The sequence below is a fragment of the Chlamydotis macqueenii genome, chromosome 1, assembly GCF_036417535.1.
Source record: "Chlamydotis macqueenii isolate bChlMac1 chromosome 1, bChlMac1.mat, whole genome shotgun sequence".
NCBI lineage: Eukaryota > Metazoa > Chordata > Aves > Otidiformes > Otididae > Chlamydotis > Chlamydotis macqueenii.
In genome coordinates, this window is record NC_141556.1 from 82,846,615 (window position 1) to 82,918,703 (window position 72,089).

At 43.3% G+C, this 72,089-nt stretch overlaps 1 protein-coding gene across 4 annotated transcripts; it reads right to left on the bottom strand.

Annotated features, from left to right (window-relative positions):
- Positions 1 to 17,430: 17,430 nt before the first annotated feature.
- Positions 17,431 to 41,876, bottom strand: LOC104483601 (potassium voltage-gated channel subfamily A member 6-like). 4 transcript variants are annotated; one of them, XM_086758372.1, is made up of 4 exons: positions 38,048 to 41,876; positions 35,765 to 36,196; positions 35,370 to 35,456; positions 17,431 to 19,897 (listed from the first exon to the last, which is right to left on the bottom strand). In XM_086758372.1, the coding sequence occupies exon 1, from the start codon at positions 41,874 to 41,876 to the stop codon at positions 40,308 to 40,310; it is 1,569 nt and encodes a 522-aa protein (XP_086614498.1). In that variant the 3' UTR covers positions 17,431 to 19,897; positions 35,370 to 35,456; positions 35,765 to 36,196; positions 38,048 to 40,307. The 4 variants fall into 4 exon arrangements, with proteins under 4 accessions (XP_086614498.1, XP_086614514.1, XP_086614505.1 ...); XM_086758379.1 differs by lacking the exon at positions 17,431 to 19,897 and adding an exon at positions 33,022 to 33,038; XM_086758388.1 differs by lacking the exons at positions 17,431 to 19,897; positions 35,370 to 35,456 and adding an exon at positions 25,568 to 25,708 and having other exon boundaries at positions 35,934 to 36,196.
- Between the last annotated feature and the right edge of the window lie 30,213 nt (positions 41,877 to 72,089).

Consider the following 72,089-nt stretch of genomic DNA (forward strand, 5'->3'; position numbering starts at 1 on the left):
ACAGCATACCACACCTCTCTCCCTTATCTAAATAGCCTACTACTACCACTACTTCACTTATCAAGTGCTGCTTTATACTTATTGAACTCCAACAGCTTTACTCATAAATACACCAGCATGCAAATATGCTGGCATGACTCAGACCTGGTACCATCAGTGGTTTGTTTTTTTTTTTCATGTAGCAGGAATCTTTAAAGATAAAAATTAATGCAGTTACTCTAGGGGCAGAGAAAGAAGTCACAGAGCTGGCAGCTCAAATCCCATTACCTGCTGGTATCTGTGCTGAGTCATCACAAGCTCTGACAAAGGGTCCTTCACATCTGCTTGGAGATGCTTAGCTCTTAGAAACAGTCACTTTAGAGGAAATGTCTTGAGAGTTTATAGCTTGCTCTCTGTTCAGCCATCTTCACTGCAACACCAACATCTAATATAGTATTGTTTCCCAGGAAAATAAAGAATTAATTACTCCTATCTCACCTGTCCCAACCCTTTGACTTCCATCAGACTTGAGGCTTCCTACAAACCACTACTTCAGAAAAGCAGTGCTACAAACTGCAGATGCCCAGTTTGCAGTGGAAGTACAGTAGCAACCTAGGACAGCTAAGTGGGCACTGGTCATGAAGGGTATCCAGAAGGATATGCCCAAGATGGAGGTTCTGTACCACTGCAGCCCTATTCCCCTAAGAACAGAGCAGGTTCATCTATTCATGAAACACCTCCGCTGTTCAGCAGTGCAGACGGAGCCAGCGGCCCTGTTGAGCTGGCACAGACTGTGGGGTAAAGCAGCACAGAGAGTTGGTGTGTGACAGACAGGCTGTCTCCTCCGCTCCTTGGTCACCACGTAACGCAGGGAAGTTAGTGTGCAGATGTGGGTGGGTATGTGAGCATGCTCTTGATTGCCATTCCCTCTGAGGAAAGCCAACCTATTTTATGCATAGCTCTGAATAAATTCCCTGCTAACCTCATAGCCATCTGCTATGACAGTTGTACCTTCAAAATCAGCCAACCAGCCAACGAACCAGAATTGGTGGCTTCTCTGAGAGTTCAGGGTATGGTGCAGAGGGCTGGTGCCAAAATAATTTTATTTCAGGCAGAACGGGAGGTTTACATACCATGTCAGGCATTTTTGTTGAGAATTTCCAAATAATCATCCTTTGTGCAGTGGGATTATACCACGAGTGTAAGGCATCTGTAATGAAATGCAAACCCAGGCAAAACTCCTCTGGTTTGGTTACAAACATGAGTCCTGGGTTAGGTTCACAAAAGTTCACAAGTCTCTTGGTAAACCTGAGATGAGCCTTTCATGATCCAAGACTGAATGCCAGGCAATTTAGAGCCTTCAAGCAGTCCAGTGAAGTCAAGTTATGAATGAGGAGAAAAGAAATAAAGCAGCAAGTTCAAACCAGACGAGGTGACTCTCCACATGGGAAAGCTGAGCTGTGAGACTCCTTGCCACAGGATATTGTGAATGGTAATCATTTACAAGGGTTCAGCAAGAAGCTGGACAAATCTGTGGAATAGAAATCCTTTGGAAATTCACAGTTTAAAATGAATACCACAGCTTGTACCAACAGCTTGTGAAGCTCCTGGGTGGTACACGGTTCAGGGAAAGGATTCAGAGCAAGGACTGTGCAAACAGTAGAACCATTCTTGTGTACTGTGCATTATTTCTTTGCCCAGTACCCATAGTGCATAGCAGGGTTCGAATGTGCAAAAATATGATCTCAAATGTTACTGGGAAGTTTAGGTTTCTAAATGCCCCTGTGATTCTGGAGAAGAGTGGCTCACCAACTCCCATGGAGACATTCCCTCAATCCTCCCATGGCATTCACACAAGAAGCTGATCAAGGAGGTGCTCTGCATATGTCTGTGGTCTGTAAATGTGGCACTCAAAGGCACAGCTGAGCTATTACAACTCAAGGAACTGCACATGGATTGAAGAGCAGGAACTGTCCTCTTGGGCAGTGTTGTCTGCAGCAGGCAGTATAGAAGAGACACTGGCTTAAGCATCCAAGAAAGAGATTTAACATAAACACTGTCCCTCACATCTGTGAGGAGATCAGAGCATGACACGGGCAGATACTGTGTTAAGCTGGTGTGTGGCAGCTTATGAAGGCGTTGTAGCTCACTGTAAATCTCAGACCAGCTTCCCTTGCAGACAAATGTTCCCCCACATCAACTAGTTTGACTGACGTCCGTGGAGCAGTGCCAATTTACACCAGCAGTACATCTGCTCCCACATCTTTACATAACTGTTCCTGACTTTTTCCTTTCTTTTTTTTTCTTCCTATAGGTAAAAAGAAATTGCTTTAATCCTGGATTCACTTGAGAAATGCCACTGAAATGTATTCTATCAGGACAATTACTACTAATATTTGCTACTGTTCATATTTTAAGCACTTCAAAATCTTCCTTACATTGTTTTCAGAGCTGGCCTGTTTAACCCATTCCCAATATAAAAGGCAAGAAAAAGAGCTTTATAAAATCATTAAACATGCTACAAGACTTGGACCAAACCTGATTTACAGTCACTCTAGATGATCTAATAATGTACAGATCAGGTTCATGCAGCAGTGAGCAATTTGACGGTCAGACCAACGGTGTTTCAGAGAAGGGGAAAGTCATGAGGCAAGCAAAAGGATGCTCTGTGGAAATAAAGCATTTTGCAGTGGGGCTGTATTTGCAAAAGCATTTTTCACATTTAGTAATGTTTTTCTACTTTAGAACAATACCTAGTGTAAACGCTGGACATGTTTACTATAGGCACTATGTTGACACTACCCTAGAGAAAATAACAATGGTTTGGTAGCCTGTGAAGTCTTTTAAAAATAGACTGTGAAGCCCCTGAGAAAACAGCAAGCTCTAAAAATAGGACTAGAGCTGAGGGAGGAAAAAAAAAAAAAGAAAAAAAAAACTTTCCTAATGCTAAAGCTCAGGGTCAGCTGCAAAACATGGGGTTCCTTCAAGGACATACAATGAATTCATTGCAGTGCTCTGCAATGAATAGAAGCTTCTTCTCTGATTCCCTTCTGTGTGCACTGGTCCCTCAATGAGGGGAGAAGAGAGAAAAAGGCAGAATTTTAATAAATTCAAGCAGATGCAATCTGGGGATTCCCTCCCTTCTTACCCCTGCCCAGCCCTTCATAAAAGCATCTCATAGAAGTGGTGTGCATCTATCTTTGCTTCTCCCACGCACACACCCCTGCCTCTGTTCTGCAGTGCTAGCGCTCCTTCACACAAAAGGGATTTTATGAGCACCTCCTTGCTGCACTGGCGCAGAGACAGACCTCGGGAGGCTGAAAAAAAAATCACTGTAATAACACAAGTAATTTTAAGCAAGCGTCCTAGATTCTTGATCATTCATGATGCAGGAAACTGGACATCCCATTTTCAATTTGCATGCCCAAGCATTAGGATAAGGCATGAGGCTTCTGCAGGATTTTAGACCCCACTTTTGGCCCACTGCAAGGGGAATTTTTGATATCATTCTGTTGTATTTGTGAAATAAAACTGGAGCCCTCCAGTGGCCAAAACTGCACCAGTAACCTTGCTGGAGACTCATCAGAGATGGTCTCAGAGCTGGCTGATCTACTTTACCTTGGCATCTGCCAATGGACATCATGGAAAGGGCTTGACAGCTGAAGTTGATGGGCTATACCGCAGCAGAGAGCAGTCAGTGCAGACAGACATGTGGACTCCCATAGGTTAAAATCCTGGCATATCTGTCAAATCTGCGATTTGCCCACAGATTACCCCTGGCCAGATTTCATCCTCATCACTAGGTGAGCAGACAGCAATAGAATCCTAGAATTCTAGAATCCTGGAATCACAGAATCATAGAACCGTTTGGGTTGGAAGGGACCTTTAAAGGCCATCTAGTCCAACCCCCCTGCAAGGAGCAGGGACATCTTCCACTACATCAGGTTGCTTCAATCTGGCCTTGAATGTTTCCAGGGATGGGGCATGAGCAACTTAAAATGGCCATGACCACTTGTTAGAAATAACCTGATCCATCTCTCAACTCTAGAGAGTTGCAGGGGGGTTGAAATCTAGCCTGACTTGTTGGCAGGAGTGCAATAGAAAGGCAAGCCGCCAGTACAGGAGAGGTCGGACACCCCCAGAAAAGCCACTGTGTCACCTCAGAGCATAGTTACGGGCCTCCAGGAAATTATCTTCCTTTAAGGTAGCCACAAAATTCATCCAAATGAGGTTGTACCAGTGCTTTTGGCAGCTGCTTTACAAACAACTGCTCACTGTAGACATTTTGATTACTTGAGCACTTAACTAAATGTACTTATCCTTTCTCAAATATAGTACAATATTTACCAAGGAGTGGACTCAGCAAAAGCTGAGCCTCTTGTGTGTGCCACTGCAGGTCATGATGTCTCCTAATGGTGGCTCCTGACAGTGCGACAGCAGTTCCTTTATGAGATTACCTTATTCCTGTGATCTTCCGTGCTAGGTGCTGTCTGATGCAAAAGAAGGCATGTTTGCTTGTCTAGGACTTCCTTCCTTGAACTTTGATTACCCTAGTTGTGATTTTTTTTTGCCCAGAACCGCAAGAAAATCCAGTTACCTCCGGGTCCATGGAAGTGACATGCAGTCTCCTGAGCTCCCATGGTCGTTGGTGCCCTCCTCACAGAGTGGGCAGACTCTGAGCAGCAGATCCAGGCTGCTCTGGGGTGCTTCAACTGAAGGATGCCATGACAGAGATCTCCCTCGCAGACTGCTCCTTTGCAGAAACCTCAACCCTGTCCTAGCTCTCATTGCTCCTGGGAGAAGCACTACAGAGGAACAGGAAGCTACACCAAGCCCGGAGCAAGGGCTCTTTTCTTTATCTGTACTACATACCCCTACAAACTATGGGCAAGGACAGGGTGACTTCACCTCCTGGGCACATAAGTGCCACCTCCCTGCCTCTCCTCTTGAGACTTATAATCTCCAAAATAACTTCAGTTTGACAAAAATCCCCCAAATTCTTAAAGATGAAAACCAGTTAAGCATTTCACTGGCCACTTGTTTCACCTTGCAGCAGAGTAATCCTTCTCCTGCAGGTCCACAGGCACCTGTGGTTCCCCACAGAGCTCCAGCCCACCATTTCCCTGCCCGCTAACAGGGGCCAATAGCAAAGGAGTGCTCCTCTGCAGAGCTTCCAGCCACAAGGATGATATTCCCAGCAAGTGCAGTGGACTGGCATTCTTGGACACCAGAGAGAAGATTAACCTTTCAGTTAATCTTAGGCCTTCTCTCAAGGATCTTCAAAATCAAGCTGAATGCATAGATGCAAAAAATGAACATAGAACACATGAGCAGAATTATTTACCTTACACATCATAATACTTAAAAATGGCATGTAATCAAGGGAAAACAATAGTCCAAGACATGAAGCAAAGCTAGAAGATCCTAGAGACACAGAAAAGGAAAAAAAAAAAAGATTAAGAGACACCTCAGCAGCTGGTAAGAGTTTCTTCCTTTGTCTGGGATGACAACCAGTACCTTACTGCATCAGGAGAGGATTAGAGACTACAGTGCTGTGCCTGGCCCAGAGGTGGAGCAGGGCTTTATGATAAAATAGGTTAGATAGTTTGTATTTTCTTAGAACTTGATCCCAGAATCTGTTTCATACTTGGCATGCTGAATAGCAGGATGAGGGGTCTTCTCATTTCCCAAAGCAAGCCAGCTTTTTTGTGAGCACAACATCGGGAGATGCTGCAGGTATAGTGACCAGTACCAAACAGCCCAGCTGTGTGCTGCTGTAAGGTCTCCTTTCTTGCATCCTCTACCAAGGTGGCTGATGTACATTTCTTTCCAAAGCAAAGTCATTAACTCATATACTTCCTTGGAATGACATACCTGAGGAAGGTCATACTTTGCATAGGCACAGATTTTAGCAAACATTGAGTTACCTAGCCTTCTAGTTCCAGCTGAAGGTTTCATCTTCATCACTTTCTGAAATAGCATATTACCTAAATGAGCTATTTCATGCCTAAAAGGATTTCCGTTACACTGCCCATTAAAATCACTTTGTTTTAAATGTCTTTTTTAGATACATTTTTCCCCCTTTCTTCAAATGGCAGACAGTAAAATCAAAGTTACAAACTTCAGGTTATGGCCCAGTTATGACTCAGCTGTAATTCTTCATTTGGCAAGTAAACTCTTAGCTAGAGTAGCTCCATTTAAGCCACCAGGCATAAACTGTAAGTAACAACAAGCACATGTCAATACCTAGAACAGCATTGCATACCACCATCAGTCATCTCAGAGATACACCAAAAGACAAAAGCACAACTACCTCTGTTTTATACATGTTGAAAACACAGCATGGAGTGCAAGGGACTTGTGTGACAGTCTTACAAATAGTCAGTATCTGAAACAAGTACTGCTTATCTTTATTACCTGTGCTGCTTTTGCATTTTATTGCAGAGATCTCTCTCTATACACCCCTCTTCAGCTTCCCTTATTCCATTCCAATTCTTTTCTAGCTTCAGAACATAGAAGTTTTCTCTTAAACTTGCATTTCTATAGTGGTCACAGCAAGTTCTGTACCCAGAAGCTCATCATCCTAAATAAATCTTGAGAAATCAAATTCAACAAAACTGATAAACTCTTCCTGCTTGTTCCCGCCAGAAATCCCAGGCAGAAATAATGGAAAAGCCCACAGGAATGCAGTTTTGCTGAGTTATGAAGCCTGGCATGACTTCTTGCAGATGAAATCCCAAACCATAAGAAGGTTGGTAACAAGAGTTACTTGTCCATTCTTTGCTTCTTCGCCACCACAGATATCTCAGTCCTCAGATATTTTCCTGATGGTGTAAAAACTGAGTGTTAATGTCGGGTGCTCTGCAAAAGTCCACAGCTTCTAGAGTTCACAGGACTCTAGAAACAGTGAGTAAAAGAAAAGTGGGGTTTTTTTCCCCAACAGCCATAGCCATAAATGACACTACAGTTATCCCTTCTATTCTGGGAAGGCTCATTTACCACAAAGGCCCTTGGATAAGCCAATAAGAAAAAAAATAAAAAATCTTTCACTTTGCCACAAGCATTCAGCAGAATGAAAGGGGAGTCTGCAATTGGAAGAACTCAAGGAAGCATTTGGTAGGATTTTTAAGACAAAAGGAGAAAATCGAACAGGTGGGGAAGAAGAGGAAAAGATGGAAGAAATTTTTAAGATTACAAAAGCACAGCTGGAGAAACTTCCTGTGGGTGAAAAAACGCCACAATTTGCTAGAGAAAATGTTCAAAAGTGCTATATCCTGCATTGAGATCAAGAAAGCAGTGAGTAGAAATGAACATAATTTAATCAAGAGAGCAATTAACGTGTCTTCAGATACCTTAAAACAAACTGTTGTGCTGCAAACTGGAGTTACCCCTGTTCTGTCAGGCAGAATTTACTAAAATCTCAAACACTAAATCACTATTTTTAAAAGAACATCTTGCTCACCATGCATATAGCCAAAGTCAGTCCAGTTTAATGACTTGCAGTACACAAGCTCTAGAGACTTCTGGCTGCATTATTTAACATTGACATACAGCCCTTGGAAGAGCAGAAATATGTCCTCATGCCCGCAGCATACAGATGATATTCAGGTGGGCAGGTCCTATGACACCAAGAAAGAGATAAGCCATCACTCAGGAAATCTGTGTCAGCAGGACTAAGAGAAATGGGGTGTCTGCCTGACCTTGCTTTGGGAAGGAAGGTCATGTTAACATATCCATCCCAGTGCACAGCCTTTTGGCATGGAATCCTCCAGCTGCATCCCTGACCAGCCCCTGTGAAAGAAGTTGTCTTTAGAGGAAATTGTTTGGAAATTATGTTTTTTTTTCTGGCATGTATCCTGTTCACACCACTGCAGTCTTTAAAGAGAAGGCATAGACTGAAGAGACAGCCCTAGAAATGAATCCTGGGCATAAATCCTGTGTGTGTTGGCTGACACCACTGGAAAGTAACTTTACCAAGACAAAGCTTTGCCATGGGTCTTAAGCAGAGGTGTTAAATGTGCCCTTAAAAAACCTTTTTTTTATTAGTAGTGAAGACCTTTGAGCTGCTCTAAGTGCCAGATTAACAGCCTTTGTCAGTTTATCCATCCCCAGAAGATGCCTTTCAGACAATAACAAGATAACCATCCTCATCACAGTCCTCCTGGTAGAACTGAGGCACAACCCAGCAGAGAATGTTACTAGAGGTCAGAGAGGAATTTGTTTCCTGCATCCATCCCAATACAAGGACTTGTGGTGAGACTGTCACCTTCACTCAGCACTGCTGGTGCATTTGGTGTAGCCTAGTTTGGCCAAGGTAAGAAAAAGCTTTGATCTCTAGTTGGAACGATGTTCGGAGTAAAACTAGCAATTTCCTGTTAATTCCTTCAGATCTTCATCACATCATTAGACTTTTCCCTGTATGAAATTATTTGCTTTTTCTGGAGGAGCAAACCAATCCCTGACTTATCACATGAGGCCATCATTGCTATTAAACATCCTCAGAATACCTCAGAAGTGAGCTGTTCAGTGAGTTTTGAGGGCTTTTTCTGCTCCCTCTGACTCTGGAAGCAATGTTAACTGGAATCAAGTCCACTTATCTGGCTTGCACCAGATCCCAGCTATCCAGCCAGCAGAAAATCTATGAATGTCCCACCAGCCCCTTCTCTAACCCTCTAGACAGGTCCTTCTCTTTCCCATTCCAGGTTAGCTTTTCCAGCCTCTCACAATAGGATGTGGCTGCTCCATCAGTGAGACATTGCTCCTGTCTCACAGGAACCAGCCACTTTCTGACACCGAGAAAGCCATTGCTTTTAGATACAAAGAGCTCAGTTTGTTGTCACTCACTGTTTCAATTTGTGTGCGCATGATTCTATTCATTGAACTCCTATTGCAACCTGAAGGAAAGATTTTAGATGTAGTGTTGTGGTTTTGTTTAGTAAGGGGGGGCCTAAGGTGGTAGCTTCTGTAGGAAACTGCTCAAAGTTGCTCCCCTTTGTTCGGTGGACTCGGCCGGGCCTAGGGCGGACCCACTGCTAGCCAAGGCCGAGCCAATTGGTAGCAGAATGTTCTGTGATAATGCCTCTGTGATAACGTATTTAAGAAGGGGAAAATAGGAAAAAAAAAAAAGAGAAGATAAGATGTGAAGAAGCTGAGCGAGGGCACAGGCGCAGAGGGGGAGGCGTGAGCCTTGTGGGCCTTGCAGGCCTCACAGTCTGGCCTCTCGCCAGGCAGCCAACTGGGCCCGACTCGTTCCGGCCCGGCTGCAAGAAGTGGAGAGGAGATGAGAAGTGAAGAGAACCTGAGAGGCATCTGCCTGAGCCGGTTGTGAAGAATTTTTTTTGTGAGAGGAACACCTGCAGATGTTCAGTGAAGAAGAAGGGGGAAGAGTAATGCAGCTCCTGGCCAAGATTCCCCTGCAGCCTGTGGTGATGACCATGGTCAAGCAAGTTGTCCCCCTGCAGCCCATGGAGGCCCACGGAGGAGCAGAGATCCACCTGCAGCCTGTGAAGGACCTCACACCAGGAGAGGTGGATGCCTGAAGGAGGCTGTGGCCCATGGAGGGCCCACTGGGGCAGCCGTTCTGGAGAGACTGCACCCAGTGGAAGAGGTGACCCACGCCAGAGCAGTTTCACAAAGGACTGTGGTGTATGGGTGGGACCCCACAATGGAGCAGGGAAGGAATGTGAGGAGTTCATCCCCTGACGATAAAGTAGCAGCATAAAACAATGCGTGATGAACTGACTGCAACCCCCATTCCCTCTTCCCCCCTGTGCCGCTCGGGGTGGGGAAGGTAGTAGAGATAATGTTAAGCTCGGGAAGAGGGAGGGATGGGGGCAGGTTATCTTGTTCTCTGTCTCATTATCCTGCTAGTTTTAGTAATAAATGAATAGTTTTCCCCAAGTTGAGTCTGTTTTGCCTGTAACAGTAACTGGATTTTCTCCCTGTCCTCATCTCAAACCTCAAGCTGTTTTTCTTATCTCTCCCTATTCTCTTGGAGGGTGCAGGGAGTGAAAGAGAGACTGCATAGCCTGGTCCTGATCGGGGCTGAACATGTGCCTAAATATCTGTTGCCTCTATTCCCTTCAAATACATTTCCTTTCCTTTCCAAAGAAGCTGAGGTTAAGAAGCTGTTTCGTACAGGCTGGCAGCAGTTTGGCTATCCCCTAGTGGCACTAAATAGAATTCCAGTCACTAAAACCTGGATCTCTGTAATAGCTCACACCCTTCCCGTGCTAGTGCACATCCTTCCTTGAGTATTCATTACCTGCTTTGCTGTAGTCCCTAGCATCTCCAGCCATGGGCCACAGTACCAAATTCTGACTAACGTCATTTCTTGCAGCCACAGGAGAAGGAAAAGAGTCTCTCTTGACACCAGATATGTTAAGACACGAAGAGTGTGGTGGTTATCCTGTACTCTCTTGCTAATTATGAGCCTTTGCCCACACTTGTGTTTGTGGCTTTTAGCAAGAATATTTGTCTTCAAACAGCTATGTGACTGTGGGACTAAAAGCTTGTTAAATATTGTAACAAAGTTGTAGGTCCACCACAGTGGTGGATGTCAGAGCAAGGCTTTGGTCCATGGAGTCATCCTCTACAGCTAAAAGGAGCAAAGACTTCAATGTCAAAGAAGCAGAAGAGCACCTGCTGCAAAATCTGTAGGCTACAGTTCTGTCTATAAGATGACATCATACTTAATAATGAAAAAGGGTTGACAGTATTACAGTACAGTAGTTACTTCATGTTAATATATTCTACCAGGATTAATAATATCAATAATTTAAAAATTCTAAAGTGCTGTATGATAGAATATTGCTGTTCTGAAAAAAAGGATTTTTTTTTTTTTCAGAGAAAATTTAAATGCCACTGCTTTGCCATGAGAAGGAGCTTGGTGACAAATCTTGGTGCCACAGTTCTCAGCCTTCTGCAGGTCAGCCCCAGCTCTGTTCACTTCACACATGGGGAACACTCCTGCATTTCCTTTTCCATGAAGAGCTTCCTTTCAGTCATCCAAAAACATATGTTTTAATGTTGGCAAGGTCAGCTCTATAATTACCAAAGTTTCAGAGGCTGAGTGGAAAAGGATAACCTTTCTTTAGCTTTTTTTTTGCGTCATCCTATAATCTTTAAATTGGAACAGTACCCCTGCTATTAAATTCAACGGGAGATTTCATATAATTTTTTGAGACTCATTATCTGGGGAATACATCTGCCATCAATTTTAAAGCCAGGAAGGATTGCTATGATCTTGTAATGTAATGTAATTAGAAAAGGGAAGGGAACAGTGGAAGCTCAACCTACTGGCAAAGCAGCTCTGTAATGCAACTGGCTCTTCTCCCAGTGTCACCCTTGCACCTTTCCTGTCCTCTAAATCCACAAGTTACCCTGAAAGGATAACCTCAGCAGGCAAACACTCTGTATTCCCATCAGTGATGGCTTGACACCCCACACTAGTGCGGCAAAGGACCTACCTGTTACCACTGAAATGAAGTTAGAAAAGGAGAAGCAAATACACCCCAAGCCTAAAGTCACCAACACTGTCGTGTCAACTCACTTGTCCGGCCTGGGGAGTTTTAAAACAGCTGTGCCCCATAAAGACAGATGCATAGGCAGCTCCGTAGACACTGTCCAATTCATGCACAGCAGAAAAAAAAAAAAAAAAGGCCAAAAAAAAAAAAAAGCAAGCAGCTACTTAGACTGTGCTGAAAAAGGGAGAGAGAAAAATCTAGACAATGTCCTAGAGGCAAACTCTGTAGAGGTAGGTGTTTACCCACCTGAAATAGTGCTGCAGAGGAAAATAAGAAAAATTTTAAAGAATAAAAAACAAACAAACAAACAATTAAAAAATAATTAAAAAAAAACACAAAACCCAAAAACCCAGGCATTCACACTTTCTCCAGCTCGTTTCTGAATGCATCCTGCGCCCTCTCCTGGGCTCTCTCAGCAGCTGGGATTTGCCTGGGAAATGTCTAACGCTACAGGTTTCACACCAGCCGTTTCTCTTGCAGGCTTGTTGTACGCTTCTAGAGAGCCCAGGGAACAGCAGCTGATCAGATCTTCAGCTTTTCTTTCAAAAGGTGGATTTTCCTAGGAAATCATGTTTCTCTAGAGATTTCTACTAAATGAAATGCAAGTCAGTAAGCCCAAAAGATCTGAATTCACTGCAAGAAATTCTCACGGAGTTTTATGAAGCCACAGGAGTCATTATATTTCAGCTGGCTGGCATAAATTTTGTCATGGAGTATCGCAATCAATAATGTTTATGCTGGAAAGATATGAAGCCTAAAGTCTGCCAAAACACTCTGGCCTCATGCAAACTGTCTATTTGGAGTGATCTAACTCCCAGACTCCTAGAATAGCTCCCCAAATTACTAGGGAAAGTACTAGTTGTCATAGGCAAAATCTACATCAGGGACCACCGTGATGAGTTGGTTCCAGTGTCCAGGACTAGTCAGTTTAATTTATTAGCACAGAGGTCACCTAAGCATCTTGTGGAAATAAGCCTCAGAATCCACCTTTAAAGTCACCCCAAGTGCTGTACATTACACCTCCCTCATTACACTTCCCGCCCATTGGGAAGAATGCAGAGCTGATGAACACTGTGCACCCAGCCCTGATGATCAACCTCTGCTGCATTGTGCCTTGAACAGTCAGTAATGCTTCTGCAGAGAAAGGAAAGGTTTCCAGATGCAGGCACATTTTCCAGGGAAAACGAACTAAACAGGAATCAAAACTGGAAAAAAATTAAACCAAGACAGGCCACAGCGGATGCAGCCAAGTAAAGGTAAGAAGATGCCAGCTTGCCCCTTTCCCTTTCAAATACAGTCACACTGCTCTTGCCAACATTACTGCTGTGCTACCGCAGCTGCACACACCAGTATAGGCACAGGCAGAATCAGCGTCTGTATATTATCTTTTCCTTCTCAGGTCTGTATTTCTTCCTGCTGCAGCATCCCCTCTCCATCCTATCAGCGTCCAAACTAGAACAGACCAAGTAGTTTAGTATGGCTGGAGTCCAATACACCCTTCTTCCTGCGTATTCCAAGAAAGGAACTCTGAGACATCTGACTCCACATGTAAGGGCCATAGTGCTTCTCACTCTCATCTGTATGAGCTCTGGTCATGGATGACACAGTCTGGATCTTTCACAGAGGCTGAATCATATTAGGACTACACAGTACCAAGCAGGTCCTCACGGGGCAGGAGTGACTTGGGCCCCCCACTAAAGACACTGCAGTGTATTTGCACCTCTGACACTTCGAGGTGCCTCCAGTTTGGAATTGCAGTGCTCCCAGTTTGGTCACCATCAGGAGCGCATGGTATGGATGAAAGTCCTAGATGCTTTCTTCCCCACTTATATGATGCCCAGGTTTGATTCCCGTATGGACAGAAGGACTTACATACAGACTAGTCAGAAGATAGAAAGTGAGTAGCTGCAGAAGGTAACCAGTACCCGGTTGGTTTGAAAGAAGCTACAGCTACACATCTCTATATAGTGAAGCAGTCTGGGAAAAGAGGTGACTTCCTGAAACACACTATCTCCTGAACACCTTCTTCAGATCATTGCTAAACCTCTCCCAATCCAGGGATGTCCCTATGCTACCTTCAGCCCCTGCTTGACAAAGATGCATACACACTGAGCCTCCACAGGCACCTCCAGCTCCCAAACAACATTCAGATACAAATGTAAAGGCATGTTTTGCTCTGCTGAACACTTAGGCTTGGATTCTCACTGTCGCCAAGTGGCTTCCTACAAACCACTGGGGAAGGGATCCTGCTGCTCTTCACCCTCACAATTGCATGCCAAGAGAGAAAGATCAAGTGATCACAGCAAGGTAAGTATTATACAAACATTTGCTTCTCCCACAGGACTGGCTGAACTTGCTGACCCTGAGGACACCAGGCTGGGCTCACAGCCCACTCCAGGCTTGTTGACTGCAAGTGCAATAGAGACTGTGGTTACATGATGCATCTTTGACTATTATAAAGTGGCTTGAAATGGTAATTTTCTGGTCAACATCAAAACATACTGTAAAGGGTGAATTTTTCTATTAATAAACAAGGAAATTATTCCCCTATGAGTATGCAAATTGCTACTCAGGAAATGGCCTGGGCTATTAGGAGCTATTAATGTTCACAAAATCAATACACAGGCAGGTTGTCTGCAGATGTCTGTGTGGCAAACACACCAGTCACACTGACCCAGATTGGTCTGGGGGATGGTATATGATTTCTTCCCTTTTAAAAGAGCAAGAGTATGCTATACAGACCTTGTGTTTACCTTATGGTGTCACCAAGAACATCACTTCAGTTCCATTCTTTGGACATGGTAATTAATGCAGACAAATTTGGCCAAGTCACACAGACAAATAGATGTAGAGTTCCCATCTTTCTCTGGTGAGCACTTCTCATCTCCCTTCTTCATGAACTTCAGACTCTCACTGTTGTGTCTGACTTGCTAGTTTCCTGGGTGTGTATATCTACTGCCTACAATAAATTTGAAAAGTATATATAGTGCAGCTAGTGTCAATCAAGCCATTGTTCAAGATTCTTCAACAGCCTGTGGACCAGTTTAAGGAGACCATGAAGGTCACTAAGAAAAAAATAGCCAGTTTTCAGTAAGTTGGCATTTACTGCACTGCTATTCTCATCTCCACCAACAATATTTGGAAGATCTGGACATCGAAAAAGATTGGAAAACAGTTATCTAACTCAATTAGAGCTTGGGAAAGGTCAGATCTAGATCTCTTCAAATGGTCAAAGCTATATAACCCCATTTAATATCATTTACTATTGAAGTTAATCTGATTTTGGTGTCTATATAGATTTTCTGTTTCTGCCCATCTTCTGCATGAATATTAGCAAGTCTGGAGAATGATCACAAGCAGACACTTAAAGAAAAGTAGGAAGAGAACATATATGACGCTTTCCCATCTTTTAACAGTTTCTAGCTCTTGAGGTCTACTGAACCTGATATATTTTGTTTATTTAGTAATCTGCAACCAATCTCTTTTACTAGTGCTTATAAGGTCTCCCCTCATTTCCATGTAAAATTTTTAACTCCTCATCATTGTTAATGAGCTCCCCAGTTATGCTTCTCTTTGCATGAACTACCACCTCGTTCTTTGTGCTTTGAACCTGGATCCCAACATCCTCATTTGATTACTCCAAGTCTAGGTACTCCAAGTAACTCAATCCCTACTCAAGCTCTCCATGTCATTCATAATTAGATTTTTGTCATACTTTCCTCACCACCTATAGGCCCTTTTCCATGTGGAAGAGTGCCAGCCCACTCTGTCACTCCTCAAATAGAGCTGTTGCTCACATTGATGACCCTCCTTGCTCTCTCCAAACATTTTCCAGTTATAGCCTGAAGATGGGCTGCCAGGATTGCAGATGATACTCAAGCTCCTAGCATATCCTTACATTTTATTTGCTATTTAGGCTGCTACAGAGCACAGAGATTATTTTTTATTAAGATATCTATCATAACCACATAGTCTAACTCCTGATCGGCAAGGACCAACTCTGTGCCTATCACTGTAAAGTTAGGATTATTTTTCCCTATATCTACCACTTTGCATTTATCTACACAGAATTTTATCTGCCTTTTAATTGTGCTGTCACTCAGTCTTGTAAGGTCCTTCTGCAATTCTTTAGAGTCAGTCCTTTTCCTTACTGCCCTGAAAAGCTTTGTATCATCAGAAAAGCTGATCATTTCACTGTTCACCCCCTTTGCCAGATCATTTATGAAAGTGTGGGACAGCGTAAGTCTCAGAACAGACCCCATCCAACAGTGACTTCTCTCCATTCAACAGTTGGCCAGAGACTCTGTTCATTGTTTCCCATTTTTAACCATGCAAGCATCTTCCCTCTTATCCCATGGTTGTACAGTTCCCTCTAAAGCCTTTTGGAAATCTAACCTAACCAAATAAGACTCACCATTATCACTGTGCCCCTTCAAAGAAATCAGTTTTCTAAGGCAAAACCTTTCTTAATAGAAACTGTGTTGACTTTTCCCAAGGAATTTTTTTTTTGCATTTATCAGGCATTCATTGATTCAGTTCTTTGTCATACTGTCTATTAATTTGCCTAGAACAAATGTCAAATTTACCAGACCACAGTTCCATAGATACCCTTTTGGAAACTGTTTTAAATCATGGCACCATGCTTGCTACTCTCCAGACTTCAGGCACCAATAGAAGTTTAAGTTAATTATACAGTGCCATAAGTAATTCCACTACTTCTGCTGAAAGTTATGAGTGAATACCACTCAGTTCTGGTGATTCATCAGCATTCATTCTGTATATCTGCAACACAATTTCTGCCACACTTATTTAATAGGAGAGATGCTAGTCCATCTTTGATTTCATTTCTTCTCATTCCATGACTCTCCAAATTGTATTCTCTATAGGGATCACTAATTCACTTATAGGAAAATCATTATAAGAGGCCAATTACAATAGTAAGTATAAATGCTGTACTCAAAATTAAGAAATTTATACTCAAGGAGCAGACGAGCACATGTACTCACTGGTAACAGCGCTATCACAGTGTCAAGCTAGAAGAAAACAAATGCTGTGTGAGCATCATTGCCCTTGCTTCATTCAGCAAGATACAGACCACTGCATCTAGTGAGGGGAACAGGGTCCGGCCTTTTCCCTGACTGTTCTCGTCACTCTCTTTCAGTGTGATTGTAAGGCAGACAAAATGCCTCCCTTGTGGATAAACTGCACATACTTGGACTTACTTTTGTGGCTGCCAAGTCAAGGAGCAGGCAAAAGATGTGAGGAATAATTTTGAGATCACCAGAGAGCATTCCTAGCTGAAGTGAGCCTGATCGAGCAAGCTAGCTCTCTTGGGAGGTGACAACACTTAGAGAAGTATCTGAGTCAGCTTTGAGTTTGACTAGGTTTTCAACAAGACTCAGAATCTGGCAGATGCAAAGGCACCAGAGAGGTATCTTCAAAAACATTTTCTTGGGCAAGGACTGGAATGGAGTCAGACAATGTACAGAAAAGGAAAAACTCCTTTAAAATGCACCCATTTGTTGGTATTTGTAGGGCCATGAGGTGAGAAGGGAAGGAATAGAGGCAGCAGCATGTGTCATGAGACATGCACACCCCCCTCAATAGCACTATATCGATCTCTCGCCAGGAGATCACTTCCATTTGATGTAAGCTTGAGCAGCTTGGATGCTTTGTCACAGAACAGAGGGACCACTCCTGCAGGACTAGGAGGAGGACATACCAAGTGGCCTTCACATCTTTCCCAGGTGTCCAGTGCAGTACTGCAGTAATCATCTCTGAGGAGGAAAAGATGCACTTCTGCAAGTGGTTACGAAGCATCCTAAGAAAGCTGCACAAGTGATTAATTCCACATCAAATATTTCATATGTACATAATAAAATTCAAGAGTGCAACCAGTCATTTTGACATAAGAAACACACCACACTTTAAAAATATTGATTTTATTCATATGTCTAGCCTATTTAACAGTGGATCACACTGGTAGGAACAATCAAAAATATCTAGCTACATGTTTTCATCAGGTTCTGGTCTGTGCAATGTTAGGTTTGAGTAAGCACATATTATGGCATCACCAATAGCGACAATGATTGCTGTTCAAAGCTCATTTGAGTCTCATCTCCTTGGTCAACTTTCAGGCCCAATAACCTCTCACCACGTGCAGGATTCGCTACAAAGAATTTGTATTCTCAAAGTCTGAATTCAAAAAACCAGCCTGGAGCACTGCATTTTCAATGCTGCATCTAAAAATTCTGTTTACCTCACATACTTCATTTGAAAGACTTTAGGTTTTCAGCACAACAAACAAACAAAACCCCCCTACCATCCATAATTTCTCAGAAATGTTGGACCAGACTTGTGTAAATCAGCCTCACTCCAATAAGGGAGCTGGAATTACTTATCTCACCACATGATCTGGCCTGCAAATCCCAACTGTCTTCCTTGAAACAATGCATTGAAGTGAGGTTTCACAGGAAAAGAATAACTAACATCCCTGCTGTTTGTGCTGGCATCCAGATTGGTCTAAAATCTGTGACCTGCGTGCCATGTATCTGAAGGGTACCCATAGACTTCTGCAGCTTATTCACACCTTTCTGAAGACAGCGTGCACTGAGACTGAGTCTGAAGACAACTGCACTTGCAAGAAGGGTCTGTGGCAGCTCTGGTTACCCGTGATCTGTGGCTTTTCCACACAGATCAGGATAGACAGTGACTCAGAGAAGTCTCACACTGCAAGCTGGCCTGCACTAAGACATACAGTAGGTCTCTGTACTGTTCGTGCCCAGACACTATGAACATGGCATCAATGTTGACTCCTAAGATACACTCAGACCTGCTCCAAAAGCATCTTTGGATCTAGCACCTCATGGTTTATTTAAGCCAAGTCCTATAAGCCTGTTTGTGTCACAGTATTCATGAAGTCACAGCTCATCAGAGGTTCAGACCCTCAGCCAACAGCCTTAAGGAGGTATTACAGTCCTCGTCTGTTACCTGCCAAATTAGAGTGAGTGGCCTTCTACCTTTTTTCTCTCACACATCAACTGAGATGACTGCCAGACAGGCTAAACGTCACTTATAAAGATGTACAGGGTGCTATTGATAAGGAGTCCTATGGAAGTTGGATGCCCTCTTAAAATCCCAGTCGTCATGCTCAGAGTACCTTTTACTCCATTCCTGCTCTCAGTCCCCTGCCAGAATTAATTCTCTCTCCCCACTCTTCCACTCCTGTAGAAAGCTAGAAACACACACAAGGGTATGTCCACCTTTGGTTATGGAGTTTTGGCTGCATAGCTGACCTTTGCCACTGCCAAAGGGAGGGGATTCCAGGCCACAGCATCCCTCTCTGCCTTTCACTTTTCAGGGCTAATTGGGTTTTCAATCAGTTTCAACACAGCACAGCATGGACTTGCGGAGCTTGAAAAAACAACAGAGGATTTTATCACAATGGTGCAATCAGAGAAGACTTCAGAGTATTTTCTGGGAACGTTGCATACAACTATATTACATTTTCAGAACTATCTAGCTACTGTGCCTTCTAAATCACATGAAAGACTACAAACAGTGCTATTTTAGCAAAACTCTCTACAGTCACAGAAACTAAGCCACTACCTGCTTTAGAGCAGGCAATGGACTCATATGTTCACAACGAGAATTGACTGTACATACACTGAAGGAAGACACTTAATAGGTAAATAAGAAACACCTCTAGTTTAGGCCCATCATTTAGATACCAGATATTATGCATGAACAGGATAATTATTACTTGTAGAGCTATGTTAAACATCTACCATTTATCCGAGTTATGAAAACACAGTTTTAAAAGACACAATCATCCAAGGCCAAAAGACAGACAGAAAAATGGACAGACTTTGGCCACTTGTTCAGTTCTCCAGAGAAAGCTATTTACTCTTCTAACAGCTGAACTTACGCATTTGCCAGGACGGGATCCACCACTTGAAAAAAGGTTTAAAGTTTCAATAACAGAATCTTTTGGACTTGCCCTGTGTCCATTTCCAGCTTCCCAGAGGACTCCGTGCTTGTCTGGGGCTTTTAATGAACAGCTCATAAATTGCTACTATTTAGCCACTTGAAATGGAATCTTGCTTTATTTAGTTTTCCCAGAAATGAGACACCTTTCAATCTTGTATGGGATTCTTCCTGCCTCCACCCTCCAACCTCTGTTCACATCAGTTTCAGTTTCCTGGAACTAAGACCGTTAACCGCTTTACAAACAACAGCAACAAGAAAACCGCAACACAAGGAAACCAGTTTCCTGTCCACAAATGTTGTATTCCCTGCACACAGGGAAACTTCACCAACTGTACAGTAAGCAGATGCAACAATCTGGTTTGCAGCATCCTGACATGGCAGCCTTGCAGCATCCAGAATCCAGCCTAGCAAGAAAAAAAAAAAAGGGTTACATGCTGAAAAAATACCCAAGCCAAATGTGTTATTTTGCATGGAGGACAGTTAAGACATGTCAACCTAAGGGTTCGTTTCATATTGGGAATGGTTGATGGGACTGAATTTGAGATATCTTGACAACATAACTGCAGCTGGCAGTAGCACTGAAGTGCTACTTTTCTTTGCTTATCTTGATGCCTAGTGGGATTTCATTTATGAGGGATTTTTCCTTACAGTTGCTGGGAATTATACACAGCACCTCTTCTTGCATGAGAAGAAATATGCATATTAGAAGTCTGGAAAGTTTGGTTGGACACATCACAGTGCTGTGCTGCTCCAAGGTCTGACCCAAGGTCTGACCTTTACTGTAACTGGAACTTTATTACATTCCTGTAGCCATTTTCTTGCTTTCCAATTTTAAGTCCTTTTAAGTCAGTTTTATATTAACTATTTGGCTTACAAGCCTCTTCCTCCATGCCAGGGTCAGGAAAGTCTATCAGAGCAAGAGAGGAATTTATTTTTTTTTTTTAAATCAGATCTGAAATGATTTATTGAGGCAACTAATAGAAAACATGTTGGGCCTGCAAGGACTTTCCTTCATGTAGAGACTTCTCCATTGTCACACCTTGATGCAGTCCATTTTAGTTGCAGAGATCCATCTGTGCTGGTGACACATGAAACCTAAAGGGCTGTTCATAAGTTATTAAAAATATCTGCAATCCTCCACAACAAGTGAAAGAGAAAGGGAAAACAGAAGTGACTGGAATAAATGTGGCACTTGGGCCTTCCTAAATTGTTCAAAGGCCATTACAATCTGAAAAGCCACAAAACAGTTTCTCATAAAGCAAGCAATATGTTTTTCTCTCTGCACATCAAAAGTGCAAAGCCTCAATTCTGCCAGTCTAACATGCCCCTATAAGTTACCTATTCCATTTTTCTTTACACAGGATAGTTTATGTGTTCCTATGATTAGGATGTGATATTAATCATTTAGGACTCTTGAGTTCTAAATAAAACTCTTAGGTCCAGACTTAATTTAATTGTGTGAGTAGTTGACGGGGCTAGTCATGAGTTTAAAGAAGCTAAGCTCAAGCCTTGCATCATGAGGAGTTTACACCTTTTATCTTTTTACACAGTATTTTCTACCAAGGCAATTCCGTTTCCTAGTCAGTACAGGAGTGTGAAAGCAGATTATTCCACCATGAAGACCACACACTTTCTAGTCCACATGCTCCTGCAACTCCTGGTACTGCTTGACAATGACGCAAGTAGCCAGAAAAAGAGCAAGAACAGGCTATAAAAACAGTGTACCAGTGAGAAAGCTCTAGGCCAGAAGGTTGGTTGCAACACTGCCAAAGCCCACAGGAGGAGAAAGAAAGAAGTAGGAGAAACATCAGAGACTGGAGAAGCCTACAAAGTGAATAAGATTTGTACAAAGCTCTACCTAGATTCAGAGAGGAGAAAATGGCAGTGGAACATAAAATATATAAATATGCATGTTTATATAAATATAAATATATATAAAGACATTCACACAGAAACTACATATTTAAGCAATGACTGCACATATATAAAGATGTGTAAAATAATACAAGTAAGTATTTGTAAAATGCATTCGCTCTTCAAAAAGTTTTCTAAGAAAAAGCCAGATCTACCTACAAAATGTATGGTCTGTTTGCTTTGAGTTCACCAAAATTGTGAGAAATTTCTGATGTTCAGGCTAAATCTGTGCTGATCTTCAAAGCAAAATTCCCTCACTGAATTTTCTTTGATACAAGCTTTTTCCTGCAGATTTATATATTGGAGAGGGAAGTTTTCAATCCAGGGATGACAGAGATTGAACAAGTCTGTAAAGATACAAGGGCTAGCTCATAGTTTTAAGAAAATTCAGAGCAACAATATCTGTATACTAGTGATTGCTTAGGGTTTGATAAGTCAGAGACCTCATCAAAAAATTCACAGGCAGAAACAGATGTCTGAAATAGTTGCATTAATTGAACCTATGACAAATTCCAACCCTAACCATTCTATGATTCTACGATTCTACGAAATCACTGGATTTTCCTGCACAGTGAATAATCACAGTGGGGTTTGTTGGTCTAATTGTATTCGTAGTTTTATACTGGTGTATCTGATGTAGATCTTCCCTAAAGTCAGTAGAGATGTTCCACTAGAAAAGAGTAGAGGATGAGAGTCTACATATTCAATATTTGATAACTAGGATCTCCTTTTATTAATTGTGTACATTAATAATCCAACAAATGCTTAGAAATTGTAAAACATACTTCCTTATAGCTTGTTTCCTGATTTACAGGGAGAAAATCCCAGCTCCTTTATGTTTTGTAAATTTATTTAGTAAGGCTCCTTACTAGCAAACAAGACTCCCCTTGCACTGAAGTATTGCATGGTTAAGGTATCTAATGTCATATGCCTGTCTAAAGTAAGGATTATGCAAAATTTAAAATCAATAGCAACAGAAATGGTTGAAGTAAATAAAAAGAGACATAACAGGTTTTTGAGTTTAGCATGAAATTTTCCTGATGTATTTGCAAATTCAAAAGCCCAAATCTAAATTTTTCTGGACCACCTTTCATCAAATGTTCTATAAACAAAGTAACTGCAAGTATAAAACTCTACAGCATTAAGTAGATGTCTGAAAACAGCTCAGAAAGTATAACTGATTACTGCATACTCATTTAACATTGAAAATATTGTGAAAAACCCAAACTGTATGGTCACAGGACAGCAAAACTGTCATTTCAAATCTTTCAGATAAGCAAGGGATTCGATAGTATAATATGGCAGTAAAGGAGTGACATGAAACCAGGGGCCAGACCTGAGTTTACAATAGTGTTTGAAAGCACCATTAAAATAATGGTTATTGTCATTCACACAGAGAAAGCAATAGGAAATATCTTGACTGGGACAGAAGAACGACAGATGGACTGAAGAGGATTTTTCTATGCCTATAATTCTATAAATGTAAAAGTAATACAAGTATCTAAAAGGAACTGACATGAAGTAAGGTAACTGTTGAAGCATAAGATAAATGAAATACTAAAGTACTCCTTGACAGCTTATGACTTACTTATTACTCAGTTATTGTTTACGTACATTTAAATACTCTTTTAATACAAAGTATAAAACTAAACCAAGAATTTCCAAAGTGGCCAGTGATGTTTGATGCTCAGCTTGACACCCTAAAGGGACTGAATTTCAGAAAGCAGAATGCAGGTATTGTACGGGCATCCAGAACAAAACCTACTACATTGCTGCCACTTTTTAATAGGTGTGCCTCATGTATGTGTAGATCCAAAAGATTAACTTTGGGGACCCATTTCTCTATCTCTTATTGCCCTTAATTTTCAGAGTCCAATATTGATGCCTAAATTTATAGTAAACAGCTCCTAACTCCTCAGTGATGCTTTCTGAAAACACTGACATGAAAAAACAGAGTACGCTCAAAATGGGATCTAAATACGTCTGTGCAATTTTTCAACCTCATTTCAGACATCTCCTATATTTATGACTTGAAAAGATGCAATAATTCTCATATTTAAAAAAATCTACCACCTCCTGCTACCATGCAAGATCCCTGAATCCTTCTCAGTGATGACAGATGCAATCCCATTCAAATTTTATGTGTAAGCAAGAGGGAGATCTACACATGTGAACAACTACTGGCAAGTTAATTGAGAGTAATTTAAAGCTGAAAACAATAGGGATGGCAAAAATATAGGAAAAGTTACTTTGAGTGCATGTAACTTCACTGAAGCAAATTTTACTCACTTCTGTTATGATAAAGAGACATATTTGGCAGCCAGGCTGTTATACTGTGTAAGGATAAGGGAGAGGCGACTAAACAGAACAGATTCAATGTATTTACAGTACTCATCTTAAAAGAGAGAAGCAAAAAAAGAGCAACAGAATTGTAAAGCAAGCAATTCTGTTTCTAATGAGAGGATAAAGCTACAAACTCCTTTCAGTGTCCTGCTACAGCAAAGGAAAACTGATGCAGTGGACACATAAAATGAGTTGATGTTACGGTTCTAGTGGAAAGATGCAGTACTGCCTCATATGAGATGTGTAGTTTTAGCTTGACTGAATGAATCAAAATATTCAGGGAAATTTCCAATGTTCCATCATCCTTCCTCAAATTAAATCCCCAGTTTAACCTCACACAGTATTGGTCATATCAGCTTGCACTTCTCTTCCCCAGAAGCCATCTGGAACTCCCTTGAGAAATCTCAACTTTCCAGCTAATGTTCTGCTTAATTTTGACATTAATAGTTAGAAGGAGATTGTTGAATTTAATGTCCTTTAAGACACTGCACAAAGACTATACTGACTTGCCCCAGAAAATTGCTCATATGGCCAAGTCCCACATCCATTCTTTCCTACGTGCCTAAATCCAATGTAGTGAGGCTAAGTACTCATTCCCAGCTGCCACCAAACTCTGGGGACACACAAACCATAGCAAACACTGAATTTCTCCACATGTCTATGACAAATGACAGTGCCACTCAGGCTGTCCTGTGCTTCAGACCTCCCCAGCACATACCACCAGAAGGAGAAGAGCAAGTGAGGGTTAGCTGCTTCCTTTTACAAAACAGCTTAGGGATGAGGGCACTCATCCAGGATGGCAGACCTTGTTTCTGTCCTCTCCTCTATGGCTGCTGCCTCCAAAGAGAGCTCCAAAGCTCCAGGCATTAGCAATTTGGCCTCCAGGTGCTCCCAGAGCTGTCTGTTTATGTGGTCTTTGCAAAGCATTAGGATTTCAAGCTCCACTTTGCCAAGAATGGCAAAACAAGGCAGATCTGCCAGGTTGCTGGTGAAAAAACTCTCACACAGGAAAGAAGGAAGGAGTGAAGAGCAGGAGGTCCCATTCCCTGCTTCAAGGAGTGCTCTGGAGCCATACTCTCTCTTCTGGATCATTAATTCTATGTCCCACGAAGCTTCAGCAGCAAGGAGAGCATCCTGGTGCACCCCTAAACCAGCCTCCTCTGATGTCCGGTGGCCAGGGGACTTTCCTAGCAGTGCGGATCCTGCTCCCTGCACAAGAAGAAGTTGCCCTCTCTCTCATGTCTTGAAAGAGCCAGTCCATGCTCAGCTTTAAAAAAAAAAAAAAAAAAAAAAAAGCCAGTATCTCTTTTATCAAGGGAAGCACCTGCCGTGTGGGTCCTGCTTCTGCACAGCCAGGTTGTAGAGCTTCACAAACGCTGTGGAGGCCTCATGACACAGCCCAGCACTGGCTCTCTAGGTAGCTCTCAAGTAGCAAAGAAAACCGCTTAAACGCTTTAAGTGCCGAGGCAGGCAACTCCCCTTAAGCAAAGGGGGCCTTCATGGCCAAACTCACCTCTGCCACAAGCTGCCAACAGCCCCGGGCAGTGCAGGCCGCACATCCAAGTGCGGCCTTCTCAAATACCTCCGCGGCCCACAGGATGGCACTCTGCCACCTCAAACACTCGGCACCGGCTTCTGGTGCCGCTTCCCGACAGCAAATCAGTATAAAACAGGTTTGGTTTTGTTTTTGTTTTTTTTTTCCCCGTTACAGGTTTTTCCTTTGACTTTTCAGGCTTTCCAGAATTCAGCGTGATTCTGCAGGTTCTCCCATGCCGGCACACCAGCTGATCCCCTGTGTCGTTGCTCAGAAAGATCACCATCTGCTTTCTGTGGGCATTTTGCTTGAATAAACAGCAGTAAGCTTCACCCCAGAAAGGGTCAGCCTAGTAGCTACACAGCAACCTCCAGAACAACTGCTTCTTTTTGCTGCTGAGAAACTCTATTGGGTAAGCTTGAAACTAATTAGTAACAGCTATTGCATACAACACGCTTCGTATGTTCAAAGTACTGTACAAAATCAATTTCGGTTAACAGTTTTGCTGATTACACATCATGTGCATTCTATTTAAGATCACTGCAAAAGCTTAGTAACCTACAGCTATCAAACATGGACTGAAGGTGACTCAAGCCTTTACATGCAGAGGCATGGGCACGCTTGACAGATATGCTCCACCTCGATTGATACAGCGTCCACACAGTTTTGCGACCTTCTCCCATTTATAGGTCAAAGACGGAGCCAAACCACTGACATTAAAATTTGGACCATACATCACATTTCAAAGCTTTCTCAACAGTGTTTGAGGATCCTAAGACACAGGGTTTAGATTTTTCCTTACACTCACAAAGCATCCCTTCAAGAAAAATATTCTAGCAGAACTGCAGAGTCAACGACTTTCAATTAAAAGTCAACAAGATATGCTTGCCCTTATTAATTTTTTTTAAAAGGATCACCAAGGTCAATTATTTCAGTTTAAAGTAGCTGAGAAGATGAAGTAGCTTGAGTTTTACTCGAGTCTAACCTTCCTTAATCAGCTTTAACTTCAGTTGCTAGCTCTTGCTAAAGCCTTATCTGCTTCATCTTCAATGTTATTTTAAATGCTTTTTTGCAGTATGGATATACCCAAGAAACCAGCACACAAAATCACAACAAAATACCAGAGCCGAGTCTACAGCAGAGGCAGAGACAACAGTTGCCACGGACAACATGCTGCTGGTGACAGTAAAATAGCCACGGTCCTGCCGTCTGCTCTGCTTATACCGAAGCCCTGGGAAGCCAGGCTTGCAGCTGCTGATGAGAAGTGTGGAAAGGGGCTTGGAGACAAGGAAACTGCTACCACAGTTGTGGCAGCAGCAATAACCATCTTCTCCAGGAACGATTTTCAAATGTGCTTGCTGTTGCTCCACCTCTGTTTCACTAAGCAGAAAAAATTCCCAATGACCACTGTGGCCATGGTATGGTGAGGCTTTAACAAGCATTTTTTAAAATGCTGTCTTATGTAAATCCACTCCAAACTTCTGGGAGTGAGTTTTACAGTATCTTCCAAGTTCCTGACTGATTAGCTAAGTATTTACAGCCCGACTATAGCTACCCGAAGATCCAGTAGCCAGGTTTTGATTACTGATGGAAGGCATGGAAAGGGCTGTAGGGGCACAGGGAAATACTAACAGAGGCAATGCCACTGAAGCAAGTAAAGAGGGTCAACATCCCATTTATCCTCTTTCCAGCTGTGAAAATGATGATGCCTTTTACAGAAGTTACAACCATGTTAAATCAGAAACATGTTTACAGAGAAGCTGACTGAAGGTCCCACAGCAACCAGGTGCCTCACCTATAAACCTAAGTCCAACTTCCCAGCCCTGCCTCACGCTATCTGCTTGTGATTCCCTTCAGGAAAAAGGATCATTTTCATTATCTGGAGAAAAATGAGTCTACCAGTTAATACACTGATTGTTCCTATAGATCCTTATCACTGATAAACACCCAACTGCATGCTGAGGAGAGAAAGACTTTATTTCCTTTCTACAGTTGGGGAAATTGAGGCATGGGAAAAATGAAATGTCAGATTCATACCAGATCCAGACCCAGAATGTCTCTGTGAGCCTCAGTCTGTCCACCGACTGTTATGGTGCTGTGGCAGATATGACAGTCAAAACTCAAAAACATTCAAATGAGAACTTTAGTTATGATTCAAGACACTGAATTTTCACGATAACAGATCTCATTTCCTAACCATATAAAAAATCAACCAGCTGAAAAACTAAAGACTTCTAAAACACCCTGTACCACCCTGCCCAGCTGGCATCAGAAGAAAAGTGTGCTGATGTATGAATACCAGCTGAGAATTTGGCTCCACTTGCCTGAAACCAACGCTCTGCATCAGAGTTAAAATATTTCAGCCAACAAGAAAACTCTTCATGCCTCATGGTGGGCACAAAGACATGACAATGGGCCCTCTTGAAAAATGTGAGTGACCCAGGCACCTGAATACGCTACAGGACAGGAAAGGATTCTGGGCCTTTTTGCATATGTTTGCTTCTGAATAACCAATATATGACTAAATATAAACTGTGAGGCACCATAATTGCTATTCTATGTATCCTTCTATTCCTCTGAAAGACTATAAAGGAACAAAAACTAGCAAAGCATTTAGGAGGATTAGTTCTTCACAATGCAAGTGATAATCTGTAAAAAAAAAGATCTTGTCAGATGCAAAGTGCAGATTTGACTGCTCACAGTACCTGTGAGCTGCTAGCATCCAAATCACCTTTGTGCTTGGAGAGCTAATAAAAATCTATGAGAGAGATGGTGAACTCCATCTCCAGCATATTTTCTTCTGCTGCTTTAATGCCTCAATCCCTGATAGCAATTCAAAGGGTGAAAAAATAAAAACCTGCATAAATTTACTTCTTTTGGACTAACTGTGAAAAGTTGATGTCAGCCTCTTATCTCCACAGCGCATTCAACGGGCTTTCAATTTACCTTGCAGTAAGTCAGCTCTGGGCTTTGTCAGATAGAAATATTTTGCATGCCTTTAATTATAAGGCGGCCTGCAAGGGAACAGAGAGTCACGAATAAGGGGGTTGCACTGAATATTTTGTGTCTGAGCCTGAAAAACAGAAATCAGATTAGCATGGCCAAAGCATTGGCCCAAAGCCAACACAGAGCTAGGTAACAGCAGGACTTGTTAGCATTTGGATATTCCATGAGTCTTATGCACAGGGACAAATGTTTTTCTGTGTTTGTTTGATCCTCACTGTCCATATGTTAGTTACTACTGTTATGGCAGTAATATAACACACTGTCCTTAGGGAGTAAGGGTCTCCAGCTGTGCCTAGCGTTATATAGGTGTTAGGTAAGAGATGGGGCACACTCAAAAAGATCTATCTGTCTAAATGATTTAGGAAAAAGGAGCAACTAAATGTGTAATACAGTCCCATTTTATTGCTGAGGCACTAAGGTATGTGGGAGATCCAAAAGTCAAGTGATAGAACTAGGGACTGTCCCCTTGACTCCAAATCCAATATTTAATTACAAGTCCTTCCTTATTAAGTGGTTTCTTAACTAATGAAAAACTGTATGCAACCTTTTGATGCAACTTACTAATAGGCAGAAATGCCAGGGCCAGAAGTACCAGTGGGTGTTTTTTTCTGCTGCATAAGTTACATGAGTGGGGGATGGAGGATGGAGAGGAAAGCTGCATCAGTCTCCAAAACCCATCATCACAGCTATATCACAGCTGCAGCTGGTTTGATCAATATGTATTCAGACATCTTCTACAGAAATGTTGATTAATGGTTACTCTGCAAAGTAAAGCTCACTACTTATCTTCTCTGAAATCCACTTATCTTAGTGTTAGTGGCAGTTCCGAAATCTGTGCAGTTTTTTTTTTAAAGAGCCAAAGAAAAAAAAACGTAAATAAGGAGGTGAGCACACTGCACCTTCTACTTCCATTCTTCTTCCCAATAAACCCACAAAATTATCAGTAATCTTTTTTTTTTCCTATTACAGAATCTATGACTAAAAAGATCCTAAAATATTACATGCTGAGTGGAAACAGGGAGAGCTCAGAAAGCATAACGACATGTTCTAGCAAGTCACACTGCATTGTAGAAGTAGCCTTGGCTCATTAAACAACTTTTTTACTTGTGCAGGTTTTCCAGTTGCGGAAGAGAACAACTGGCTTACCTCAGCAATAGCCAAAGCACTGGAACATCCTTTCTGTCACTCCTAATACACGTTGTAGTATCCATACCATTTGGCCGGTCATTTAATCTCTTTTGGAGCACCTGGATATCATATCACTGAATGCAAGGAAGCATTGGAGCTGGCATTGGAGCCACACTGCTAGCAAGCAGGAACCACCAATGGCTACCACTATATTGGTAGGAAAAAAGTTTTTTAAAAAATAAGCTCTCCTAAACCAAGGAGAAAAAAACAACCAAAATCCACGTTATATCTTTCATTACAGATCAAAGTAAAAAAAGACATAAATGCAAAATTTTGCATTTTACCTTGTTTATATTCATTTATTAAAAAAAATTAAAAAGCAAAAATATTCAGAACATTACGAAAATGATCACACACATTACAAAAAATTTTTAATATGCATTTTCGAAAGAATATCAAAATAAGCTGAAATTAAACTCTTCTTGCAAACATTGCTGATTTTGAGGAAAGGGCAACTTTTGATGGAAATATGTCCTACAGAAATGTTTGCAATTCACTGTAATAGATTATCAGATAACAGACTAATGGATAAGCAATAGTAAATAACCCCAAAGCGTTTTTGAAAATCACTGTGTCATCTCCAAGAACAGACTACAAAGACCAATTCCTTTGTGAGTATTATTGTGCAAGCATGAAAGCCCATAGTCTACAGTCCTAAAAAGAATGTACCTGACAGTACTATTTCTGATACATTAAAATTTCAGCATAATTCAGAGCTTGAGAAATATACAATTTATTTGTATACAAAAATTGCAGTGATAAAGTAGGTGTTCTAAGTTTGGCCATCTGACAACAGACAGGACCAACAGGTAAATATTCACTCTGTATCTTTCTATTTTATGTACTGATGATGAAGTAGGATTCAAACACAAAGCAGGTCTTTTCCTCCATCACTGACAAGAGAGCTTCTGCATAGAACTCTTTACTGCTTAATGACAGCACTACCCTTAAAAACATAAACCCACTACGAGAATGCAGGTCTTAATTGGGGAAGGTTTAAAACTGAAGCATGGAAAGGGCAAATTGGGTCAGAACTTGGTCACAACTTAAGAGCACGTTAGTGCACGTTAGAATGTTCTTGAGCTGCTTACTTTGCAATGAAAAGACAAAAAAAAAGAATATGTGTAAATACTATTTATTAATAAATTAACTAGACTGGCTTTAAGATTCACAATAAATGCATCTCCTGTGCTTCTTATATATCCTCATGAACCAACATAATTTACTTATACGATTTGCTCCTGTGCTCTTTACCTGTATTGCAAAGTCAACACCTCCTTGCTAAAAGACACCATAGCCAGGCCCAGTATATGAAGATTTGTTCTGTAGTACTAAAGAAGGAGTCATGCATTCTGCCAATTTAGATTCTTGCTTTCCCACTCTCCACAGCTAAGTGTGTCTTCTTCTGTCCCGACTATAAAATTAAAAGGTAATAATGCTCTCTCACCATTGCAAAGTTTTTCAAGCTCCAAAGAGGTATATACCACTCTAATCCTACAAGCCCTTTGACCAGCTTTGTGCTCCGTGTTTGTGTGGTGATGTCATTGATAAAGTTCAAGTGGTACTCATATTCACATGCTTTCATAATGTCCATGGCTATTTGTAAAATTGATTTGCTTTGCTTTGCTTTTTATTTTTTTCTAGGTAAGGGAGAAAAAGCAGAGCTATTTCAAAGTTAAAGAGCAAAACTTGCTAGCCAAAATATAGATACAAATCACAAGATGATGGTTTCCTCACAGAAGTGAACAAAGTGCAGCAATGTGCTAGAATGCTCAAGGACAAAGTATAAGGACTAGATTCTCCTTGGTGCTTTTGTGACACGGAGACGGATAGATGGGTGAAGCTCCCACCTTGGTCAATGTCTATTCTATCTGCTGATATTTTGTCACTTTCCCACAGGACAAAATGAACTGAAAGAGGTAAGAGAGGAAACATGAAGCTTTATTCTGTCTCTGCCAGAACAGTGCCTGGATTAGAAAATCATTCTGCTAACCTCTTCAGGCCAGAGTGGCCGTTGTTATCAACTGCTCTGACCATCCATTCAACAAAAGTTGTTGAAGGTCATGCATCACTGTTGATTTCTGCATCCAAATCAGATACCCTGGCTGAGCTGCAGCAGAGCTGGCTCAAGGCTTTTCTCAAAATTAGGTGTAATGCACTGTTCCAGTGACTACAGGGAGCTCACGGTAGTGAGGAATTACCAGAGACCTCAGAAAGGAGGAAGGTCAGCGTAGAGCTGGAGAGCTCTGGACAGGAAGAAGGGACCAGAAAAGGTCAGCAAAGGTTCCAGGTTGAGGGGAAGTCCCATAGAGAAAAAACATCTCAAAAAGACTCACAGCTCCTCCCCTAGTTCTCTCTCCTACTCACACACCCCAAGTACTAAATAAGATCAACAGGATTTGGCATTTTTTAGCTAATTGGGTAAATATGCTAATGGCAAATGAGCTGTAGGACAGAAGAAATGAGGGAAGATCTTACAATTTCTCATCTATTCGCCATCTCAAATATATCCCAGATGTAGGAGAGGATTCTAGTAGACAAAGTCACTGAACCCAGGCTATTTCCTTCACATCTAACTACTTCCATAATATCCATTTAATAAATTTAACAAAGTCCATCTGAAAAAAAAAAAATTTGTTTTTTGCCTTCATTTTTCCTATCAACCTGGAATGAGCTTTCATTTCTCCTTCTTTGTCTGTTATATTAGAAATCATCTTCTTCTTTCCAGGGTAAATTTATTCATAGACATTTTATGCTCTATTGTTTAAACACCAACATTGCCTTTTAGCTTAAATAGCTGTTACCTATTCTGGCTACTCAGCCCTCAGTATTTTTGTAACTATAGGTCTTGTCAGTCTTTTGCTGGCCTAGAAAGGTCAGGCTCTTCCAGCTTCCTCTTGCAAAGCAGCTTCCATTCACCTGATCATTTTTGCTGTTCTCCCGTGCATCCTTTCTGACCAAATTTACGCCTGCAAAAATGCACACAGCATTCCAGATGAGGTCTTACAGAATTAACATTTCCCAGGTGGTACTGAACGTGCTCCTTCTGAGACTTTCAAAGACTTGCACCTGCAATTTTTATGGCTGCATTACTCTGGTGGCTCAGTACGTGACATTGGTTCTCTGGCTGATCTTAGCACCCTCAATCTTTCTTTTTGTCTGTCTTCCCCAACTGATAAATCACAATCACAATTTTAATTTCCATCCTATTTAATATCTTTCCATTTCTTTAAGTCAACTATTCAGTCATCTACTTCTGTGTCCTAATCCACAATCTTGATGATGATGCTTAGGTTGCTTCTTTGCTACATTTCATAGTGTCGGCTCTACTGGTAATATTTTAAACAATCCCAGGACTAATCTTTGAGGAACTCCTTTAAGAACCTCCCTCCTGTCTCACACTGTTTATTTACTCTGTTCTTTATCGACTCTATTTCTTCCAGTCACCTTTGTCTGCCCCATCTCAAGTGATATTTTTTCATGAAGCATGCTAATGGCTTTTATGTGAAGTTTTTTGTCCAGTTTCAGGGACAGCATCCCTGAGATCAGCAGAGTTAGAGCTAGAAAGAAGTAATAATTTGTTTAAATGTGGTATTTCCTGAAAATGGAGACTGAAGCCAGGAAATCGATAAGCCAACCTGCCAGGACTGCAACTATTTTCACATAGCTATAACAGCAAAAAAACTGTAGGAAGGGTAGAGTTTGTCGCCATGTCTACCTTTGCTACCCTTCTCTTATATTACTTGAGACTTGCAATTACATTTCTTTAGCTTAAAAAACTGTGTCTCATTGGAAAACATATGCAAGCAAGAGGAAGATGATGGAAAATGGAATGGGAAAGCGGTCAAGAATTTAGGACCAGCATCTGCTGCATTCAACATGGAGAATCTGGTGACCATGCATGCCCCACACCAGCCTGACTTCTGCTCCAGCCAGGCATGTGGGTGTGATATCAAGGACAAAAAAGAGTTGAGCATGGCGCAGCAGACAGGCGCTCACTTTTCCCTTATGGCATGGTAATGGCGCACCTTCCTGAGAGCACTGGAGCAGATAAGCAAACAAAAAGACTGTGGTCCAATTCTGCTTTCACCAGGGATAAATTTGGAGTCACTTCACTGATGTCAGTGGAGTTATTCCAGAATTGCACCAATGTAAAAGAGGGCAGCATCTGCTTCCTGAAAATGGATGCCATCAAGCTAATTGAAAACAACAGATGCATCAATGAGCAGCAAGAGGAGACAGTAATGTTCTAGTTTTCTTGAAAATATCATTTAATTGCTCTCCAGAGAATGTAAGAGAATAAACCAGTATGTACTCTAAAAGCTGAATCTTCTGTTGGTGTAAAATTGTATACAGCCTTTTAGGTGAATGGACCAATGTGTATCTACAACACCTAAAGAGATCCATTCTAGACATCTGCCTTTACAGCCCTCTTCTTTGGGCCTAATTCTTCTCTGACATTACTTAAATTAGTAGTCACACCATTCATATCCTGAAGAATACATTTATCTAACTTCAGGTAGAGAGCAGAATCAAGATCCCAATTTTCTTTAAAAAACAATGGCTACAACACTGATTAAATTTGGTAATTTAATTGCTAAGTTTGACAACTAAATTGGTACATTTGTGATTTATAGCACTTTTTGACTAACAGTCTTCCAAAACTTTACACCACTGAGCAAATACCTTTATATGTTACATGTAGATGTGGCACTTAGTGGCAGTTTGGGACATGGTTTAGTGGTGGACTTGGCAGTGTTAGGTTTGCAGTTGGACTTGATTGTCTTAAAGGTCTTTTCCAACCTAAATGATTCTATGGTTCTATATCCATTTAGTGAAAGTGAAGCCAAAGAAGGACTTACTGAACTTTAAATGGTATTTTGCATGAAGATAAAGGCTTTCCATGAGCCCTGTCTCTAATGAATAGGCAACTTGGCTTCAGTATTTTAGGGTAACCATGAAAGTTGATGAGCACTTTCCCTCTTGTAAGTCCATTACTTTCTTTCACTAAGAAAAAGCTGTACACAGGAAAGTTCAATCTGTTGTTTCAGCCCCTCTTAATCCACACTGCACACAACATGCATACTTCCTGCAGTGAATGTTTATCAATGAATGTTTATGCTTTAGGAATGTAAAACCCACACTGACCACAGTTACGTGTTTCCCAAAGTGTACAACTATGCTACGACATTCAAGCTCTTGTGCCAGCTAACAAGCCCCAGATAAACTTCCACAGAGCAAGTGAAAACCCAGCCAGTTTGGCAAGACATATAAAATTAATATGTACTAGCAAATAAGCTACACTGGAAATCAATGTTACTGTAGTCCCTGTCTGCTTTCCCACAAAATAATTCTTCTGGATTTATCTTCCTGACTAGAGTCTTGCCTTATTTAGGACCCGACTCCGCACAAGAAGAGTTCCTTCTTCTAACTAATGAGCAAATTCATCACCAACTGTCTTTGGTGGCAGCTAAGGACACTCAGCATTCACTGGCAATTGTTCATTTTATCAGAGGATTAAGTCTTTTCATCCTGCAAGCACCTGCTCCCCTCCTTAACTTTATGTGTAACACAGATGACTGCAAGTCAGGGATTGGACTGTGAGCCTGCTGATAATATGGCTACAAATATCTTCACAATACAATTTGTCTAAAGTGCAAGCCTCAAAGAGCAAAGACAAGAGCTCAGACTGTGCTTTTGGTTACAGCAATGTAAATAGAGCTACCTTATGTTTATAGGGATGCAGCTAAGGGCAGAATCTCATTTAGTCTTAAACTTCTCTATGAATTTGTCTGCACATTTCCACCACTGACAAAAAAAAATAAAATAATTTTTTTTTGTCAATATAAACTTAAAGAGAAGCTTATCTTTGCTGAGTTTGGTAGACTTACTTGGACTCAAGTCAGAGGAGCACTTTTGCGAAAGCTGTGGTTAACTCCTTCTGTAATCTGCAGATCTTTCCCTGATGTAAACGGGACCTCAAGAAAAGAAGAAACAAAAATAAGCATTTTAACAAATAGTACATATGTTTTGACTTGATGCAGAAGACTGAAGTTGAAGCCCAACATAAACCAAGGTAGTTGTACTAAATGGAGTTTTGCCAACTTGAATCAGCAGATGGTGAGGATCTGGCTCATACTACATTTTTGTAGTTTATAATTATCTTTCTTTCTTCACCTAGAACCAGATTCTCCCTTTAGGCTTCAAATCTTAATTAGGAAATCCTTCCTCATTAATTGCAAGAAACTCTTAATTGTTAATTTCACAGAAGAAAAAGAAACCTTACCTACTTCTGTTACAGCAGCAGATGCTGGAGCTGTTTGTTCCTTTGCTTTTAGGGATGATGTTCTTCTTTCCACCACTGTCTGGATGACACTTCAGTCCCTACCCTTTCTCTCCCTGCCCTGAATTTCCTTTATACTCATTCTTCTTTATCTCCGTCAGTATTTCTGTACACTGAACAAGAGGGCCTGGGAGAGAACACCAAGTCCAGTCACCTTCATTCCCACACCTCCTCTGGCAGTGAATTTTTATCTGTGAAAGCTGGATCAAAACGAACAGGACCAAACCAGAAAATTGCTCAAAAATCTCAAATTGCAGCATTTTCCAAACAGGAAGAGAAAAATACTTTTATCTTGGATATAAATGCAGGAATCCACCAGTAACATAGACTTGGAAATAGCACAAAACAGCTCTTCATGGCTTTCACATTTACAGTCTGTTATGTGGTTGATGAGTTGCATATAAAAAAAAAAAAACATGTCCTCAGTAAAATTCTTCCTTTCCTTCCTTTCCCATCTCCAACAAGATGATTTCTGTCCTGTCCTGACTTGGTGCAAAACATCCTGTGGGAAAATTATCTAGGGAACTGATTGTCACGGAACAACCAAGGGTTCAGGAAGGAGCAACAGTCTCTTCTTCCACAGCAAAACTACTTCCTAGTGAGACTGTTGAAAGAGGAATTTCCGTTTTTTCAATGTGATGCTTTAGCTCATATTCCTTGTCACTGTGTGCCCAGATCATGGATTCACAGGCCAGTTGCCCCTCAGCTCCTTGACTGTCAGTGCTCAGACTATCATTCACTCACTCACCACCTCTCTGTGTTATATAAATAAAATCCTTTCCATCTCCTGGTTTGCACTTTCTGCTTTCAAATGCTGATATCTGTCTGTCTGGAGTTGGACAGAACAGTTGTACATGATACAAGGTGCTGGGATCCTCTTCAGTAAGCAAACAGTGGTAAAGATAAGGTACTAATATCTGAGAACTGAAAATATTCAACGAGTGCTTTTGCTTGTAGCCAAAGTCACAGGGAAGAGAGAAACAGTCTGGGAGGTTGTTATGGAAACAAGTCCCTGGGGGTGCCTACTTTGCTTCATGAGGATGTGCTCTGCCTTCAGAAGGAAATAGCTAGAGAGACAGAGAGATTTGTATTTTGAACATCCAGGAGTGCGTGCTAAGGGCTGAGAACTAGAGGTAAGATTTCTGAAAGCATCTCTGCGATTGGGTGACACAAGTCAGTGGTCCAGGTGCCACTATGTCACTTCAGTCACTTGAAAGACCCCTTAATAAAAATGTCACATTCTAGAAATTCTATAATATATAGTATTATTGACGACTCCAGGGCTTCACTGCCTTGCTTTTCAGGACATTCTTAGAGAAGGACTTACATGCCCAAATGAAAATCCCTAGGTCACAGTTTCCAAGCTTCTGTTGGCTTTTTACATTTCTATTAGCTCTAACACAGAAAATCCAGGGAGCAAACACGACTCCGGTTTCATCTGCACTTTATTTTCGGAACTGAAAAATGTGGACAGCAAAAACTGCACAAAAGCTGTCTCCTCGCAAAAAAAAGTTCCTTTGCACCAGTGCTTTGTGTATGCACCTGTGTGTGTGCATGTATCTGTGTGCAGACAATACTCCAGCTAGAAACTCTGCTAAATTTCACCTACGAGCAGGAAATCTCTCTACAAGAGCACCTCTGTAAGACACATTGTGATTATGCTACCGGTAATTTGCCTCACATCTTTTTTTTTTTGCCAGAATCCCCATGCCCAGCTGTCTGTCATGCTGGTCAGGAGAACAACTTGTTCTGAGCAGGGAGGGCTCCTGCCTGGCAGGGGCAGCGGGGTCAGGCCCAAGGGAAGAAACAAGCACAGGAATTTTCTGACGTAGGCTCAGCGTGTCTCATCCCTCCTCCTGAACTCATGCTTAACCTGAGTTTTTTATATCTTACTTTGGGGAAACTTTTATCAGCTGATACACTCAGGCATAAAATAATCCCAAACATGGGCATTCTGTGAGGAGCCAGAAGTAGCCTTGAAACATTCCTCTTAAATGGCAGGTTCTTTTGGTAGTTTCTAGTGCATCTGCTAGAGCAACACAAAAGAGAAGTCACACTCTTGCACCCAACAGAAAATATTTCATTACAGTGACCGTGAAACACAGCTAAGAACCACGGCTTGTACTGAATTAACTCAATGACCAAGACAAGTTTTTACACAAAATCAACAGAGAAGTCACTGTGCTGATCCTTCCTCAGTCCCACTTAATCACCAGGATTACTTACCCACATGCTTCAAGGGATGCAGAAAGGCTCCCAAGGCCCAGACCTTCACAGACATTTGCCTCAGTTCCGACGAACCAAAGAGGAATTAGGCACCTATGTATTCAGGAAAACTCTCAGATACAGAGCCCTCACCACATCACACTTGTGTCTCCCAGCCTGACCTGCAGTAACCGAGACAAGTGGCATTTTGCTACTGATTTCAGCAAGAGAAGAGGTTTTAATACAATGGTTGTGCACTGATCCCAAGGGAGATCCCTGTACATTAAAAACCTTTGAGAAGACAACAAGACTCTGGAGAAATGCCACAGTTACGATTTACACAATTTCTACTGTATGATCAGGGCCCAGATGAGGAGAGGCCACAATAAAAGCACTCTAGGCATGGAGCTGGATCTCAAGACAACAAAAAACCAAGCAGGATAACAAAGATGCAAGCAGATCCCATCTCACAACCAGTTCTATAGCCAGTTCTGACTATATTAAAGTATATGCTCTTTGCATTCTTAGCCTTATGGTTGAGAAGCATAATATAAACATATACATAAAATGTATTCTATATATTTTGCATCTTGATTTTATGCCCAGTTTATGTATTACACATGTCACATGCAATACGTAGTACATTCTAATATGCATATCACAGTATGATGCACGGCATTAATGGCTGCCTTTGCTCTCATACACATGCACACATGTGAATGCAGAATATTACACTTAGATTTAAAACAAGAATGACTTTTCCTGACAGGAAAATTTGCCAATAGAATCTAAAAGCATCTATTTCCCGCTCTCACCCACTGGCAGCATCTGAAACATATTACAGGTAGGTGTAAGGCAGAGCTGATTAAAAAAATGAAGTGATCTGGGAAGCAACATGTGCATCTTAAGATGCAAATCTCTGGTCCCTTGGCAAACCCAGTGCTGCAGGCCAAGCTATGCACTTCGCATTGCTAGCATAAGTTGCTCTCACAAAACCTAGTGCATGCAAAAGACATTGCTGTGCCTTCTATCCATCAAATACCAAGAACCGGCTAGATCAGTGATAGAGCAAAAGCATCTCTTCAAGGCTGGCTGTTTCTCCCCTCATTTGAAAGGTCTGGAGTATGCTGTTGGGTTTGTGCAGATGGTTTAGGGAAGTCTGTATCCCTGCCAGTATCAATCACAAACATTGACACAGTTACCCTGGGGCAATTTATGCCTGTGACCTGCTAAATCACTGCAATCTTCAGACAACACAGGTGCAGCAGTCTGTGGTCAGGGTTTTTCAGCAATGTCAACAAAATACCAACATGCAAACTTACCTCAGCTATACAAATACTTCAATAAAAACACAGTGGAGTCAATTGCTCTCACACGCCTGAATACAGAACTGGATATCTGAAGCATAAAGTACATCTCATTAAACGCTATTGTGTGGAGATAAACTGCAGACATAACAAAGGAATTTACTCAAATGTGCCTCGCATCGGAAGGCACTTACCGCTATGAAGATTAAGTTGGTACTAGAAAAGCCAATTAACTTCAGGACACTGGCATAAATAAGGCTGAAATAAGATCAAAACGGAGAACCTTTACCAAGCCTGTTGATTTCTTTAAGCCTGTTTTTGTTAAATGGTATATGGTCACAAGGAACAAAGAGCTTTTAGATCTATGCACCTTTTTGGAAACACAAACCAAGATGATCTTTAGCATGCCAAGGGGCTGCAAAGAAGGAAGGCATCTGCTCACTGACTTTCCCCTACAGCTGCAGAACTCACTGCGATGCTGGCTACAGCGTTTCTATTATTCAAAGGCAATGTCATGCCAGGCGTGACTGATCCCACAGCCAAGGGCACTGTGCTGGCGCAGGAACTAAGGGCAGAGCTTGAGCCAGATGTTTGTAGCCCCTTTAACTGTTCACTCCCTGCTGAATCCTTCAGCTCAAAGCAGTGGCAAGGGCTTCTTTGCTAGTAGAGTAGAAAGGCTAGGTTTCAGAGCAAATATTGGATTAAAGCAGTCTTCAAAAACCGAGAAAGAAATTCACGAGGGAGTGGGGGATGACAGCTAGCACTCCACAGAACAAAGCAAGAACATTTCTGGCTGCACATGGTAACGAGAAACAGCAAATCAGGACAGAAGAACCCATTATCACAATCATTCTGTTTACGGTATCACAATTCACAGTCTGGCATGTGAATGCTGAATAGTTCCAGCTGCTAGTAGGAAGACGGCTGTGCAGCAGCTTGCAGCTCCGTGTCTGGACCCAGCGTAACAAAACCGATCACACCTCTGTCAGCATTTTCTTCTCTTTATAACCCTGGTTGTTGGGAGGAATGAAGTTGGCATATTTCATGGACTCCAGGTCTTCTGCTTCCAGGAATTCAGATTTGCTGAGAGACTGATTACTATCCCCCTTCTTGGGCTCAGAGAAGGGTGACTGCTGCTGGCCACAGGTGACATGGGTGTACTGGCACTGCTCTTCATGATCAGTCTCTCGGTGGTAGAAGTAGTTGAAGTTGGACACGATGACAGGGACAGGAAGGGCAATGGTGAGCACACCTGCGATGGCACACAAGGAGCCCACAATCTTGCCACCAATTGTCATGGGATACATGTCCCCATAACCCACGGTGGTCATGGACACCACTGCCCACCAAAAAGCATCAGGGATACTGGTGAACAGGGAGTCGGGATCATCGGTCTCTGCAAAGTAGACAGCACTGGAGAAGAGGATTACCCCGATGAAAAGGAAGAAGATGAGGAGGCCCAGTTCCCTCATGCTGGCCTGGAGAGTCTTCCCCAAGATCTGCAGCCCCTTGGAGTGCCTGGAAAGCTTGAAGATCCTGAAGACTCTGACCAGGCGGATTACTCTAAGGATGGCCAGGGACATGGCTTGCTGCTGGCCTCCATTGTTGCTGCTGCTGCCAGGCTGCTGCTTCTGCTGCTGCTGCTGGGCCAGTTCGGTGCCAAGGGTGATGAAGTAGGGGATGATGGCCACAATGTCGATGATGTTCATGATGTTGCGGGAGAACTCTGGCTTGCTGGGGCAGGCAAAGAAGCGCACGAGGAGCTCAAAGGAGAACCAGATGATGCACAGGGTCTCGATGAGGAAGAAAGGGTCAGTGAAGAAGGGGCCGGCGCCGACAGCAAGGCGCAGGGGTGGCGGAGTCCCACTCGGTGGTGGCGGTGGTGGCAGCAGTAGCGCCTCGTCACCGGGCAGCGCTGCCTCCCCAAAGCCAGGCTGGGGGCCCTTGGGCTCCTGGCGAAACTCGGGCAGGGTCTCCAGGCAGAAGATGACAATGGAGATGAGGATGACCAACACAGAGACAATGGCGATGGCCCGGGCCGGTCCCGAGCTCTCGGGGTACTCAAAGAGCAGCCAGACCTGGCGCTGGAAGTGGTGCTGGGGCAGGGGCTTCTCCTCCTCTGGAATGAAGCCCTCGTCCTCCCGGAAGGTCTCAATGGCCTCCTGGCCCAGCTGGTAGAAGCGGATCTCCTCCAGGAAGATGTCGAGGGGCACATGGACCGGCCGGCGGAGCCGCCCCCCGGACTGGTAGTAGTAGAGGATGGCATCGAAGCTGGGCCGGTTGCGGTCGAAAAAGTACTCGTTGCGGAGCGGGTCGAAGTAGCGGACGCGGCGGCTGGGGTCGCCCAGCAGCGTGTCGGGGAAGATGGAGAGGGTCCGCAGCTGCGTCTCGAACCGCAGCCCCGAGATGTTGATCACCAGCCGCTCGCTGCTGCAGCAGCTGCCGCCGCTCCGCTCCTCGCTCGGCGCCTCCGCCTCCCCCTCGCCGCCGCCACCGCCGCCCGCCCGCGGGGCCGCCAGCGCCAGCGGCTCCTCCGCCCGCATGCCGCCCGCTCTGCCCCGCGCCCCACCGCCGCCTCGCCCCTCGCCCCTCTCAGCGGCCACGCTCGCCCGCCGCCATCCGCCCCCCGCCCCGCCTGTTGCTCCTCCGGCGGCTCCGCGGGGCTCCCGGCGCGGCGCAGCTCCTCCTCCGGCACCGGCTCCGGCGGGCTCGGCTCCGCGCTCTGGCACCGCGCTGCTGCACGCCGCGCCCGGGTCTGCCCTCCCCGCCGCGCACACACACACACAGTGGTGGGGGTGGGAGGACAGGGAGGAGGAGGAGGAGAAGGAGGTGTGCGAGCGCGCACACGCGCACGCACAGGGTTACACAGCGGGGGAGAGGCACACGCACCGGTGAGCAGGGTTTCGGGACGGATGCAGGAAGACGGAGACACGCACGTAGGGGCCGCGCCAGCACGGACACGCTCAGGCACAGGCAGATGCACGCACCCACACAGCGAGGCACACACGCACACACCCGTGGACGTGCGCGCAGGCTGGTGCGCGTTCCCCCTCTCGCCCCCCACCCCGCCGAGGCAGCAGCCCCAGCCGGGGGCGTCCGGCTTTTGGGGGCTGGGGGTAGCCCCGAGGGGATTCCGCTGCGGGGCCGCAGCTCTGGGGCCAGGCGCTTCGCAACAGCTTGCCCACGGGGTGGCACGCCTCCTGCCCTTCCTTCCCCCCACCCCGCCCCCACGGAAGCCTGCCCCTGGCCCTCGCCCTTCAGCCAAAACCCTGACGGGGGCTGTCAAGCACCCCCGGCTCCGGCCAGAGCTCGGAGCTCAGCCGTGGGAGGCGGGAGACCCCGATGCCGTTCCCGTCCCCGCCGCAGGCTGTCCTTGACCTTGAGCCAGTCGTTCCGCGCCTGCGGACCTCCCTTCGTCAGTGTCACTTGTGATGCAAGCACGGTGGCATCGGGCCGTCCGCAGATGGAGACAACCTGTCGCGCAGTGAACAGGGCCTCTGGGGAAAGACCCAGATAAACACAGTTTCTCTCCTCTCATTGGGAGTGGATAGAGCTTGCCCCCTTCTCCCAGGTACCAAACAGGTGAGCTCGTGCTTTTTTTTTTTTTTTTTTTTTTTTTTTTTGTTTACCGCCACACAGTCAGCACTTAGTCTCCCTGGGCGCCAAAACTGCATTTCACAGGCAATCAGACTTCCAGCTCTTTTCCTTTTAGAAACCTGTGGCTTGCTCCATCCGTGTCGCACTTGGGATCTGAAAGTGTTGAGACACTCATGACAGTGTACTTTCTCCCTCCAAAAATGGGACTAACACGTGAAGCTGTTTCCATCCTTCCCAGGACAAAAGTCTGTCTTTCCCTTGAAAGCCCTTTCTCAGTGCTAAATATTATTAAATAATAAATATTATTGCTTTTGCCACCATAGTATCTGATGGCTTTGCTGGCTGCAGTCCATATGCTTAGCCTACACTATCTCTTAGCAGCACAGATCTAGAAGAAAACATTCCCATTTTTACCCCTCCTCCCAATTCCTCTCTAACTAGCTGGCGATATTCAGTTACTTCAGGCTCTGGACATTTTGACCAGCTGGCTGTGGCTGCCTTGTTTGTCTCTGTCCTCAGGAAAGAGGTGAATGTGATTTAAATGTCGCTTAACACTTTTTCCTTTCTCACTTACTGGCATTGAAAATGGCTGTTGCAAAAGGAAGCATATTTTTTCATTTATATGAAGATGGCTGTCACACAAGGAAGCATATTTTTCTTTCATATTATACTTAATTAAGGCACAGCAACCAGATGGAAAATACTTTGCTGGAGAACATACCTTTTCTTTAAAAAAAATGAATCAATGTTTACCTTTGTAATAGTAAAATGCTTCTTGCTGAGATTCCTTTTTCAATTATTACAATGAATTATTCATTCACAGGATTATTTGAATCATAATCATGATCTATTCATTGGCGTGGTTAACTATTGAGAAATCCTTTAAAAACACCTTTTGGGAGGGATGGAAAAGCTCCTGGGGTTTGTAAGAGGATACAGGGCATGTCTACATTGTGACTACTGCTGTGACTGAGCTCATCCTGCACTGGATTTAAATGAGCAAGCTTCAAGCAGCATAGCAGAGACAGCATGGAGCTCCGCAATGGTTTGCAGGATGATTTTCCAGCCCACACAGATATTTCATGCTGCCACAGTTCTAGTCTTCATGTTACCTGAGGTAGCAGTGTTACAGATAGCTCAGGTGCCTCCACACAAGTTGCCATCCCATCCGGCCACGTCAGCCCGCTCTGCTCACCTCCTAAACACAGTCCTTCTTTGAGTAGGTGCCCAGGCTGCTATATACTGCCGGTGCTTGCTCCTGAAAGCCCTTAGGAAGTCACTCAATTTCCCTCTGCATACTTAACGGTGTCCCTCAGACTCAGTATCAACCCCATAAGCCTTCGCAATGCACAACTCAACTCTTTTTAGCACACAGCCTGTTCCTGAACTGATCTGCACCATGCTGCCTGTGCAGCCACACCCCTCACTTCTATATTAAGAGGCGATGCCAGCTGCCACCATTCAGCCTCCGTGCAGATCTTGCTGGGCCAGCATCTTACGATGGTACAATTTGCAAAACTGGAGAGGAGCAGTAAGGGAGATCCAGAGATGTCAGGGAGGGGCAAGAGGCAAACCCCAAAGCAGCACTCCAGAAAGCCATGCAGCAGTACCATAACACTCCCTGCAGAGTGATTTGGCTGCTAGGTCTGAAGCCAACACCAGAAGACCAGTGCCACCAAAAGGTGCCACTAAGCTTCTCTTTGAGGTGGTGGCTGTGTTCACATCTCCAAGCTCAGATATGGCATGTTGCTATGGTTCAAGAGTTTAGGATGCCCACGTCCTCCCTCAGGCTGTATCGATCACTACTTTCAAAGTGCACAAAGCCCTCTTCATAGATATATGGGAAAAATTGTTGCTGACTCTGGCACAGCAGAAGACCTGATTCTGGGCTCTCATCCTGCTCCAGAAGCTGGAGGGACATTGCCTCTCCTCAAGCCCGCCTTACAGGCACTTATCAATCTGTGGCACAACAGTTCAGCTGCAACAAGTCAAACAGCTCCTTGGATGCTGTACACACCGCCGAATGTGGGTCAGCATTTTGGGTAACACTGCCACCCTTCAGATTCCCTTCAACTTCCTTTTGCTGGATTTGATGTGCTCAGCACTGCAGCTGCCACAAAATTATGGGTATGTGGCATTTTCTCAGGAAAGCTGAAGTCAGAGACCCTCAAGGTAAGCACTCCAAAACTAAGATACCCAAAGTGGGCATCTAGATTTGTGTCTAGTGCATGCATAACTTCTTATCCACTTCCTGCCTTTCTGGTTTCCCAGTCACTCCATCTTCTCCTGAACTTTCCAATTCCCTCCTCCATGACTCCTGTGCTATCCCTATCTCCTCCTTCCCACATTCAGGTACTTTTCCCAGTTATGGAGCATCTCCTCCCTCTGACGCTACTAATTTCTTCACTTGCTTGCAGGCCAGTGGCCCTCAGTATCAAAGTGAGTATAATTTTCATATTCCTTTTGCAAAAATCCTTTTGGGACTGGACCCTGCCCAGTGTGCACTGAAGATGGTGGCTGACTGCCTGGGTCACTGGAAGGAGACACTGGGCAACCACTAGCTTTGCTCTTGTGATACTCACCTACATCAAATGAAGAGACCGGAAGAAAAACAAACAGTCCTTCATACCTGCAGTAACTGTGGACTATGACATCTGAAATCACGCATCAACACCTTAACATGCAGCCTAGGAGGTACAACATAACCTCCCACAGGCTTGAGGCCATGAGGTAGAATTCATCTCCCAGGAGCCAAAATATTCCACACATAAAACAAATCCTGATGTCTAAAAAGAGCAATAGCCAAGGAAATTTAAACAATGTAATAGCTGGCAGAGCATCCACATTTGAAATAGTCATTTACATTTATGCACAGTACCAATTACAGCCAAATTCCTACCTCCCTACTTACTCAGAGTCATAAATATACAAGTGAGAGTGATAAACAGGAGAGGGAAGCAGAATTAGTGTATGTCCAGAAGCTGCTAGCCATACCACTAATAAACAAGTTCTCCTGTTTTGTTTTCTTACCAGAAACCAGGAACAAAGCTATCTGTCTATTAACATCCTTCCAGGCATCAGAGCAGCCAATTGGTATGGTATCAAATGTTAACAGCCAAATTCTTCAGTGCCTTCAGCCTCTTTATTCTAGTCCGAGAGAAGGTGTGGGTCTGAAATGTTACTTTCCTCATCTGGCAGAATGCTAGACACAGTTATGCTAGGAAAGAGGAGTGACTTCACTGAATACAGGATATAAACCATTGGCTTTTGTATTCACATTACACTGTAAGAGAAAGTGTAAGAAGAATTCTTAATTTGTATAACTGCAGATCTCAAAGCATTAGATAGCAACAGAGTGTGCCAACACTACTGTATTCCGGCATCTAAGGATATCCATGTATCCAATCACGCTGCAGTTTCCACCATTGCTACAGTGGGCAGTGGTAAGACTTCCCAGGTTTCCCAAGATAGAAGCAACCCCGACTATTCTCTGGTAGGAAAGCATCCATCCCAGTTCTCTGAGCTGCTCTCTCCTTTCCCTTCTTCCTTCGTTGGTTACACATTTGAAGAAAAGCCAGCAAAGTCAGTGGATATGTTATTGTAGAGATATAACATCATCCATATGACAGTGAATTCACATGTGTGCATGCACACACGTGTTCACACATGCACACTTGCATGAACTGTCTCCCTGTACCATTAAGATTACAGTTGCAATTTCATAACAAAGCAGTATATAGTTTCCAATGCTTTCACATTTACAAAATACTACACAGGCTGTCTCTGCGCTATGCTTTGAATAGGATGCTTGTGCCACCGTTAGCTGGTAGAGGAAGAATTACACTTCCATGATAAGCTGAAGATGACAATCTCATTCACTATATCACGCGGGACTCTTCCTGGAGCACTGTCTTTTCTGTGCATTGAATGAGGACAGGTTCTTGTAATGGCAAAAATATACCACTGTGTATCTAAAAATTGTGTCACAATACTGCAATAAAGAGAGAAGGGAAAAGGAAAGCAGGTTGTACCAGAAACTTCCATGCAAGCATTTCCTAGCTTTCAAGTACTTACCTCTGTAAACTTAAAGTGCCTTTAATGCTGTGTTTGTCTTGAGCTTTCAAAAAACCCAAGCTTTTATCCTACAGATGAGTAACTTTTAAACCTCTTTTAAAACTATTTACAAGTCTCTTAAATATTTTCCACAAAAACCTGGGTTTTTTTGTTAGATGTCTTTCATAGAGAGACCTCTTAGAAGTATTCCAGGGACTCCAGGGCTCTATTTATCACAGGACAAAAAACGTGCTGGCCTGCCAAATAGTCAGAATTTTTAGGCTCACAACACAATCCTATGCCGTGTGAGCAAATTAGTGAGTGTGACAGAAGATAACAACATTATGCAGTTCCATCACCAGAAAAAGACCGAGTGTTTTGCAATTATTTGCTAGAGAGACATCTTAGAATTACTGAGGTATACATATTTAGTATGTCCAAATTCAGATTCTGCAGTATCAGATGCAACTCTGCCCCTCTACTCTGCCCTGGTGAGACCCCACCTGGAGTACTGCGTCCAGTTCTGGAGCCCCCAACATAAGAAGGACATGGACCAGTTGAAGAAGGTCCAGAGGAGGGCCACGAAGATGATAAAAGGTCTGGAGCACCTCTCTTATGAGGACAGGCTGAGAGAGTTGGGGCTGTTCAGCCTGGAGAAGAGGAGGCTCCAGGGAGACCTTATAGCAGTCTTCCAGTAGCTCAAGGGGGCCTACAAGAAAGATGGGGAGAGACTGTTCAGTAGGGCCTGTTGCGATAGGACAAGGAGTAATGGTTTTAAAATAGAGGGGGGTAGATTTAGATTGGATACTAGGAAAAATTTTTTTATAATGAGGGTTGTAGAACACTGGAACATGTTGCCCTGAGAGGTGGTGGAAGCCTGTTGTGGTTTTGTTTAGTGGGGGAGGGGGGGGGGGCGGGCTAAGGTGGTAGCTTCTGTAGGAAACTGCTAGAAGTTGCTCCCCTTTGTTCAGTGGACTTGGCCGGGCCTAGGGCGGACCCGCTGCTGGCCAAGGCCGAGCTGATTGGTAGCAGAATGTTCCGTGATAACGCCTCTTCAATAAGGTATTTAAGAAGGGGAAAACAAAAAAAAAAAAGAAGAGAAGATGTGAAGAAACTAAGCGGGGCAGAGGTGCAGAGGGGGAGGCGCGAGCCTCATGGGCCTTGCAGGCCTCACAGTCTGGCCTCTCGCCAGGCAGCCAACTGGGCCCAACTCGGCCCAGCCCAGCTGCAAGAAGTGGAGAGGAGATGAGAAGTGAATAACATGTAAAAAGATCCTGAGAGACATCTGCCAGCCTGTTGTGAGGAAGGGCTGTAGATGCCACGGTCAGTTCACAAGGAGGGAGAGGAGTAATGCGGCTCCTGGCCAAGATTCCCCTGCAGCCTGTGGTGACGACCATGGTGGAGCAGGTTGTCCCCCTGCAGCCCATGGAGGCCCACGGAGGAGCAGAGATCCACTTAGAGCCCGTGAAGGACCCCGTACCGAGGGAGGTGGATGCCTGAAGGAGGCTGTGGCCCGTGGAGGGCCCACTGGGACAGCTGTTCTAGAGGGACTGCACTCTGTGGAAGAGATGACCCACGCCGGAGCAGTTTCACGAAGGACTGTGGTGTATGGGTGGGACCCCACAACGGAGCAGGGAAGGAATGTGAGGACTTCTTCCCCCGACCATGAAGCAGTGGTGTAAAACAACATATGATGAACTGACCGCAACCCCCATTCCCTCTTCCCCCCTGTGCCGCTCGGGGTGGGGAAGGTAGTAGAGATAATGTTAAGCTTGGGAAGAGGGAGGGGTGGAGGGAGGTTATCTTGTTCTCTGTCTCATTATCGTGCTGTTTGTAGTAATAAATGAATAGTTTTCCCCAAGTCGAGTCTGTTTTGCCCGTAATGGTAACTTTAAGGATCTCTCCCTATCCTTATCTCAAACCTCGAGCCATTTTTCCTTATATTATCTCTCCCTATTCTCTCGGAGGGTGCAGGGAGTGAGAGAGAGACTGCGTAGTCTGGTCCCGATCGGGGCTGAACTACGACAAAGCCCCATCTCTGGAAACGTTCAAGGCCAGGCTGGATGAGGCTCTGAGCAACCTGATCTAGTCGGGGATGTCCCTGCTCCTTGCAGGGTGGTTGGACTAGATGAACTTTGAAGGTCCCTTCCAACTCTAACCATTCTATGATTCTATGATTCTAACTCCTTGGAGGTGTCTATCCACCCTTCACCTGGTCTTTGTCCTCTTTTGGTTTTGTTCAGCCTCTTTTGCCCCTGCACTCCATCATTCAATTTCCATTCTTTAATTTTTTTCTATCCTACAGTCCCTGAGCCGGTCCCACGTGGTTATCCTGCCATCCTGTGCCTTGGCTCCTGCCCACATCCCATCCTCCTGTTCCCATCTTCTATCCTCTCCTAGCCCTTTCACTTCACAGTTCTATCCTTCCTCATTTCGCAGTCCCTTCTGCTCCTAATCCTTATATCTAAGTTCGGCTCAGTTCCCCAAATCCTGAGTGTTTCAGGAGAGCACCCCTTCTATACAAGTGAAGGGCATTAATCCATAATAACAAGCAACTCTTTAAAATCCTACCATGATATTTGGTACATCTCCTACATTTGTGTGCAAGCGATATTCACAGCTTTCCTAGTTCTTCCAAATGCATAATGAGGAAAGTGATTTTAGCTTGGATAGAGAAGCTGTTGGTAGGAGTCCCAGCTAGGATGAGATTGCACATGCTGCCAGTGGCATCTCTAATTCTCTAATGCTTTTTAGCTGGCGGTGTTTGCAACAGAAAATTTTATAGTAGACTTCTGCTTGCAGGCGTATAATGCAATGGAGGTTTGAGAGAACAATATCATACAAAACAGCACCACTATCAGTTATTCATTATCGAGCTAATATTAACAGAGCAAGACTATGCAGCTGTGTGTTGTAAGGGATCCCCCCTTTGTAAGGGATCCTGTAACTTTCTCCTAAGTGGTTCCTTTAATAATCCACGTCAGCGCCTAGTACCCACTGTAAGAGTATGTGGAAGGAGGAAGCATCTGCTTCATTAAGGTAATCAATCAGTGCCCCTTTCAATGCAAAGGTGATAAAGTCGAAGAGAGAAAGACACAGAGAGATACAAATCTGATAATGGAGTCAATGACAAAGACCAAAAGTCTTCATCCACTAATTGATGGGCCATTAAGAAACTCCAGGCATAGCTTCGGGGAGGACCAGCCTGGGCTTTGTAACTGATAAGAAGGGAGAAACAAGAGGAACAGAAGGATTTGGTAGGAGGAGGGTCTGTGGGACTGTGCAAAACTTGTTGAGGAAAGTTTAGGGAAAGGGGAGTGAATAGAGAAGAGGGAATATTAAAAGGTGTGGGCTGTGTGTGAGCAGCTGCTGACCCCATGTAAGCACTCATCTGACCCAGCCCCGCCCCTGGTCACCACAGTCTGTCCTGGGTCTGCACTAAATCCTTGCTTCACTGTTTCTCCCTGCAGTCTGACTCCCTGCCCCATGTGTGTCAGTGCTGTAAGGACGAGGTGCCAGCAAACGGGGGCACCTTGTGAGTGGACGTGGTCTCAGCTCTGGTGCAGGACCCCGGGTGGTGGTGCCAGGCGCTGGGGTGGGTGAGGATCTCAGCCCAGCCCCTGGGTCAGGACCAGTGTGTGTGTCCCACGTGCAACTGCTGGGGGGAGTGAGGGGCTCAGCGCCGGCAGCTGGAGCAGGATCATGGGTCACAGCCCACGTGCGGGTGCTGGGGGGAGAGTGCTTGTGTCTTCCTCCAACCTGGGGTGCATGGGCTGAGCGTGTGCAATTCCTTAGCAAGCCCCAAGCTGCACTAGCCAGTGCGTAGGAGGCCCTGGGTGTGGGCAGGGGTATCAGGTGGGCAGAGGGTCTGTGCTGGTGTTTGGAGGGTGAGGTGCCTGGGAGATGAGTGTGTGAGTGCATGGGTCTGTTTGCTGTTGAGCACTGAGCTTGATCTGCTGGTGAGTAGGGGACCTGTGGGACAGGTAAGAGGGGCTGGGATCTGGGCAGGGGTGTCGGGTGAACAGAGCTGTGAACACCCTGGTACTCAGGGAACCCATGAGCATGTGTGTGTGTCTTCACTAGGGAACTTCAATCCTGAGCAGCTGGAGAGGTGGAAGGGGACATATCTGCCTATAGCTGCGTTTTATGCAAGTCGCAGTAGTGTTACACGTGGGTGCTGTGGAAGGCAGTGCCTTGTCTGTGGCAGTTCAACCTGCAAATGGGAAGACAACAGCTATGTCCCCTGGCCTGGGACAGAGATCCCTCGGTCTCTGGGCACATGGAGCTGGGCTCCAGCAGCCAGGCAGGAGGAATTGCTGGGTCCTGGAGATGCTGGAGATGGTGGCCAGTTGCAGCATCCGTTAACACCCATCCCTGAGAGCTTGGAGTTCAGCCAGTGGAACTTCCACTGAAGGCGTCTCTACAAGCACAGGCACATGCAGCCTGTTTAAACACTACAAAAAAAAAAAACAACCAAAAACAAACAAACAAACAAAAAAAAAAACAGAAAAAAAACCCCCGCCAAAACCCGTGGAAACTTGTTACATTTAAATTTGTTACTTGCTACAAATTATAATGAGTTGTTAGATGTTGCGTGTGTAACATGTCACCTTTATTTTGTGCTGCCACTGCATATCACTATTAAGAGAGAATGATAAAGAAAGGTTTTATCAAGATTTGTGTAGTTCGGATGTGAAGGGAACTCACTATCCTGGCCTTAGGCAAGCCCCCATCCCACGTCCCTCCCTCCTACCCCCTATACACAGTGCTGTGAGGAATTTTCTGTCTGCACAAAGATCTTCCCCCGTCCCGTGGTTCCACACAACTCATTTGTCCCCCAGATAGCACATCTGTCTGTCCTCATCCTGTTGACTGGTAATCACTCTGTACATGTAAATACTGTGTCTGTCAGCCTCACATCTGCCCTGACCTGTAAAGTATCTTCATCCTTCTCTCTTTGAGTGGAGGGTCTCTATAAAGGTTGTCTTTCCATTTTTCTCACTGGGCATTGTTAAAGTGAGTGCAGGCAGTAGACTGACCAGTTGCACACAAGAGGGAAAGCAAAAAGGAATACGGCTCTCTGGAGCCACACAGCTCTTTCTGCTTGCTCTCCCCATCCATCCCAATCCCTCCTGCAAAGAGGAGGGAGAGAATTTGGCCTTTCAGTAACTTCTAACTGTCCTTCACAGGGATTTCTGTTCACTCCTGAAATTGAAGTGTTAAGACTTCTAGAGCTCCTCTGGCCAAAGAAGGGACATATGCCAGCCAAAGCTGCCAGCACTGTGTTTCTTCTGTCATCTTAGGCTGCCTCTCACCTGACACGCGCACCTTCCCACTTCTCCAGTGTCCTGCCTGTGGGCATGGAGAGCACAGGTGAAACAGTTCTCAAATCTGCTCTCTGTTATCCCATCCATCCTGCACAGATAGGAGCAGCAAAGTCTCAGTTAGCCAGTACAGCTCCTCCCACTAACATGGAAACATCTGGTCTTCTCAGTGCAAGGAAATCCTCAGGGATTTTAGTAGTAAATATCTGACAAGTCTCTGAGGAAATACATGTTAAGGAATACATTTGAGCAAATTTCCTCAAGGATGGCAAAAAGCACATGATGACATCAGAACAACCTCCCTGCCAAATTTTCCATCTCTGCTTAAAAAGTAGTAGAGCTTTGCAGCAAAATGAGTGTAATAATTTTTGACAAGCAAAGCAAAACATTTTCCACCAACTTTGTTTCAGAGGCAGCCACATATTCTTTTTTCCTGTATTTGTTTTAGAAGAAGCTTTCTAAATAAAAACAAACAAGCAAATTAGCCTGGAGGTAGACAATCAACATGAAAAAATGCTATTTGAACAGTCTTAAGATTAACAAGAAATCCTCTAGCTGGAGTGGAGAGGGCTTTACCAGACTCTTTTAAGATAATGGTAGTATGATCATGGTGCTTAGTGACAATATTTTAGGACTTTTTCTCATTTAATATAGACCAAATAGACACTAAATCCAATTAAAACCCAGCAGAGGAATCTGATGTACAAAACCCAGTACGCAGACTAACTCCATTCACATATTTGTCCGATCTTAATTGCTATAAAGAATAGAAATAACTTCCTCTCCTCTTGACCACCAGAACAATAAGATGATCTTCAAATATGAAGCAATAAGAAACAGATGTAAGCATCAGCCTTGTAACATAAGACATCTCTTCCCCTGAATGAAAACTGCTGAAAATCAGTGGGGCGTTGCAGAGGAGCTGAATAAAAACCATAAGGGCTACTGATAAGGTGAGGATGAGATATCTGGTAGGAATTACCCATGGAAAATCATCTTCATTCACTCCTAGGCTTTCTGAAAATCACTGGAGAACCACAAGATTTCAGTTTGAACCAGATTTCAGGGCAGTAGGAATGGGCTCCATAAGTAAACAGGCAGAAAATGGAAGGCTAATAGATAAACAATATCATTGCTCAATGAAGCAGTGGACATAGGGCAAGAAAAAGACTGAGGTGTTCATTGCTTTCCCCCTACCCCCCACCCCGGTTTTTACCAGCAAAGTTGAAACTCAGGCCTCTGAGGACACTGAACTTAATAGCAGAGTCTGTGGGAGTGAAGTATTATCCACAACGGAGGAAGATGGAGTTAGGGAGCACTTAAGCCAACTGGACATACACAAGTCTATAGGGTCAGTCAGATGCTTTTTATGGTGCTGATGGAGCCTTCCAATGTCATTCAAAGGCTAGTTTCTATCATCTTCAAAGGTCATGGTGACCAGGGAGAGGTTCCTGTTATCTGAAAGGCAAATAAAAACCCCATTTTCAAGAAGGCAAATTCAGCTAGCTGCAGGCTGGTCAGCCTCGCTGCCATCCCTGGGAAGGCTATAGAGCAAATCCTGCTTGAAGCCATTTCCTGCCACATGAAGGATAAGAAGGTGACTGGGAGAAGCCAGCATGAATTAGTCAAAGGCAAATCATGTCTTACCAACTTTATTCCCTTTTGTGACAAAAAAAAAGACTGGCTCACTGGAGGAGGAGAAAGCAGTGGATGTTGCCTACTTCTTTTTTTTTGTCAGCAATATAGTGTTTCCTTGTGCTTAAATGTACTTCGTATAGGAAACAACAGCCATTACGTTTTCCTTGCTATATATACACCATCACTGTCCTACAACTTAATGAACCCTGAAAAAATGTGTTAAACAGCATGGAAATAGAGAGCTCTACTGTAGATCGTTCTGATATGGGTCCTTCAATTTTAGGATTTTTCAAGATTTGGAGCTTGGCAGAATCACAACTTTAAGCATTAGATGCAGTTTAAAGCCTTATCTGTTAATCTGCGAAGCAGGTCTGGGATAACTTTGTTGTAAAACTTCCTAGAGATTAAGAAGTTCCAAGGAAAGAGTATATTTCCCAATCTCTGGCTGCTCCTTGCAGAGCATGTCTACAGCACTCTTACAGAATTATCTAACCGGAATGTGATCACCCTGAGACATTCAGGAAAGGCTCCTCAAAAGGGGAGGAAGAGTTTCAGGATCAGCAAGAGCAAAGGCAAAAACTGATCTCTCCCAGTCCTGGTGTCAAACTATGCGTATGTAGTTTGGCACCTAACACCAAATTAAACCAAGTATTTGAGTTCTGTGCACAGCTCAAAGCAATGAATCACACTCTTTCCAAGACATCTCTCCTATTAGAGCTGTCTTATTCACTTATATCCAACAGTTTCCTAATGGCTGCCAAACCAAGCCTCAGCTCTTGTGAGGACGAATAGCAGCAGTGCCACTCTTTTTTTTTTTTTTTTTTAAAAAAACCCTGAACAGACAAAAGCTGCCTGCAAAATAAAACACCCTTCTGAAACTAATGAAATATACATGCAGTTAACCTTTTATATTCTTGCTGGGTCAGGGCTTGCTGTGAAGATGTCAACACCCAACGGATTATGGTTGTAATGAACAAATATTACACAATCTTGTACTCATGAGAAGCCTTATATAGTAACTTAGGTACTGTTTTAGGGACAGGCACCAGAGCAGCTTTCCTCGGCTGGTGGAATCCCGCTAACCTCTTTGGGATGGCTCAGAGGGAGTACAGCTGTCCCAGCATGTCAGTGTTTGTGGAGCTAGGCTCTAACTTTGCTGAGGGTTTTTCTGATGAGCAGTCTTGTAAAATGCTGTTCCAGCACAGGGGACATGCCCATAAAGGTGTCAAACAAAATTCCTTAATTGTAATGTCAATGCTTGCTTCTTTAGAAGACTGAAGAAAGGTGGGGGAATATCTTCTTCCAGCCTCTGTTCTCTCTCCCAAGACTGAACAGATTTTAAATTTTTACTCTAATAACCAGAACTATAAAAGTCTTTTTCCTCTCAAAATATTGAACATCATTTTAATAACATATAATGAAGAGGTTGTGGTTAAATAATGCAGTTCTTTTGCCCTATTTCTGATACTTTTTTTTATAGTGCTCATCTAAGTCACTAAAAGGGATTAATATTTTATTGCTCTCTATGAAAAATGCATAATGCCTCTCCCATAGTTTTTCAGAAAGGTTTTAAACTCTAGTTGCTGCAGTTCAGTTTGCTCTCACTGGAGTCAACTAGCTCCTGTGGGAAAATCCTTAAACTATTTGTTAAAAAATTATGAAGAGCCTTAAGTTTGTCATGGAAACTGGTTTTGAACTTGCACAATTAAGCTACTGTCTTCAGTTTCACAGCCCCGAAAAAACTGAAATTTCAGTTTCTGCTTGTACACATTGTCATACACTGACCCTTTCTAGAACTCTGGATTGAGTAGCCCCTGACTTTTAGGAAGGGGGCTTTCTTTATAAAAACATAATCTCCTAGCCCTTTTCTGTTATATCCTGTCTGTACAGTAGGCCAGCCAAACCCTAAGAACTAAGTATTTGCAAACAAGACTTCTCAGACTAGCACTGTCAATTAACCAAACATAACCGAACTGACAGGTCTATTTAATCAAAAATATTGTTGACATCTTGATGTTGGATGAAAAATAAGTAACCTCACTTGATTATATGAAGAGCTTAAGCATTTCTGAAGCAGCTACATTAATTACCAGACATCTAAAAATAAAAGAAGTATTCCAGACTTTTAAAAACAAACAAAATCCCTCTTATTTCCAGTAGTTTCTCAGGAGCAGATTCTCTAGGATTTTTCCCAAGGGAACCATTTCACATAACGATAGTGATCCTCATCCTGCAGTTTTTTACCCAGTTCAGAAACTCTCCTTTAGGTTTTTTAGCATAAATAACACCTAATGTGAGGAATGATTTGACTAAATGATTAGTAAAAGTGGAATTCTGGACTTTAGATCTTTTACAGAGATGTTGCTATTAATATTTAAGAATAACTAAAAAAAAAACCCAAAAAAACCACCCATAGATTAGCCCAGGACAGAAATAGCATTAACTGTATTTCATTTTGTAAGGCATTTTGAGCTGTCGTCAGAGCCAGCTATTGGAATGGAGCCTTACGAATCCAATCTATTTTTGTGAGCCCAAAGCAACCATAATTCTGCAAAGAAAGATGCTGAGGTATTTTCAGCACCTGATGCTCAGGCTGTAGAGACCATTGCAGACCAGTAAAATGCTCAGTGTATGGTTCCCAAACAATGTACAAGGAAGATCAAACAAGAAAAAAATTTCCCAAGCCTTCTGAGGCTCTTGCATAGATTTGGTTTTCTGTAGCCAACCAGTGCTCTCTACTATGCAGGAGTACCCACATCCCAAGTAAGAATCAAACTGCTTTCCACTCCATTTGGGCCGCCTTGGCAGATGTTTCTGTAAGGTAATTCAAGCACATGTTGTGAAGCAGGACTGCTTTTTCTCCAATTTTCTTGACAGCTACTAAGGGCAACACTGACCTGAGATTCTTTCCTCTGCCTGTGTTATTAGAAGGACATCAGTGCTCCTGACAACCCATTAAATTTATTTGCTTCCAGCATTCCTTCAATTACATGTAAGCCTATCCAGCTTATACTGATTGATTCAGAGATATCCGTGGCCATGCTGTATACTGCTATGAGGAGATATCTCATCTGCTGTTTATGTCTGAGTTATGCCGAAAATTGCAGATGGATCTAGCAGAAGCAGAACATTGTAGCCACAAAGCGGAATCAAGCTGCACAGACTGCTCCTGCCTCATGTCAGATGAATTCACCTGACCTCTTACACTCAACCAGGTGATAACCCGAAGGGACATAATGTGTCTATCTTTCAGTTTTTCTTAGTTCTCTGCATCAGAAATAGACTGGTAGAAATTCTCACTTACTAGATGCATGCTGTTAAGAGGTTTGGTGCCTTATCTGTGCATTTATTCCTTCCCCTATCTTCCCTGGCTGCTTCTAAGGAGAAGGAAAATTTGACAGTAGTTCTTTGTAGGAACCATATGGCTGAGCAACAAAGTCCTGAGTCTTTGTGCTTCTTCCCTTTCCCAGTGCCTGGCTGCCAGAGATGCTGCTGAGTGGGGCAGGCAGGAAGGTGATTGCTGTGCATCCCCACTTGAGAAGTGCCTCTGAGTTCCACTGTTCTTCGGAAGCTGGAACCTTTTGAGTAGACAACTAAGGATCCCTCCTCCAGTCATCCCGGGGGAGAGAGGGGGAAATAAAAAGCTTTCTCCCCATAAAATCTCAGTGTCTGACAACACACATTTTCCATCATAAAACTGTTCTCACAGAAGATTCCCAATCAGCCCTGCTTAAAATGTAATTTCCAAATCCTCATAAATAAAGAAGGGCTACCTTCTTCATTGTTTAAAAGAAGGGATATCTGATCCCCATTTTTAATTCATAGGGAGACAAGTGAAGGAGAATGCAGTAAAGAAATCACTCAGCTTCTGAACCCAGAGTGTTATTGATTATACCTGGGTAAATATACAGAAATTCCACTGCAGCCACTGGAGATATTGCAAGTCAACATGAGGGTAACTGAGGTCGAAGAAACCCACAGAGCGCTAGGGAAGACTGCTCAGTCCATGGATGATACCTGTGTGTGGACTTCGGTCCTAGATCAGAAGTGAAAATGAATGGACTAGGACCTTTTAGCAGACATAGGTTTAAATTGAAAATATAAAGTAGATAGCTATTTAAAGTCTGACATAGGACTTTCTGCAGGGTCAGCCACAGCAGCTGTTCTTTTTGAGGTTATTGTAACAGGTAGAATTCATGGTAAAGTTACTGAAAACCTAAATGCTTCCGAGAGTCAGCATCTGTGTGCTCCAAAATTATAGTGATGGAGGTACTGCACATAAAATCAGAGGCATGGACCAATATTGCAATTCAGCTAAATGAGTGAGCAAGAAAAAGTAAGGATTGTCATGAAATGCATTTCTTTCTCTGCTGTTCCCAAGTGATCACCATTAACTGCAAAAGCAGAACCACACCAGGGAATTCCATAAGGGTTTCCAAGCACTACATGTTGCCAAAATATCTCATCGATTTCTCAGGAAGCTTACCAATGCCTCCACAGGAAAAACAAAAAATGGCGGGAGGTATGGGGGAAGCAGAGACACTTACTTTTTTTCCTTCTGTGCTTATTACAGTGTCACTACACTCGGTCTCAAGTTCAAATTCTTATCCCAGATGCAAAGAATGTTGTTTCCAGAGAAGATCAAACTTACGCAGGAGCTCATTAGTATATTTCCACAGGTAACTGCTGTGTTTGTATATTCTTGGTACATGCTGAAGAAAGGAAGTCTGGTTTTTCAAAACAGGTTCTTACCACTTGACAGGATCACACTCTTCAAGGAACCTGACTTTAGACATTCAAAATGAATGCACTTCTGCATCATTAGTCCTTTTTTTTTTTTTTTTTCAAAACTGAGATGCACAAATCATCCCAACCTGAGTGACATTAAAGAGAACATTCTACTGAGTACAAAGATCTTCTGATCTAGGTATAAAGGAGGTAAAACACTTTACCAGTAAAGTGACAGGGTGTGAATACCTCAGGCTTCATGTAAAACAAAAGGTGGATTGAGCCTGAATGCTTAGATGAAAGAATCCTTTCATTCTGTACTAGTTTGGCAAAAAAAAAAGAGTGAGTAGGCTCTTTCTCAGAACATAACCATCTTTTCTCTCTGTTGTATTCAGTCAGGTCAGGTTTAGTATTGAAAGTTTTCTGGAACTGTCTTTTGAAAGGTCTTTTTAGAAATAATTTTTCCATGTTTCAGTACTGTCTTCTATCCAAAATTCTTAACTCACCTTTAGAATTACTGTTGGATTCACCTTTACTCTGTCCAGATATGTGGATAGCTATTAAAACCAAATAACTGTAGGATTTGTACAAATCTTCAGATGTATGCGTGTCTGTTACATGCACATGATTGGTTGCAGGGCTGTGCTTACTTACAGAATTATTCACTGGTTGTAGAAATATGTATCATTACAAATTCGTGCATGAAAATGTTTTTGAATCATTTCAGGAGTTTTTGCACAATATATCTGAAAATACACATTAAAAAGTGTTGCATTCACTATTCTCTCTTCATGGATTGCTTTCCTGCTTTAGTGGTTTGAGATACTGGAGAGCAGATGATCAATGCACAGCAAGGACTGTAAAGGGTGAAAGGCTTACCTTTAAGCAAGCACTTTAGAGACAGTCTGTAGGGTAACATGACTTCATATCTGCTTTTCACTGTGAAGTTTCAAATATTTATTTCAAGAGAAATCGGGACTGGATGGCTCCAGAGTCTGAGGTAGATTTGTTCTATAATTTACTCACAGAAAACAGCTCAGTGGGCTGTAAATCAAGGCTTTAGAAGATGAGCAGTTGTATTTTTGGTGCAGTTGTACTCAGCACTCTCTGTAACTTAGCCCCACTGCTATCTTCTCCAGAGGAACTACCAAACCCCAGATATTTCCCTAAAACATAAGCGGCTTTGTGACAGGCTAATCTTAGTGACGGGCCTTCCATCCCTGGGGAAAGGATCCAGCAAGCTGAGGGCCCAAGGACACAAAGCATGTCAGTGGCAAAGTGAGCCCCAGAGCTGAGGTTGTCTTTGCCTCAGTGCAATGCTCCAATAAACCCGTGTGTGGCAATGTGCCATCACTCTCTTGTCACATAGAGCACATTTCAGCTGGCCATTCTTGGATGCAGCATTCAGCTAAGGGACGTCTATCTGGAGAGGTGGAGGCAGATAGAAATTTGTGTCTTCAAAGTGGATTTGTTTCAGAGAAGAGCTTATCCCAAAAAGCCTATCCCCAACAGTTCCCCCTGTCCCAGATGCCCTATTCTCCTCCTGAAGATCCCGAACTTGCATGTGTCTTTCAGGCAAACAGAATGGTAAAATACTAGAAAACTACAGAAATCTTTCCCATCGAGGAAAAGTCAAGTTAGATATTAGAAGCAAGGATCTGCCTTCAGAGAAAAATGCAATGTTTTTCCCATATGACAGAAGACACCTGCTCACACTTATACTAGCATCACTTGGAAGGAATTCACCTGAAAGGAACAAAGCAGCATAAGTGCTGAACCCACTGAAAACAGGAGCAAGCCCACAGGCTCTTTGAAGGACAAAGGCAACGCTATATTCTGAGGCTCAGCTCCCATTTCACAACAGCCGGATGGAAAGAAAGCAAAGCCTCCAAGTCTGACACACTTCTGAGAGCTTCAGAGACACAAGAGAGTGTGAGAGCACCAAGTATAGGTTTGTAATTTAATTTATGTTTATTTTGGTCCAAGGTTGAGGTCAATGCACAATGAGGAGGTTATCAGATGACTCATATTAGCCTGAGCACTGTGCTGGGATAAAGTTAGTACTGTGCCTACTGAGAAGATGTAAGATTGTCAGATGGCCAGGATACAGCCTTATATAATTCATTTCTATTCCTGAAGTAATTTTCTTGACCAAGTCTGAGACAGGAGGAACACTCTTTTGTAGTGGTGTGCGGGGGAAATCTGGGCTTTACACATAGTGTGCTGAGCTGAATTGACAGGAAAACTCACTCAGTTCCATTATTAATGTAAACTACTCGCACTGTTTAACACTTACCATGATAATAAGACATATACAGCTGTGTTTTCTCCATCAAAACAGAATAAGACTTCTACGTGTTATGGGGGAGACACAAAAATGAAAAGATGACCCAGACAGGATGTCAAGGAAATGTAGACCAGATGCTGTACTTATGTATTTGAACATAGGTCTATAGGAAATTCAGTCCAAATGGTTTAGCCATGTTTAGATGAAACATAAAAAACACCTAAAGCATAAATAGCTATAGATTCAGGAAATCGTTTAAAAATAGATTAATGTTCATCAGGAAGCAATACTTGCTAATACTATTTTTTTTTCTCAATTGGCCAGAAGGTACATTGCTTTGCTGCATTGTAGACAGTGTCGTCCTACTACACAGACTGTATTTTTGCTAACAGGTATTATGCCAGACTCACAGGAGCAAGAGATTGAAGTCCACAACATGGATTTCTCTTGTGTAATGAATCTGAAACTCCCAAGGTTGGGCTGCTCTTCAGAACTGGAAATGGGACAGGTCTGACATCTGTGAGGAGCTGCCTTCTCCGAAATTCTCTGACTAGAACCATGGAGACCTTTTGAGTATTTGGAGATACTTTTTATTTCAATGCCATGCCCAAGCCTACCAGATGAGTGGTCTTTGTGTGCAGTGTGTCACCTTACAGACTTGCATAGATGAGTGCACTTAACTGTATCAGCGTAGAGGGATGTTGCACCCAGTCAGTTCTCATGAGACTGGGAGGAATGCACCAAAATGCACAGTGCATGGAGCACTTTCTTTCATGCTTTTCATATCTGTTTCTGACCAGAAGCTTCACCACTCTTCACTTATGGCCGAACAGGAGCCTTCTGAGACCTCCTCTGTACTGGATGTTGTCCCCATTGTTTGCTTTTCTGTAGCTGCACCTTCTGATGGTGTCCAGTGTGAATGGTATCTTAAAGACTCTCACAGGGATGATGAGCAAGATGTGGAAGAAAACTTAATCCATGCAGAGCTGAGGGCTCCTTGGTAGAAGCATTAATTATGAATGGATGATCAAGTTTGCTCTGTTTTGAAAAAAACCCAAACCACAGTGAATCTTTTTCTGCTGTTTGTCTATACTACAACATCGTAATAACTTTTTCTTAGGTTGTACGATTAAAGGCTCATCTCCACAAACACAAAAGAGCATAGAGGAACAATGGCAGGTATGGAAACCTCAGTAACCTGAGCACAACCACCGAAGCACCCTGACGCAGCTCCCTCCTGCTACTGGTCAGTGACCTGACCCATGTTTGGGGAGCAAGAAAAACTGGACAAGTCAACTGGAGACAATCTCTAGGTCATCTCATAGATGGAGGGAAGTTACTGTCTATTGGGGTATGAGACTCTTTACAGGATGCTGTGAAGAATATCCCCAAAAGGGATTATACAGGACTGGAGTGGAGTGGGGCTGAAGGCCTCAGGGATTCATATGCACAGGTGCCAGCAACTGGGAAAACTTGGGGGTCCAGGGAGGAGCTCCTGGATAGATTGGGTGTCTAAGACCTGCTATTGGAGGGATCCATATTGTGTATATATATATTTATATACATAGATATTATATATTAACAGACTTTCACCATGAATAGGGAACAAGGGGAGCAGGACAAAGCACGGGAACAAGTTGCCCAGAAATGTTGTGCAGTCTGTGTCCTTAAAGGTTTTTGAGACCTTAACAGATTTCTGCACAACATGGTCTGCCTTCAGAGTCGATCCTGCTTTGTGCAGCAGATTGGGCTACTGACGTCCAGAAATCCCTCCTAACTCGAATGATTCCATGATTTTAAGCTATGGCCCTGAATCATTCCATAAAATTGTAGCTGTTTAGAGGCCTGTGAAGCACTGAATGGTTTTGTGTTTTGTGCAAACATATGGAAACAAAATAAAGAACAGTGTATGGCTTCCCAGCTTCGAAGACTTCCCAAAACCATCACCTGGAAACACAGGGGACACAGTGGGAAACCAAGAGCATGAAGCTTTTTCTTGAAACAATGCATCCATAGTGGAATATTCACATTTTCAGGCAAAAGCGTTAATTTTTAGGGCTTTCAAAAGACAGGAAAAAATCTAAGCCACTCAATTTCTGAACAGTCATTAACTCCCCTAACCAATTACGCATGTCCTGATCTCCAATTTGAGGCCTGATCTTCCTAAGGAGCAGTGGAATAAAAGCCTTTTAACTTTGCTGGAATTATGGGTGCCGAATATAGATCTGACTTAGACTATTAAAGTATAATATAATACTCCTATTCATTTTAAAGACAATAAACCAATTGATCTTTACTTCTGCAGTTGTAGGCACATTCTCTTCTTTAGTGGTGGACTCTTGCAAAGCTGCATCATGCTGCCTATTGTGGGATGATGAGTTAACATGGATTACAGGGTACAATTTTCAAGGAGTCCTGTGTCACAAAAATTCCATCTTTGTAGGTCTTCAAGACTCAGACAGGTAAAGCTATGACTGATGTGACCTTGTGTTGGCTCGTGGTTTGCCCTTACAGGACAGACTGGAGATTTCCAGAGGCACCTTCCAACCAATGCTTCTATGATTTTTCAAAAGCCCCTCAACATAACTCTGGTAACTAACTGGTCATGTAGAAGTGCATGAAGAAGTAATAGAGAATGGACCTTTTAAAAGGCTGCAACCACTCCACTTACTGTCCTAATCACGAAATTCCTTTTCCTTGACACATGCGTTTTCCAGCAGGAAGATGGCGAATCCAATTTGCATGGACAAGAATAAACTATGGAGTCAAGGGACTAATATCTTCTCCTGCAGTTAAAGCGTTAGACAGAAAATTGCACTGTATGTCAACTTAAAAAAAAAAAAAAGCTTTTTTTTTTTCTAAGTTTCCTTGCTTTCAATGTGAAAAAAAAATACAAGTTAAAGAAAGTGCTATTTGAAATATCTCCTGGCTACATCTGTATAAAACAGATTATGCTTCTTTTTCATTAATTTGAGATCAAAGCTCTTCATTTTTGAAGCAGGGAACCAAAGGGACCAGGTACAGTAAATATCCTCTTTTCTGCAATTTCATGTGCAAACAACTGAGTTTGCAGGCTGGGAAGACATGGTTTAGTAGCTTTACTGCATTTATATCCTGTTCTTCACATGGTTGACATTGCTCTTTCTCAGTATTTCTTTTAGTGTGATTATTATATCTAACTAGAGATGGCCTGGCTGACATTTTCACAGTCCTGGAGATCACTGCCAGGGACACAATAAATAGGAGAGAGGGGAATAAGCTTGTACAGTTGAGGCAGCTCTCATGTGATGGATTGTACTGGTCACTGCTAACAGGGGCATAAAGTCCCATCCTTGCATATCCATACCTACACCTTGTATGGACATGTAGTCACATGAATAATGCCTGGTTCTACTTCTCTATCTATAGTTCGATATCGTCAATATTTTTTTTTTTCTGTTCTGTTTGCTCCATCATCCATCCTGTAGAAGGTAGCCTGCCTTGCACGTAGACCTTCAGGTGGCTGATCAAATCTAGTAATGTTAGAGAGGTTAGGAAGTGCACAGCCATTTTGCACTGATAAGCAGTTATGGTCAGCTCAAAGGGGAATATATTGTGCTGCGTGGCAGTATCCTAACAACTGTTTCCTCATGTCTTAGGAGACCAAGTCACAACTTCTGCCAGAGCTCTGCTGGGACATTGCAATTCCACGTGTGTTAATACTCTGAGCTGTTTCTGTAAGGCACCATCCTTTTCCAAGTTCTTAGTTACTCCCTAAGTACTCAGATATGCTAGGAAGATTTAGGCTGGAAAGGACCTCTAGAAGTCTCTGTTCCAACCCACTGCTTACAGCAGCATTGATTTCCAAGCTAGAACAGGTTGCTCAGGGCCATGTCCAGTTGAATTTTTAATATCTCTAAGTATGGAGATCCCACAGCATCTCTGGGCACCTGTGGCAGTGCTGCACCACTCCTGGGGTAGGGGTATAGGTGGAAGGAGGATTCTTCTGTCCAGTGAGAATTTCCTTTGTTGCAGCTCAGGCCTGTTGGTTCTCTTCCTTTCATTGTGCACCTTTGCAGAGCCTGTCTCCCTTTTCGCTATAACTCCTCTCCCCTTCCATTTGGTAGAGGAGAACCGCAATTAGATCTCCCCCAAACCTTCTCTGCTTCAGGCTGAACAAGACGAACACCATCAGCCTTTCCTGGTACATCACGTGCTCCAACCCCCAGCCTTTTTAGTTGCTTTTTGTTGGACTCACTTCAGTTAGTTGATACCTCTCTTGCATGGGGAGGCCCAAAACTGAGCACAGCATTGCAAGGTGATGGAATGCTGAGTAGAAGGGAATGACCATTTCCTTTGAGGCCTTGTACACAAAGTAACATACTCCATTGGGAGGCCCTCTGATTTATTTGGTAGCTAGAAGGTGGTAATCCTGGAAGTTACGCAGTAAAATTAAAGTGAAAGTGATTCAATAAGCCACAGATTTTTCAAGTTCATTCTAAATAGCACTATTTTAAGAGAAGATAGGTCCAACTTTTAATCTAGCATACTTTATGTTAGTATAAACTGTGTTTTGCAGTTGAGCCTGGCTACGTTGATATTTTTAGACCAATTTCTCAAACTTAATAGAAGCATATGCAAAGTTACCATTTGTCTGAGAATCTTGATGCATCAACCACTTACAACTGAGCTCCAACAACTTTTCTTACATGTGAGATGGGAAGGGCTCCCCGGGAGCGCTGATACTCCCACATGGCATGCAAGAGGCTTCTGTAAGACGTTGAACAGCATCTGAACAAAATCAGCCTTATAAACCCTCGTTGGCTCACTTCCTGGCAGCTCTCACGCTAGCATGTCTACAAACAGGTCATAAAACATGGCCTCAGAGCAAGACCTATGTTAAAAATGTCCAAGAACTGCTTTTTTACTCAAGTGCCACCTGATTTCTCTCTCAGCAAATTGTTGGCCTTGTCTCTTTAGCAGCCACCACTGCCACCACTGGCCAATTTCAACAAAACGTAGGAGAAAGGCATAAATCTCTGATACAGCAAGTTTACTCATTTTATACAGAGGAGAAAAAAACCTATAAATTTCCCTTCTGAAGGAAAAAAACCACAAGCCTTATTAATATAGAAGAATTTTTGCGCAATTCATCCTTCAGTGCATGCATAGGAAAGAACATTTGGTCGATTCCAGTGCTCAGATTGCTCCTGATGTGTGTAGCGGGGTGTTTGTATATGTGTTCCTTAGAAAAATGTAAGGTTTGCAGTTGCTCAACAAGTGGCTAGTCAGCATGAAAAGCAACACAGAGAGTCTGCATTTTGATCTGTAGTTAAGAAATTCAGCAAAGGGTTTTCCTGCTGAATGGCCACACTTTAAGTCTGCTGTGAGCTTGTGTAAATGCTCCATTAACATTTTTGAAAGCTAGGGAGACACATGTGGGGCTAAATCCCTGTCTGCCTGTTTCACTGCATGTTCCTGGCTTTAGTCAGTGGGTGAATATAGACAGACCGGGGGGTGGGGGGGTGGGCAAGGCCCAGGGGGAAGACATAACTCAACTATTTGGAAAACAGAATTATTTTTCTGACTAATTATGTAGCTTTCCTATATAGTTTTCAAAAAATACTTACAAGGAATGAGTGGGAATTGCATTTCTCAACCTGAAAAGACCCAACGCTTTGGGAAAATCTTTTCTCAGAGAGAAAGACAAGGTGAAATCACCAGACTCAACAGAAAAACACCCAAACCAACAAACCACTTTATTTTAAAATTGTCCAAGTGAGCTTTGGAGAAGTTCAACAACAAAAAAAAAAACAAACAACATGAACTTCATGGACTTTTTTTTTTAAAAAGGCACTTCTGCTTGGAAAAAGAAAACAAAAAAGCACTCCTGTCATCAATAAATTCTGAAGTTCATCTAGAATTTCTGGAGCAAGCATATCTCCTTAGTATCTACAGTAGAGCTTAGTGCTGGAACTAAGGAGATTTGTCAGTAAGTTCAGCCAGGTGCACTAAACGGCAGGGATAAAAAAGCACTTTAACACTGAGCACTTCTAATACCTGGCTGATCCCTCAGAAACCTGAAGATAAGCAGCAGCAGAGGCACAGCAGTCCCAGGGTGGTTTAAAGAGATTAAACAGGAGCACGGACAGCTAGGGAGCAAAGAAAATCTCATAACTGAAAAGGATGTCTAGCGAGCTCTTAGCAAGCCTGTTTTTCCTCGGAGGGTGCTGGAGAGCCCGGGCAGAGTGCGGTGCCCGCCCCGGCCTCGGGGTGGCACAGGAGGTACGGGAACCCCATCTCCTGGGTGAAGTCCGGCTCCCCGTACCTAAAAGCCAGCTTCCTGGGGCTGCAATCGCTGTGTGTGGTTTAGACCATTAAATGTAACTGCATAGCTGGCCTGATGAGCTCTGCCCCACCGGGGAAAGCCAGGAGCTGTCTGTCACAGGTGGGCTGAGTCTGTTTGGTCCAGGCGGTGAAGAGCATCTTCAGTGCAAGAAGGAACCTAGGTAGGTGCACAAGCAAGCTTCATGAATGCTTGCACAGTGAGAACTCACAACTTGCTGAGGAAGAGAAATTCACCAGGAGGGGAAGAGGCATCATTTAATTTCTTCATTTCGGTTCTCTAGGACACTTTAGTTCTTACTCCATTGCATATTGCAGAGGTGCTTTGTCACAGAGGTGCTTTGTTACAGCCTCCACCCGGAGAGTTTAAGACAGGAAAAAAAATGGGTTCACAGAGTCCAGTTTCCTCTCTCAGGCAGCATCGGTGAAGAATTGCATTAGATCATGTTCCAATTTAAAGCTGCGCCAGCTCCTGCCCTCATTTGTTCAGTCATCAAACTATCTCACAAATGTAAGCTGAAAACATGCAAAAACTGTCTAAATTGTGATCTAGAAATATTTTCAGGCTCTGTTTAGACTGTTAACAGCTCTGAGTGACTACCATCCACTGCAAACACAGATGCAGATGTTATTGTTTGGTACCTAACTCCTTGGTTTCTGAGTAATCATAGTGACAGCTCATCACTCAGTACCTCACAGTGGTTTCATTCAAATTAAGGTTTTTCAAATGAAGAAAGTAAGCAGGGTGGTACCTTCCCTTCTGTAAGAGCACACCCTACGGGGCAGATCACAATGCTGTCAAGGGAGAGGCCTGAGCAAGAGGCAGCAGCTATACAAGAAAATCACTTAGTACTTCTGTGGGAATTAAGGTAGGAAGGGACTTCTTGAGGTCATCAAGGTCAATACCCTAGGATATAACTTCAAACCTAGATCAGTTTCCTCAAAACTTACCTAGTTTTGAAACTCTCCAAGAATGAAGATTTCACTGCCTTGTGGAGCTTTGCCAATATTGAACTACTTTCATAGTGAAAATGTTTTTTCTTACATTGCATCAGTATTATGTCATAATTACAAACCTGAAATTGCAGGCTTAGAACTTTTTACTTCCCACACAAGAAGATTTAGACTAGAGCTATGCACAGCTGCATACCTGAACAGAAATCTAAAATTAGTGATATCTTCTGTAGTTTCAAATCTACATTAATCTCCTGCTGCAAATGTCTAAAATACACAGGTTTCTGCCTGAAGACAACATGCTAGGGTTTGTAGATAAAAAATTTAAAAACCAAAATAATCAAAACTTCCTGTCGCAATCCATAAAAGAGAGAGAAATGAATATCCACATGTAGTTTCCTTTGCTGACTATCTCTTAACATCCCATTCAGACCAAATAAAGTCCTGTCATCTGTTCTTGGCCCTTAAGATAAGCATGCTGCATTACTTCTACAGTTTCCTGTAACTTTAAAGTCCCCAGTGAGAAATATTATCAGCATCGATACATTTTTGTTTAAACTGTCTGTAGTGCTGACAATACTCTCAAGGCTTTGCTGTGTTATAAGCAGGCAATACAAGTATTTACACTGTAAAGATAGATTGCAAGAAACTGGCAGTTTCCCTGTTGAGCCTTCACAACCAGAAGCATAGAGGTTCTATCAACATAAGAGAGGAAAATGCGTATCTAATTTCAGCTGAGTGTTAAGACAGCAACAAAGTTCCCTCAGTCAGATCTGCCTGCTGGTATGCTAAATAGCTCTGGCGTGTGTGCTTCTGCCACGCTTCTAGCCTAAGCATATTCACCAGTCATTTCTGTGTAGTGTTATCATCAAAAGGTATATCAATATCATCTGTCTTAGCCCCATAAACCTGCAGAGTAGCTGCCATACCAGTTTTAAACTTGATTTTTAAAGATGCTTTTCCTCTCTGCTAGGACTATGATTTATTTGCACATTTAAAATGTATCTGCACCCTCCATCCTAGTTGCAGACCTGCAAAAGCTCCCTCACACAGGTACCTGGTGCAGAAATGCAGGGGCCATGACTGTGGTGAGAAATCCTGTCTTTACTCATAGCCTTGGGAAAGTCATTTTGCTTCCTTAGTTTGGATCAGAACTGTGCTTTTGAAGGTAATCTCCTGATCACGCCCACTCACTGTACTCTGAGTCATGTCATGGGGCAGTCTCATGGAAGGTGAATCTAATTCTTGCCAGATGAGACTTAATCTTAATGAATTCATCTGCTGCCAAGGCTGCCTTCAATCTCCACATCCCTAACATTGGCTCCTCTACCACTTGGGTCAAAGCAGTTGTCATCGGCGCTCTCCAGGAACCTCCTGGATTGCTTGTGTTCTGCTGTATTATCCTTTCAGCAAACACACCCTTCAGGTGGTTAAGTCCTCCGTGAGGACCAGGGCCTGGGAATGTGAGGCTGCTCCCTCTATAGAGGGCCTCATACACTTCTTCTTCCTGGTCAGGTGGTCTATAGCAGATTTCCACTGCAATGTCACCCTTATCTGTCCTCTCTTTAATCCTCATCCATAAGGTCTCAGTTGACCCCTCATCCATCCAGCACTGCAGCTGCTCTGTAACATAAAGGGCAAATCCTGGTTTTCCCAGCCTGTCCTTCCTAAAGGGCCTGTATCCCTCCATTGCAACACTCCAGTCATGGGAGCCATCCCACCACGTCTCCGTGATCCTAGTCAAGTCATAGGCCTGGAACTGCACACATGTCCCTAACTCCTCATGTTTATTCCCCACGCTGCACGCATTGGTGCACAGGCACTTCAGAGAGGCACCTGGGCATGCTGATTTCCCAGAAAGAGTCTATTTTCCTTCCCCCTGCCTCAATAATGCCTTGTGGGATCTTCCTTGCTCACATACAATTGTTGGAGGTGACCCCACTTAAGCCTTGATTTGTTGATTTTGTCTTCCCTTTTGTACACATCACCTCAGCCCCTTTGCTCATCAGTCCTGTCCATCACTCCCTCACAGGACTGCTGTTAACTCTCCCTCCCACATAATTCCTAATTTAAGACCTTCTTACCAGGTCAGCCATCCTGCTGGCAAGGATGCCTTTGTCCCACTTAGTGAGGTGAATCCCATCTCTACCAAATAGATGGTGATCCTCAAACAGGGTCCCATGGCCCAAACCCAAACCCTGTTGCTGACACCAGCTCGTCAACTGGTTGTTGACACACAGTCCCCTCCTCTTCCCCTCACCAGCAGGACTGAAGAGAACACTGCCTGGGCCTCCATGCCTCTGACTATCACTCCCATGCCCCTGACTATCTCTCTTTCTCTCTCTCATCCTCTCTAATGCTGCACAGCCAGCTGTTTCCTCCCATCACTCCTGCACTTGATAATGCAGCTCCTCAACAGCAGCAACACCTCCTGCAGGACAGAAGGCCATCTCTTCCAGCCTCAGAGAAGCCGCAGACACTCCTTGCAACCTCGAACTTGCAGGCCTGCATGCACCATCCAAATCACCTGGGTAGAGGCCGCTGCCCTGGCAGGAACAGCTGCTCCATCATCCGCTGGGGAAAGTGCCCTGTGGCACATCACCACTGTACCTGAAAGTGTTTAAGTTAATCTCAACTCGGATGATGACTTCTTCGCATCTTTCTGAGCAAGCTGCTGTCTCCTGTCTGTGCTCTAGATCTGGTTCTCATATAGGCCTCCCCCTCGCATCATCTGAAAGGGTGCTTGACCCTCCCTGATCCGGGAGCAGCTACAACAAAGCTTGAACAGCCTTGGGTCAAGGGCAGCTGACCAAGATTCTTAGAAGCTGTTAGTACTTCTAACAAAACAGATTTTCATTATGTGTCTGCACAACAGTTTGATGCAATGAAATCTGTCTTTTCTGATGGAAAACTATTATGCTGGCTCATATCATAAGCCAAAGATATTGCAACTTGAGAACTGCCCTTTGAGGTTTTATTATTTATGTTGTTTCCTATGCCTGATAATATCAACTTTAGAATCATAGAATCACAGAATCATTAGGGTTGGAAGGGACCTTCAAAGGTCATCTAGTCCAAACACCCTGCAAGGAGCAGGGACATCTCCAACTAGATCAGGTTGCTTAGAGCCTCATCCAAGCTGGCCTTGAATGTTTTCAGGGATGGGGCATCTACCACCTCTCTGGGCAACCTGTTCAATGTTCTACCACCCTCATTGTAAAAAAATGTATTCCTTATGTCTAATCTAACATATCCTCTTTTAGTTTAAAACTGTTGCCCCTTGTCCTGTCACTACAGGCCCTGGTAAATATTTGTCCCCATCTTTCTTATAGGCCCCCTTGAGGTACTGGAAGATCATTATAAGGTCTTCTCAGAGCCTTCTCTTCACCAGGCTGAACATCTCAAACTCTGGTGGAGAGGTGCTCCAGTCCTCCAAGTCATCTTCATGGCCCTCCTCTGGACTCTCTCCAACAGATCCACATCCTTCTTATGCTGGGGGCTCCAGAGCTGGATGCAGTACTGCAGGTGAGGTCTCACGAGAGCAGAGTAGAGGGCGAGAATGACCTCCCTCAACCATGCTTCTTTTGATGCAGCCCAGCATGCGGTTGGCTTTCTGGGCTGCAGTTGCACATTACTGGCCCATGTTGAGCTTCTCGTCAACCAACACCCCCAAGTCCTTCTCCTCAGAGCTGCTCTCAATCCATTCTCTGCTCAGCCTGTATTTGTTCTTAAAGCTGTCAAGAACACAAGGAAATGATTCAGTTAAGAAAAAGACAAATGTCTGGGTTACCCAAGAACTTAGGGAGTGTAAAATGGCCATAGATGCAAAGCAGCAAGGCTTCTGTTTTCTC

Coding starts and splice junctions, on each gene's coding strand:
- LOC104483601 (XM_086758372.1), bottom strand. CDS start 41,876: ATGCGGGCGGAGGAGCCGCTGGCGCTGGCGGCCCCGCGGGCGGGCGGC.